The sequence below is a fragment of the Antechinus flavipes genome, chromosome 3 (genome assembly GCF_016432865.1).
Source record: "Antechinus flavipes isolate AdamAnt ecotype Samford, QLD, Australia chromosome 3, AdamAnt_v2, whole genome shotgun sequence".
NCBI lineage: Eukaryota > Metazoa > Chordata > Mammalia > Dasyuromorphia > Dasyuridae > Antechinus > Antechinus flavipes.
This window is the reverse complement of record NC_067400.1, coordinates 322,802,090-322,874,178: the sequence shown is the minus strand read 5'-3', so window position 1 is coordinate 322,874,178 and position 72,089 is coordinate 322,802,090. Positions and strand designations below refer to the sequence as shown.

At 37.1% G+C, this 72,089-nt stretch overlaps 1 protein-coding gene across 1 annotated transcript; it reads left to right on the top strand.

Annotated features, from left to right (window-relative positions):
• Positions 1-32,486: 32,486 nt before the first annotated feature.
• Positions 32,487-59,289, top strand: TFRC (transferrin receptor). Its single transcript, XM_051985521.1, has 19 exons — positions 32,487-33,029; positions 40,603-40,669; positions 41,467-41,677; positions 42,202-42,418; positions 44,166-44,312; positions 44,546-44,648; positions 45,432-45,551; positions 46,682-46,780; positions 47,133-47,272; positions 48,045-48,199; positions 49,466-49,585; positions 51,349-51,434; positions 51,598-51,661; positions 52,130-52,197; positions 52,405-52,463; positions 52,685-52,766; positions 54,595-54,816; positions 55,333-55,473; positions 56,237-59,289. Exons 2-19 carry the CDS (start codon positions 40,634-40,636, stop codon positions 56,477-56,479), a joined length of 2,313 nt encoding a protein of 770 aa, XP_051841481.1. The 5' UTR covers positions 32,487-33,029; positions 40,603-40,633; the 3' UTR covers positions 56,480-59,289.
• Positions 59,290-72,089: the final 12,800 nt, after the last annotated feature.

Sequence of the window (72,089 nt, the reverse complement as noted above, 5' to 3'; positions counted from 1 at the left end):
GAGTGCCAGACCTCTAGTCAAATTTGGCTTCAGACATTTACTAACTGGATAAATCTAGGGCAACCTAGTTAACTGTCTATTTCATTTCCCTCCTCTGTAAAAAGAACTGGAGAAAAAAATGGCAACCACTCCAGTATCTCTGCCAAGAAAACCCTAAATGGAGTCACAAAGAGTCATCTTGACCAGAACAAAACAACAGATATCACAGGGTTCCTGAATCAAATGAGATAACATATTTATATAAGCAAAGTGCTTTATAAAGCACAAAATATGTATAAATGGCAATTATTCTTATTTTTATTATTTCTTTTATTAAACACTGGCCAAAGCATTGGTACTCTGAATCTAGTAAGAATATGGTATGAGACCCTCCTGATTCATTGTGAACCAGTCCATTTACCCCTTGGCAAAGAAAGAGATCCAGAAAAGATTCAAGGGAAGGGAAATGACAATGCCAAGAACAATGTTTTAACTAATTTTCTTGATATAGCAAATTCTGCCAGTGAAATAGAAGTTGACTGACATATGGTTTGAATAAAAATTGGTAAAAATGGCAGAATTTAAACAGGAAGGAAGGTTTTCCCATCTGATCCTCCTGTGGTACAACTTAGAAAATGCTGATCTGGCCAGCCCCACATGGGTTTAGGGAAAATGCTTTCCATGATTCAGATTAGAAACCAAGTTAGGGTTTGGGTTCAGATATGAAAGAGAAGCCATCTCCATACTGGGAAAATGTAGCACAGTGGAAAGAATGTTAGTTTTGAAGTCAGAGCACTTAAATTTAAATTTGTGCAACTCACTAAAGCTCAGAGGATCCCAATTTTCTCATCTGTAAAACATGATACTTGCATTACACGATCTCTAAATCCTTCTTAGCTTCAAATCTATCATCCTAATGTGATGTATGATGTAGGATGTGACACCAAATAATAGCAAGCACCAAAAGTTGGGATTCAGTTATGTGGAGAATTCACACTGGCCATTCTCTTTGACAAAAGAGATTTATTTAAAGAAAGAGATTACAAACAAAATGAAGGGATACACTAGACACCAGGAAGGGTAAATATGAAACAGAGTTGGGAGAGCACATGAAATACCAGTTCCTCAGTGGAACTCAGTATTACCCAGTAGAAAGCACCCCATGAAATTAGGACATGTCTTTATCTGGGATCAGAAGGGTTTCCATGTGTATACAAATCAGACAGCCTTGAAAAGCCTTTGGCTTTATTTTTGATTTGGACCTCTGTGTACCTGAGTTAGGAGGTGACAATGTCCCCCTTCTTTAGGTCTTAAAGAGTTGTACAGCCCATTTGTGAATTGAGGCTGAGAATGATTCTATTGTCTGATTGATTAATTTCCTTTATTTGCTTTGGTAATCATGGGATATAGGTCTTGTTTCTGTTGATCTTCAGTGACCAATGCTTGTAGGTAACCCTACCTGTCCCACAGTCTGTCAGCTACTCCATTGTGAATGCAGTCATTGAGCATCTCTGTTTCCAGCTAAAGCTGGGGTTATCAACTGAAGTGTAACTAACTTCTTCCTCATGAGAGAAAGAGTAGGTTTTGCCATCTTTCTTAACTTAAAATACAAAGGTCTTTTTACTACAACCTATTTTCGTTTGGAAAGAATTCACATACCAAATCACTAGACTCAGATTTTTAAAATCGTGAGACTTTTCTTCCTATAAAATGAGTCTTTATGTCTTTGAGCCTTGTCTAGAATGACTATTTCTTCTTTAGAGTGAATGAAGTGAGGTGTGAAAGCTGTCTCACAAGATTTATTTGAGCCAGTGGTCTTGTCTCACTCAGTTTATGGGGGCTTGTCTGGGATCATGTGGCCTAGTGAGTGGGTGAGGTCTTCAGATCTAGCAGCCTGTGAACTTCTGGGACCTTTCCCTGCTTCCAAGATCAAATAGCCCGATGAGAAAAGACTCAAGGCAAAATCAAAGTCAGTAAATTAGGAAATTCTGTGGCAAATACCAAGTGTCAGGAATTGGGCATGGCATCAGTCAGGTAACTTTCATGCACGAAACGCCAAAAAGGTAAGTACCTACCTGTGAGACCCTTGAGTCAACCTTTGAGTTGACAGACTCTGGAGGAGTGCTCTGGACAAAATAGGCCTTTTAGGTGACTGGGGATTTTGAAGCGAGAGACTGACCTGTGAGACCCTTCGGTCTACCCTCAGGTCAAGAGACTCTAGAGGGGTGATAGGGCTTTTAGGAGATTCTTGAGTCAAGAGACTCTGGAGGAGTACTTTGAAAAATCTCATCAAATCTTCAAAACAGGATGGGAGCATTCAGCCAAAAGCTTCCCACTGCTGAAAATGATTACTCCGTAATCCTCCATGTGGGAGGATGCTCCCAGGACTAATTGAGTATGTCCAAATCTGTATGTAAAATATATTTTTGTGTGTCTGTATGATTTCTCTGTGTATGTCTGCTTTATATTCTGTGTTCTGTGTTAAATGCTGAGTGAGAGTTAAGGAGTCAGCTTCTGTTGATGGTTTGGAAGAGATCAAGCTGAGTTGGAAAGATCTTTAACTATATATAGAAGGATTAGTGAGAAAGTTTAAGTTTGTATGAATGAGAAGAGCATAGACTGAAAGGGATTAGAGAATTTGAGAATTTTTGGAAAAATGAAAAAGCAATGTGCTGCCACTTAAAAAAAATTATTAGTGAAATTAAAAATTACATTTCTGTGGACCCAGAATTGGCCAATTTGAGTCTGCAGAAATAATTGTTATAAAATTGTAAAAACAACAACAACAACAACAATAAATAAACCAACCAAAAAACAACAAAAAAAAATGTTAGCAAATTCTGGGATTTTTGAGAATAAATTTTAAGTTGCTTGGCTCTATCAGCTAAATTGAGTTGGTCTAATTGTGTTTTTAAGTAGACCTAATTTACATGATTAAAAGCCTTCTGAGGGAAACTGCCCAAGAGAAAACAAAAAACAAATCCTCCCCCTATGGGTTTTTCAAGCCTTTCAGGTTGTAGAATCTATCTTGACTAGGCAGGTGTCCCTGGCTGACCTGAATTCCTCTAAGGTTTGTAACCCCCAGCATCTTTGACATGAGCTCCCTCCCCAGCATTTCTGGCATAGAGAGTGAGACAGCATGGGCCATAGACCTGTAAACGGACACCGAAGTCCAAATTTTTCTGATCCTCTTCCCCTGGGGTCTTAGAGTCTGCCAGTTTCTTAAAGTACTGTGGTCAGATTTGAAAGGAGAGTTTTCTGCTACCTTAAGTATTGGGATTGTGTGTTTACATTGGAATTCTGATTCTGAAATTGTAGGGGATAATTACTATTAACTCTAAAAGTACAAACTTGTTTATTCTGGTATAAGAATTTAGAAATGTGTGCATTGATATTGAAGTATTGTTACTAGAAATTTATATCTGTATTTGATTTGATTTTAAATTAAATATTTTGGTTCTCTAGGAACTTACCTAAAGAAATCACATGTTTGTATTTCCTAATCAGATGAAATATATTTAAGCTACTGTGGTAATCTGTAAAACTTGTATGAGCTGTGCTTTAACATTTTGTTGGCCTAGCTAGATATGTGGCATGAATTTTGCAAAATTTGATCCAAGGCTTTTTAGAATGTTAATCTTAAAGTTTGTAAAAGCAAGAAAATTTCGCATAGGGATGTGTGTAATTGCAGAATAAATTGTATCTGAAAGGTATATAACATATCTAAAAATAAATAAGAAGTATTGAGGAGGTATCCTCGGGAGAGAGAGGGAGCCTGGCTCCAGAATATTTAGGTTAGGCTTTAATGAAATGACATCAGTGGGAAATAAATATATAGAGGGATGGGTGGAAGCTTTCCCCTGAGCAAATTGGGGTTAGTAGAATAACATTGGAACAATTTGTACCTAAAAATGGATTGGTAAAAATTATTGATTCTGATAAAAGAACATATTTTACTTTAAGGTTTTATAAGAAAGAATGGGGAAGGATTGCAAATTGAGTGGCAATTCTATACACTTGGGCTTCAGCCCTCATCTGGGAAAGTGGAAAGAATGAATCAGATCCTTAAGAAGCTGATTTCTAAATTAACATTAGAGAATAGATCGCCTTGGACCAAATGTTTACTTATTGATTTGTTAAAGAATTAGAACTGTCCCCAGAAGTGACCTGGGACTCCCCTCATATGAGATTGGTTTATTCTATTGGGGAGAAGAAAGAGAAAAACTCTCTTTTGAAACAAAGGATAACTTTTTGAGGAATTATATACTGGCAGTGTTCTTATCCCTTTTTAGCTTTTAGAAAATAAGAAGTACTGACCCAGGAAACACTTTTGGAGTTTGTAGTTTGCAGGAGAGTGAGCCTTTACTAAGTCCTGGAAGAAGAAGAATGGGAAGGATCTTACTAGACTTGACAGATGACTGAGACTGCAGTCTGAAAGCTGAAGAACACTAGGCTTACAGGACCCATAGAGGAACTTCAAAAATGTCTATTAAGGACAATTTGTAATCTCTAAAATGGATTTTGCAATTAGAAATATTTTGGTGGGAGATGGGTTTGTGCCTAGAGGAATTTTAACAATATTTGTGTTGTACCTGTTACTTATTTTTATTTATTTTTTGGGGGGGAAATATAAGTTTAGAGGGATTCCTCAGTTGGAGGAAGTTGAATTAACATTTTTTTTTGAATGAAGAAATCATTAATGTTAACTCTAATGTTTTATGTGAAATCAAGATATTCTATATTCTGTATGAGTTTTAATTGGTTGTATTGAATCATCTTAAATTTGTACTCACTATTTAAAGGGACTCTGAGAATAATAGTTTTTGCCTTTGTTCCTCTGAACATGTTTCTGTTATGGACAATATGTAATTTAGAATTTTTCTATGTATTGGGCATTTTAAACGCAAAATGATTTGTGTAATGTTGAACTTAAAATCATCTACTTAGATATGAAAGATAAGCTGCAAACCTTCTAGGATGAATTTCTTATTGTTATCAATGTAAGGTCATAGTCAATACTTTTTTTAGGATATATGATCCTTGAGAGCTAGATTCATCTGAAGCCTTGATTAATGAGAATTCCTTGGGACAGTAGCTGATATTATTTGTGTAATACTGGAGAAACTGAGGCAAGATAGAAATTAGAGGCTTTTAATATTTTATTAATGGAGAGCTTGGACTAGTTGACTGGATTGGATTCTTTTCTCAAAGTATCCAGCAAGGAAAGAGGGATTCCAGGGATTCTTATAGGGCTCCAGTGATCAGGGAAACAAAGGCAGAGGGGGAATAGAGCACTGGTGAGCAAGAACTTCCAGGAATGGACCATAAATCCGGCTCTGGCAGGTTGGGGATAAGGAAGGAAGGATCATAAATTCTGATAAGTTGGGAAGACTAGGAACCAGAATGTCTGAGGTAGGAGATGTGCCCACATATCTGAATTAAACCATCTGCACTTTATGAATTTTTGGAATGATAGTGGTCAGGGATCCCAGCCCTAATTATCTCAGTCCTAATGGCCAGGAAGGGGGGTTGCCACCAGGGAGACTGAGGCAGAACAATCCAGGGAAACTAATGCAGGAAACCGAGGTATAAAATTTGGAGTTTTAAATTCAGGTAGGACTGTTTGATAAATGATCCACCATCTGAAAAAAATATGTCACAAGCTACTCAGGAGAATGTGAGTGTGGAATTTTTACTGGTGGAAGTTAGTATCTGAGAAAAAAATTTTGGAAGTCGACTTTCCTCTGTTGAATTGGGATTCTTCTGACTCAGTTTCCCAGTTGTATTCTTTTGAATAAAAACCCACCTGATTACTCCTAAGCTGGATTAAGGTGGATTGTTACTATATGATTAATTAAAAACTGGAACAATTACCTGAAAGTAAAACTGAGTTAAAGATGCTTTATCCTGTATCCTGTTTGTGCTCTCAGGTGAAGGCCCAAAGGACTTGTTTTAATGCTATAATGTCCCTCATTTTTTTTCTCTAATGGCAAGTTTTTATAATCAGGACACATGGTCAGTAGAAGCCATGAGCATCATTCAAAAAAAAAAAATGTGGTCATTATATATTAAAGTAAGTAAATGAGTATTGACCTAATCATCCATTTTTTGCTAGGTACATATGTTTGTGTATTTATTTTAACATCTCTGTTGTTGCTGACTTTTGTGGTAGGCATCTTTATTTGTGAAAGATTACCTACTCCAATTATGGGGGACATAACTGCTTGGGATGATAGGTGGCTACCTGAGCCCAATAAGATAACTACCATCAGGAAGGAGATGTCTGTGGAAGGCCATCCTCATAGCACGTGGGGGGGGGCTCCTATTTCCAATTTGTATTATCAAAGATGCTTAGAATGAAGGGCAAGGAAGGGAGGAAATTATCTGGGTGATTTCATAGTTAATATTCCCATGAGAAAAGACTATGTTTCCAGGAGAAAATACTGACTATTACCTTGGTAAAAGGTATAACCATCTTATTATGGTTATATAAAATCAGATATATGGTCTTGGTTTGGAGGAGCCTGTTGGAGCCAGCTCTATGGTTTCTCCTGATAGCCCTCTAGAGTTATGTTCCTCCTGTATCATGTAACTTATTACCAATGTGGTTCAGAAAACTCTGTGCAAAATCATTAAGAGACAAAGTACAGTCTTGGGATTAGTGTGATTGATGGTGCTCAAGAGACAAGGGTGGGAACCGGAGCCTGAGAGGACAGGTCAGACTCCGAAGATGAAGTCCATTAGGGAGTTGAAGAAATATATAAACTTTGGTGAGAGAAGCTTTCAACTGATGAAAGAAAGGGGGGATTGAATGAAATGAGCTATGAAAGCTGTCTCACAAGATGGATACAGAGTTTTAAAGAGTGAGTGAGGGTCGGCTGCGCCCCAGAGCCAGGTTTCTTTCCCAGAAATCATGTGGTTTACAAGGAGGGGGACCTTTTCTTTGTGAGACTAAGTTAGGGCCACTTTGGCATTGAAACTATATAGTTTCAATATAAGGTAATTTAATAATTCTAAAGATGAGGTTGGGTTGAAAGTTTTCCTCATTTATGACTGAGAATGTGAGGTCATTTGTCCTGGCTAATCAGGGCAAAAGTCCAGCCTATAGGGAGCCTAAATATTAGCCCAGACCCCTATATAATTCTTGTCTGTTAACTGGACCTTGCTTCTCCTTGCCTAACTGCTTGTGGGGAGAGAGATGCCCTTTCTCACCAGATCGTAACAAAATTCCTTTCTGCTTTTGCCTTGAGAAATCTCTTTAATTTGATTTTTTGAGCCGGTGGTCTTGTTGCACACAAGGGTATATTTGGTTGTGGGCACTGAGAAGTATTGAGCTGCCCCAATGCACTCAAGCTAAGGGCTTTGACTTAGGGTTAGAAATTCCTTGTGGCTCCCTGCTTATCAATAATCTTTAAGTACTAGTTTAGGGAAATTCTTCTAGCAAGTTGCCAAAGGCTCCCTAGATTTTGGTTCTCTACAGTTTCTGAAAACCAAGAGTCTTTTGGTGTCTCATAAATGAACTCAATGTGGGAAAAGCACAGGAACAAAAAACTAGGTTCAGAAAGCAAGGTCTTTGTCTAAAATAATTCCTGACTAACAATTGTGACTGGCAGCAAACTTAGATCATAAAGACCATTCTACTAAGATAGGCAATCTGCTTATTATAGTTAGGATCTTCACCAGGGGCCTGAAGGCCAATCCTGATTAAGTCATGAATTCTTGGAGCCTGAGTTATATGTATTGACAAGCTGGAACATATTTAAAAGAGAAATTCCAGGTTGTTGAAGGGAGAGGAAACCAATTCATAGGTGGAATAAGATGAAAGGAATTTGGGCACGCTTAGCTTGGAGAGAAGACTTGGGAAACACATAATTACTATGTTCAAGTATTTGAAGGGCATCCTGTGGAAAAAGGATAAAATTTACTATGTGTGACTCTGGAGGACAGAATTAGAATTAATGGGTTCAGGAAGTCAGATTATAGCTCAAGATATGAACTATGTAAATTGAAGTACTACCAAAACGGAATGTGCTATTTTATAAGGTAGTTTCTATCCCTAGAAGTGTTCAAGCAAGGGCATGTCTAAGAGGTTGTAGGAGAGATTCAGTTAAATTCACACATTTAGAAATATTAGCCACTGTGCTAGTTATCAGAGAGATAAAGGCAAAAATGTCTCTTATTTCAAGAAGCTTATATTTTGTTGTGGACAGTTGAGGGCCGGAGGGGGTGGGGTGGAAGGAAGAGAGGAAAGGAAACACATACATGGATTAGTCAATACAAAAAATATACAAAGCAATTGTGGGTGAGCTACTAACAACTGTAGAGATCAGGAAAGGCCTTAGGACAATGGTTCTTAAACTTTTGTTTTCAGTATCTTTATCCTATTAAAAATTATTGAGGATCTCTCCAAAGAGTTTTTGTTTATCTGGATTATATTTATAGACATTTACTATATTGGAAATAAAAACTACTTTTGAATTTGTAGACCCTCTAAAAGAGTTTCAGAGATCCTCAGGATTCTCTAGACCATACTTTGAGAACCACTTCCTTAGGAGGTAGTATTTAAGCTGAATCATAAAGTTGTACCCAGAAGTATCCATTACTAGAACAGTATCTTAAAGATATATATTTTTTAAATTTAGTATGATAAAATCTTTTAAATTTGTTTTTAATAGTATTTTATTTTTCCAAATACATGCAAAGATAGTTTTCAGCATTTACCTCTGCAAAACACTTGTTATCAAGTTTTTCTCCCTCTTCCCGCCACCTCCTTTCCCAAGACAGCAGGCAATCCAATATAGATTAAACATGTACAATTCTTCTAAACATATTTCATATTCATCATGCTGCATAAGAAAAATCAGATCAAAAGGGGAAAACACGAGAAAGGAAAAAAAAAACCTAGTCAACAATAACAACAACAAAAAAGAAAGTGAAAATATTATACTTTGAAACACATTCAGTCTTCATAGTTCTGTCTCTGGATGCAGATGGTACTTTATTGGAATTGCCTTGAATGATCTTATTATTGAAAAGAGCCAAGTTCATCACACTTGATCAAAAGATATTAATTTTTAAAAAAGAATAATATCTATTTATTTGAAATCATGAAAAACTGGAAACAAGTCTATAGATGGAAAGTGGCATTAAATTATGGTGTGTTGAAACAATGGAGTAATATAATACCATTAAAATATATATATGACTGAATGTAAATGTGGTAAGAACTAAAGCAGAGCAAAAAGAAAACAGTAACAAACATTCATTATGACGAAATAAAAAGAATCAGGATTGGACCTGAGATTTCATTGTTATAGATAACTTCTAGTGAAATAACTCGCTCTACTGATGTTGATTAGCACTTTATCTGTGATTTAAAGTCTTTTTTGAAAGGGTTGCTTGAAGCAGTCAAGAGACTTTTGCAGGGTAAAACAAGAAGTCTAAGACAGCTGGATGGCTCAGTGGATAGAATGCAAGGTGTGGAGTCAAAAGTCTCATCTTCCTGAGTTCAAATTTGTCCTCAGGCACTTCCTAACTAAGTCTTGGATAAGACACTTAACTTTGCCTCAATTTCTCAGCTGTAAAATGAGCTGGAGCAGGAAACAGCAAACCACTCCAGTATCTTTTTCAAGAAAACTCCAAATGGGATCATGAAGAATCAGACAACAACTGAAAAATGTCTGAACAACAAATGAGGATGTGTCAGAGCAAATGGTACCTAGGTCTTCCTGGCTTGGTAGGTGAAGCTCCATCCACTATGTCAAACTTCCTCTAAAAAAAAAAAATCAGATAAAAAGGCAAAATATTTTTTAAAAGAAAAGCAATTACAAGATTGCACAGCAAATAAAAATATCTTTCCCCAAAGTTTATATATAATTTTTCTTTTATCAAAATAAAAGTCATGTATAACACTTTTCATTGAGAATATTAGTTTAGTGTTTTTAAAAAGAATTAGGACAAGATGATGGGAAGAAGCAGATTCCCAAATCCCTATAGATGGGATGCCATACTTTTAGGAACTGAGAAGAAAATTTTAGTTCTCTGACATGTAGTCTTTATAGCAAAATGGTCCAGAGGTTAGTTAGAATTAATTTTAGGCCAGATTTGATATAATAGTCCAAATGAATGGGTCAGTGTAAATCTAGTTCCATTAGAAGAAAATAAAAATCACTCAAAACTTCTCCTGGGGATTACAAGTTATCAACACTATATTGTCTATGAAGGACATGGTTAAGGAATTTAATTCTCCTCCAGCACTTTCTAAAATGGTAAAGAACAGTTCTCCTTAGAAAACAGTATGACAAATGAGATAGCATCTGCAAGGCCCTTTTAACTCCAGGAGTACAGGATTATAAAACATCTAAAACTACTCTGTTCTTAGAGAATAATTGCAATGAGTCATTGTTTTAGCTTGTGGGCCTCTGGGGCTCTTAATGTGATCTGTATCATATGAACTTGTCTTTTGCTTCTGCCTTCTGTTTTGTGAACTGCCTTTGCTTCAGACCATTGCCCCTCACTTTGATGTTTGTTTTTATTACCAAAATAGATTATTATTGGTTGTTTTTTGTCATACAAAATAGTCTTGCCCATGTTACTAATTAAAAAATATTATTAAGAACTTTGATAGGGACAGAGACTGGATCCATGATTTCATTAATAATAATAATAGCTAGCATTTTTATAATACTTTATAGTTTGCAAAGTGCTTGACATGTATTATTTTACAACAGCCCTGAAAGGTTGTTACTATTATTATTCCCATTTTGTAGATGAGGAAACTAAGGAAAGCAAAGATTTGTTTTTTTAAGTGACTTTTCCAGGGCCACATAACAAGTATTAAATGTCTGAGGCTGGATTCAAATTCCAGTCTTTATATGTTGATCAATTCTGATGGACATGACTCTTTTCAACAATGAGATGATTCTGGCCAATTCTAATAGACCTGTGATGGAGAGAGCCATCTGCATTCAGAGAGGGGACTATGGAGACTTAATGTTGATCACAATATAGTATTTCTGCCTTTGTTGTTTTTGTTTCCTTGGTTTTTCTTTCTCTCTTTTTTCTTTTTTGATCTGATTTTCCTTGTGCAGCATGATAAATGTGGAAATATTTTTAGGAAAATTGTATATGTTTACTCTATATTGGATTGCTTGCTGTCTTAGAGAGGAGGATGGGGGAAAGGGAGGGAAAAATTTTGGAATACAGGGTGAATGTTGAAAACTATCTTTGCATGTATTTAAAAATTTTTTTTTTCTATTATAGCTTTTTATTTACAAGATATATGCATGGATAATTTTTCAGCATTGACAATTGCAAATCCTTTTGTTCCAACTTTTCCCCTCTTTCCCCCCACTCATTCTCCCAGATGGCAGGTTGACCAATACATGTTAAATATGTTAAAGTATAAGTTAAATACAATATATGTATACATGTCCAAACAGTTATTTTGCTGTACAAAAAGAGTCAGACTTTGAAGTAGTGTACAGTTAGCCTGTGAAGGAAATCAAAAATGCAGGCAGACAAAGATAGAGGGATTGGGAATTCTATGTAGTGTTCATAGTCATCTCCAGAGTTCTTTCCTTTGCATGTATTATGAAAATAAAAAGCTATTATCAAATCTTACTAATTCCAAGTTTACTGCACCAAGTGCAAACATAAGTGAACTCTGTCTACCAATGCATCTTTACTGCAACTTATAAGTCTTATTCAGGGGTCCTCAAATTTTTTAAATAGGGGGCCAGTTCACTGCCCCTCAGACTGTTGGAGGGTCGGACTATAGTAAAAACAAAAACTTTGTTTTGTGGGCCTTTAAATAAAGAATCTTCATATCCCTGGGTGAGGGGGATAATCGTTCTCAGCTGCTGCATCTGGCCCGCAGGCTGTAGTTTGAGGACCCTAGACACACTGAGGGGTTATTTACTCAGGGTCACACAGTCTTGCAGTTGAGATGGGTCTTAAATCTAGACTTTCTTGGCTTCCAGGCCAGCTCGCAAGCTAACTCTGCGCCTGTCACTGGCACCTAATATGTAGATACTATACTAATGAAGACTTAAGTATATAAGTGAGTTACACAGTGCATTATGATAACACATCTGAGATAAACAATTAGTTCAGATCAAGAAAATGGAGCTCTAGTCTTGTTTCTGGTACAAACACATCTTGGGGTGATCTTGGAATAGTCATTTGACTCTCTAAGAATCATTTCAACATCTGTAAGACGAGGAAATTGGATATCAGAAAGACCTGAAACTGGAAGTCAGAAGATCTGAGTTTAACTTCTTTAGGGCTCAATTTCTCCTTGTGTAGAATGGATGGGTGGGAATATATGAATGAGTGGGAGGGAGGGAGAGAAACAAAGAGGAAAAGAGAGAACTAAGAAAGAAACACAGAGACAGAGAGCTCTATATATTAGGAGAAAGAGAGAGAGGTAGAGACAGACAGACAGACAGAAAGAGACAGAAGAGATAATTTAGCTTTGGTAAAGAAATAAATGTAAAAATTGAGGAACATCCAAGTAATCAGCCATGTTATAAGGAATAGTACAATCTAGCCCATGGTGATGTCAGTCCAGGAATGGATATTTTTACTATATGGATAGGGACAATAATTAGGAGCAGGAAGCTAGATGACTCAGTGGGTAGAGCACTGGGCCTGGAGTCAAAAAGACTGGAATTCATACCAACCTCAGACACCAGCTGTGTGACCCTGGGCAAATCATTTCACCCTGCATGCCTCAGTTTCCTCATCTGTAAAATGAGCTATAGCAGGAAATGGCAAACAGTCCAGTATGTCTGCCAAGAAAACCCTCAAAGGGGTTTTTGAAGAATCAGCCCAACTGAAAACAGCCAAGCAAGAAGAAAGAGAGGGGCTGGATGTGAGAGTTCATTGATATACAAACTCCCAGAGGAGGGCAGTCCCTCTACCAGATCAGTTCAGGATTTTCTCTTCACTTCTCATCTTAGAGAGTCGACTAGTACTGAGAGGATACAAGTCAGCATCTTCACTGCAACTTATAGAATTACTATTTAGAGCGCTGAGAGGTTAAGTCATTTGCTCAGGGTCACACAGCTACTATGTGTTAGGGGTGAGACTTGAACTCGTATCTTTCTGGCTGAGAGGCTAGCTCTTTATTGACTCCTTCTAGACATCTGCCATATTACCAGGAAATTTCTATCCCAAGATTGTGTGATGCTTGACTGAAGAAAAAGATTTTGAGTGATTTTTTGAGGGAAGGGGGCATTGATTTTACAAAGATTATCTATTTAGGCATGGAGAAACTTGTGATCTGCGTCAGCAAAAGCATGCCCATGCCAATGAAATGTGGATCCTCTTAAGCACTGGATTAGAGATTTAAGCCCAGGGGGTTTTGAGCTATAAAAATAGACTAAAACAAATATATAAAGCTAGGGGGTCATTCCAGGCAACTAGGTAGCCCAGGAGATAGAGCTCTAGATGCATCCTATGAGTTCAAACCCAGCCTCGGATACTTCGTAGCTCTGTGATCCTAGGCAAGTCACCTCATCCTGTTTGCCTCAGTTTTCTCATCTATAAAATGAGCTGGAGAAGGAAATGGTAAAGAGAGACAAGCAGAGACACACAGACAGAGAGACATACAGAGAGAGATATCTAAGGGGAAGGGGAAGAGAGGAGAGAAGGAAGGAGAAAAAGAGAGAGATAGACAGGAAGGGAAGGAGACAGAGAGAAAGAATGATAGAGACAGAGAGAGAGACAGAGAAGGAGGGAAAACTAAGAGAGGAGGGAGACCAGTTCAGTACAGGATCTTCTTTTCACTTTTTATCTTAAAGAGCTGACTAGTACTGAGAGGATAAGTTACTTAGCCAAAGTCACACAGCTACCATGTGTTAGGGGTGGGATTTGAACTCATGTCTTTCTGACTGAGAGGCTAGTTCTTTATTGACTCCACCTTCTAGACATTTGCCATATTGCCAGGAAATTTCTATCCCAAAAGTAAACGATTGTGTGATGCTTAATTGATGGAAAAGATTTTAGAATGATTTTTTTTTGAGGGGGACCCATTATTTCATAAAGATTATCTATTTAGGCATGGAGAAACTTGTGATCTGCATCAGCAAAGGCATGCTCATGCCAATGAAATTGTGGATCCTCTTAAGCACTGGATTAAAAATTTAAGCCCAGGGGGTTTTGAGCTATAAAAATAGACTAAAACAAATATATAAAGCTAGGGGGTCATTCTGGGCAGCTAGGTAGCCCAGGAGATAGTGCTCTGGGCTTGGAATCGGGAAGATGCATCCTATGAGTTCAAACCCAGCCTCAGATAATTCCTAGCTATGTGACCCTGGGCAAGTCACAATCTCTCTGTCTCTCTCTGTCTCTCTCTGTCTCTGTCTCTGTCTCTCTCTGTCTCTTTATCTCTCTATCTCTGTCTCTCTTGCTCTCTCTGTCTCTCTTGCTCTCTGTCTTTCTGTCTCTGTCTCTCCTCTCTCTCTCTCTCTCTCTCTCTCTCTCTCTCTCTCTCTCTCTCTCTCTCTTTCTCTCTCTCTCTTTACTCTTTCTGTCTCTCTCGCTCTCTCTGTCTTTCTGTCTCTGTCTCTCCTCTCTCTCTCTCTCTCTCTCTCTCTCTCTCTCCTCTCTCTCTGTCTCTCTCGCGCTCTCTGTCTTTCTGTCTCTGTCTCTCCTCTCTCTCTCTCTCTCTCTCTCTCTCTCTCTGTCTCTCTCTCTGTGTCTGTCTCTGTCTCTCTCTCTGTCTTTCTGTCTCTGTCTCTCCTCTCTCTCTCACTTTCTGTTTTTCTGTCTTTGTCTCTCTCTCTCTCTCTCTCTCTCTCTGTATGTAATATACATATATATACATACATACATACAGAGAGAGAAACACAGAGAGAGAGAGAGAGAGGGAGGGAGGAAAGGGGGAGCAAGGGAGGGAGAGAGAGAAAGAGAGAGAGAGAGAGAGAGAGATAAAGAGAGAAAAATTGTCTTTCCAATATCTCTTACAAGAAAACCCCAAATGGGGTTATGAAGAAACAACAATAAAGGCATCATTGTTCAGTGAATAAGTGGTTAAAGGATAAGTACAAACAAGTAAACAATTCTAACAACAATCATGTGAAAAAAAGTCCCAAATGACTAGTAATAATAAAATTACCAGCGTGTAGCAGGTGCTTAGTAAATGTTTATTGAGTTGCTAATAAAAGGAGTACAAATTAAAATAATTCTAATCCTTTACTTTATATTCATCAAATCAAGGATAATAAGCGATGGAAATAATGTTGAAGGAGTATGGGAAAAACACATTAATATACTGTTATTCAGTTGTGAGTATAGAAAAAAGTAACATTCATAGGGGTTAGAAGGATGTGATGGAAAAAGGAAGCCCCTTTTTCCATCTGGAGCTGAATGAATAAGGGACATGGTTAGCTCTATACTTAAGGAAAATTACTTTGGCAACAGGGTGTAGGATGGTCTGGCATTATTTGCCCTTCATTCTCAAAGAGAGCCATGATTTTAAAAAGATGATACCATGTCATGCAAGTAAATTGGATTTAAGTGAGGTAGAATTGTGCAAAGTCACCTGTCTCACTCTTTCCTTCACAGCTATTTGGGTCCAGTGGCAAGATACAGAGAGACCAGACTGACAGGAGATGGTCCCAAGGATGGTTTAGAATTGGGAGAGACTTGAGGTAGAGAGACCAATTAGGAGGCTGTGCTGTAACCTAGATGAGAGGTGGTAAGAGCTGGACTAGGTGATGGCTGTATGCCTGGAGAGAAGACATATAACATATATATTTTTAAACTGATGATTAAAAAAAGGGCTTTCCTCACAAAAACGCTGTTGGTTAGGCTGTGCGAGTTCTATTTCTCCCATTTTATGGAAATGAAAAGTGAAGCTCAGAATGGTAAAGTGATTAACATATGGTAATAGAGATGTTTATGAAGAGCCGGGACCCTTGAACTCAGGTCTTTGATTCCAAGTTCATATGTTCTTTTCACTAAACTCCCTGTTTTGATCTAGATAAAGTAGACATGTATTCTTGTCTGCACCTGCAGCGGGATCAATGGCCTGAAAGTTAGGTGAGAGAATAATGGAATATGGTCTTTTACTGATCCATCTATGGCTTAATAGTTGAAAGATGGAATTTGCCGCCTAAGTGTGTGTTCTCTCTCTGCCTAAATCCTTATGGGTAAGAGTCTCAATAGGGAGCTATGATTCATTTGGGAAAAAAATCCTAACTATCCCTGTAAGACTTTTGTAATTTTTATCTGGTGTATAATATTATAACAAGAAAGGATTTAACCTAATACTTGAGAAAAATAGACACCCAAGTTGCATTGAAGTCATGTTATCAAGCAAAAGAAAGCCTGATACAAACACTTCTGAGATACATAATTAGTTTTATTCTTCTTTTGATGAAGTTTCTCATTCTCTCTAAAAATAAAATTATTAAAAAAAATAAATCTAAACTCAATAACTCAAGGGCTTACCCAGCACAATTTCTGAAGGAAATAAATCAAATATTTTATTTCACTCACCAATCTAGGAATTGGTACATCTAATAAGCTCTGGCATCTTTCCGTACCCTTAGGTATCTTATTTGGCCTTGTAAAACTAGAAGAGAGTTAAACTTATTAACTCTAATTAAATTAAATTAGCTGAGCTGATTAAGATTAATAGTAAATTGCAAGAGGCAAATGAATTCTATTCAACAATGAAAAATTAGATATTAGCTAAAGGAGAATGCTTTGTTTCTTTGGCTATCTCTTCTTGAGACAAAAATTAAATTAATCATCATTCTCCTTTTTCTTATCCTTCCCCCCCCAACTCTGGTCACAGGAACCAAAGGGTCAGCTAGGAGTCACTGGTATGTCCCTTAGCAAGGATTCAGATCACATATGATTCAAAGTGCCAGAAGTTCTTAGGGAATGTGTTCCTATATGCCTTGGAAGGTGGAGATCCTGGAGGGAACAACCCCTCATCTCTGGGAAGGGAGAATGGATCTAAGAGTCTTTGGAGAGTTTTGGGGTCTGAAAGGGGGAGATGGAGACATTGGCAAGAAGGTTAAACATAGGTTATGGGGGCTTCCCTTGCTGCTCGCTCCAGCAGGGGTGTCCCCAGAGAAAGGATTCCCTATTGCTGCCAGCTCTCCATCCTTCTACCTAAACTCTAAAAATCCACCTTCACACCAGGCCAGACACATACTCTTTTCAGCTTAGAGATCAGGAAAATGAAGGCCAGAGGGAAGTGATTGGCTTGAGGCCATATAGCAGGGAAAAAAATGCTAGAACCTAGGTGTTCTCCTCTAGCCCACAAGCCCACTCACCTGAGGGGCACTGGGATGGAGGGGGAGCCAGAGGCTTCTGAGTCTGTGGGCTAGGTGCGTCGGGGACAGGGCTTACTAATTATCATCAGAGTAGGGTGGCCATCTCTGTTCTGGAGATTTGCTGAGACCTGGAAGTGTCCCTCAGACAGGATGCAGGAACTTAGTGGGTGGCCCCAAAGGCTAAACCCCTTGAAGTTTTAAGGAATTGCTTTAGGAAAATTAAAAGGAAGCACCAATTTATACAACTTAAGGAATTTGTTTTCCCAAGAGATTGTATGGACTCAAGATAAAAATAAGTTGAAGAGTAAGGTTTAGATCAGCATATTATTGATTTCTCTAACAGGAAAGGAGTTGATGTTTAGGGTACATTCCTGTCTAATATTTAGAGAATATCATCTTGGAAGACAACCATGCTGTCTCACACAAAGGCCTTGAAAAGGGGGGTAAAGGAGGAGATTGTGGGGGGAGAAAGAGACACCAAAGAGTAGGCTGGATAGACCCTCCGCTGAGCCAGAGAGAAATTTGTGCCCTTCCATAAATGAAGATTTAATTTTGACTTTATCCTTAATTATCTAGAAACAAAAGGCACCTGGGCTGGATAATATTTATTTTGTGACCATACAGGGTCTCTGATTTTAATTTACTTTGCACTGCCCTTTAGCCACTGACCCAGACCGAGGCCAAAGTACGTGCTGACAGCCTCGTCCTTGCACAATAGCAGTCTCCTCAGAACACTTAGATTTGCGGGCCTGGACACAGAAATTATAACTGTGATTGCTTCTGAAAGATGGTGGCAGGGGTTTGATTTCCAAAAGGGCATTAAATATTTTAGATAGACTTCAACCTCCCTTAAGACCTGATTTTTTTTTAATGGTCAAATCATCTTGCACAGAAGACCATCTCCAGCCTGTCTCTCTGTCTCTTTCTCTTGTCTGTCTGTTTCTCTCTCGTTCCTTCCCTCCCTCCTTTCCTGCCTCTCTCCCTTCTCTCCCTCTCTGTCTCTCTCTGTTTTTGTCTCTGTCTCTCTGTCTTTGTCTCTGTCTCTCTGTCTCTGTCTCTCTCTTTCTGTCTCTCTTTCCTTCCTTCCCTCCCTCTTTTCCTCCCTCTCTCCTTTTCTCTCTCCCTTTCTTTCTCTCCCTCCCTCCTTCTCTCTGTCTCTGTCTCTATCTGCCTCTCTATCTGTCACTCTTTCTTTCCCTCCTCCCTCCCTCTTTTCCTCCCTCTCTCCCTTCTCTCCCTCTCTGTCTCTCTCTATCTTTGTCTCTGTCTCTGTCTCTCTGTCTCTCTTTCCTTCCTTCCATCCCTCTTTTCCTCCCTCTCTCCTTCTCTCCCTCTCTCCTTCTCTCCCTCTGTCTCTCTCTTTCTGTCTCTCTGTCTCTGTCTCTCTGTCTCTGTCTCTCTCTTTCTGTCTCTCTTTCCTTCCTTCCCTCCCTCTTTTCCTCCCTCTCTCCTTTTCTCTCTCCCTTTCTTTCTCTCCCTCCCTCCTTCTCTCTGTCTCTGTCTCTGTCTCTATCTGCCTCTCTATCTGTCACTCTTTCTTTCCTTCCTTCCATCCCTCTTTTCCTCCCTCTCTCCCTTCTCTCCTCTCTGTCTCTCTCTATCTTTGTCTCTGTCTCTCTTTCTGTCTCTCTTTCTCTCTCTTTCCCTCCCTCTTTTCCTCCCTCTCTCTTTCTCTCTCCCTCTCTTTCTCTCCCTCTCTCCTTTTCTCTCTCCCTTTCTTTCTCTCCCTCCCTCCTTCTCTCTCTCTGTCTCTGTCTCTGTCTCTATCTGCCTCTCTATCTGTCACTCTTTCTTTCCCTCCCTCCCTCCCTCTTTTCCTCCCTTTCTCCCTTCTCTCCCTCTCTGTCTCTCTCTATCTTTGTCTCTGTCTCTGTCTCTCTGTCTCTCTTTCCTTCCTTCCATCCCTCTTTTCCTCCCTCTCTCCCTTCTCTCCCTCTCTGTCTCTCTCTATCTTTGTCTCTGTCTCTCTCTTTCTGTCTCTCTTTCCTTCCTTCCATCCCTCTTTTCCTCCCTCTCTCCTTTTCTCTCTCCCTCTCTTTCTCTCCCTCCCTCCTTCTCTCTCTCTGTCTCTATCTGCCTCTCTATCTGTTTCTCTCTCTTTCCCTCCCTCTCTCCTTCCTTTCCTCCCTCTCTCCCTTCTCTCCCTCTCTGTCTCTCTCTACCTTTATCTCTGTCTCTCTATCTCTCTGTCTCTCTTTCTCTCTCTTTTTCAGAGTAAAATGCTCATCAGGCAACAAGACAATAGGAAACAAGACTGACTAAAAAGGCAGTCTGGATATAAGAGGAAAGAACTTGCTTAGAGAAAGAGAAAGAAATGAAGCCCTGCTGGTCATGTTATGGATTTCAAGAAGCACAGACCAAACCTCACATCAAGCTGATCTAATTACAGGGCTTACTGAATAATAAGTCACATGGTCGTATTCATTCACACAAAGAAGAAATCTGCCCATCTGTTTCAGTGCCACCTGCTGGGTCTCCCTTCTTTTGTCTGCAACTATCATGGCCCCTAGAAGTTCAGTTCTATCCAGAGCGATATCTGACGCTAGAAGGGGCCCAGATTCTAGGGCTGTGTAGTTTTATATTGAGATTAGACAAAAGGAGTTAGAGCCACCTATAATTTGGAGGCCAACTTCTTTAAAAAAATTTTTTATTTTAATGGTATATTATTTTTCCAATTATGAGTAAAGATGGTTTTCAACATGCATTTTTATAAGATTTTGAGTTCCAAGTTTTTCTTCTTCCTTCTCTTCCCTTTTCCCTCCCCAAGACAGCAACCACACTGATATAGGTTACACATGTACAATCAAGTTTTAAAACATATTTTCATATGATTCATGTTGGGAAAGAAAAATCAGAGCAAGACAGAAAAACCTCCAACAACAATAACAACAAAAACAACAGCAACAAAAAAGGTGAAAACAGTATGCTTTAATCCACTCAGTCCCCATAATCCTCTCTCTGGATGCAGATGGCTCTTTCCATCCCAAGTCTATTAGAATTGCCTTGAATCACCTCATTGCTGAGAAGAACTAAATCATCACATAAAGTTATAGTTACTGTGTACAGTGATCTCCTGGTTCTGCTCACTTCATTCAGCATCATTTCATGTAAGTCTTTCAGGGCTTTTCTGAAATCTGCCTGCTCATCGTTTCTTCTAGCATAACAATATTCTATTACATTCATATACCATAACTTATTCAGCAATTTCCCAACTGATGGGCATCTATCCTCTCAGTTTCTAGTCCCTTGCCACTACAAAAAGGGCTGCCACAAACATTTTTGCACATGTGGTCCTTTTTCCTCTTTTAGATCTTATTGGGATACAGACCCAGTAATGCACTGCTAGATCAAAAGGTATACAGTTTTATAGCCCTTTGGGCATAGTTCCAAATTATAGAGCCCTGCTTCTTAAACTGTGGGTTGAAACCACATATGGGGTCTCATAACTGAATACAAGAGTCATGAAATTAGATTTATTATCAGTAAATATTTGATTTGTATACCTGGGTCATATAAAAATTTCTTAGGTGAAAAGGAATTGTGAATAGAAAAAGTTTAAGGAAATATGGTTTACATCATAAATATCATTAAAACTAAATATTATGGGCTTGATTACTGGAATATGGTTATAGAAATGTATACATTAGAAAGAATAGAATATTTTAAGGGGATAATAGAAATATTTGTGTATTAAGAAGGTATACTCATATGTAGAAAATGAGGAATCTAAGAGTAGAAAAATGAAGGCAGACATTTGGGTGAAGGTCAACCTGGGCGCAAAAAATATATATAAAATCATGGAAATAAACTACAAATTACCTGAACAAGTGGAAAAATCAGCTGAAGGGTTTCAGGAGCAGACAAAACATTAACATGAAAATATTCTATTGTAATTATGGAAGACAAACTATGCAGACAGAAGTTCCCAGATGGAGAATTGTAAGGTATTTTAGAGGTTATTTCTTTCAATCCTTTCATTTTATAGCTTGGAAGCTGAGGCCCAAATTGCTAAGGCAGTTTGCACAAAGTTCCCGTGGCAGTAAAAGCAATAAATTTAAAACCAGACCTCAAAATTTCAAACTATTTCCATGGTGCCATAGTGCCCCCAAGCAAGTTCTGCATTTGTCAAAAGCAGAACAGGGAGAAACTTTTGACTTGCTTTCATGTTAGTTTTATTCTTCAAAATGAGATAAAATGACTAGCAAAAATCTATTCTAGACTGATTCTTATCAACAAGGAGGGGCACGATAGGTGGTTGCTGAATTGGAAATGATGGAAACCTCAGTAAGAAATGGTCTTAGAGTTCATGAAATAAAGAGGGGAAATCTGGGCATCATCTCATGCCTTAGACTTTGGGAAAATGGTATTCAATTCCAGGAAAAGAACAAGTGGGATCCTGTGGCTTAAAATTTTAAGAAGAAAGTTGGACAAAGAGAAAGAGAATGGTCTCAAGAATGAAGTTCTGAAAGAGACAAATTACTGCAGTGATAGGGAAAAATAAAAGATCTGTTTAAAGAGACTGGTATGCACACACAGTAAACTCACCAACCAATTTAGATTTGAAATTCAGGTATTCCGAAACAAAGTAAGTGCTTATCAGTTGGGGAATGGTTAAACAAATCACGGCACATGAATGTAATGGAATATTACTGTGCTATAAGAAAAAAAAATGAATGTGAAGAAAACAGATAAACACCAGAAGACTTATATGAAGATATATGCAAAATGAAGAAAGCAGAACCAAGAAAATAATATGACTATAACGATGACTATATGACGATAACAATGTAAATGAAAAAATCATAGTAAAGATAAAAACTCAAGGCTGTGAAATTTTAAAGACCAAACTTGGAAACTTGGACCCACAGAAGATATAGGAGACTATAACTTTTTTTTTTTTTTTTTTTTTTTTTTTGCAGAGGTTGGGGAATTTGTTGTGTAACATTGTAAATAATGGTAGACTTAGTTGATGTATTGGTTAGTTTTCCTAAATTATTTTCCCCTCATTTTTTATTCTTTTTTATATATAATGAATGACTCTCTTTGGGGATATATTCAGAAATGAAAATGATGTAAAAACAAAAGATACAAATAAAAGTTTAAATTTAAAAATCACGTATAGAAATAGAAGAAAGAGCAAGTTATCCATGAAAGAATAATAGAGTAGCAAAGTTTTTAACTAGAATAAAGTCAAAAGTGCTAATCCTCAATGCAAGCGATAGCTGGCAATGAATACAAAGGACAACAAAAAAGGGCTTTTTAGAGAGATAAGAGAAGGAATAGGGCTCCTGCTGCGATAGTAGCTGGGACAATAGCATCTGATGACAAGAGGAGAAGGAGCTGCTCAATTCTTATTTTCTTCCATTTCTTTTTACCAAGGAAGATGATCTTTAAGTGATGTTGCAAAGGATGAGATTCAAAGTGACTAATAAGGAATTGAAACCCATGTGTAGTGTGGAGATGGTAATAGAACTTCCCACCTACACAATCTACATTTCAGGATATTGAGATTCTTGGTAGATTGACTGCTGAGTCACTGTTAATAATCTGGGAAATAAATCATCAGAATGTGAGCCAACCCACTGGACTATATATAGTTGGGCAAATGTCCTAATATTAAAAAAAACAAAAAGGGGGAAGGAGTCTGCATAGTATTGGCCAATGTTGTTGACCCAAAATTCTGGCAAAAAAAGAAATATTCAAATGCATTATTAAAGAGATGGTTTATTAGTATTTTAAAAAGAAAATGCTGAAGACTAGCTCAGCTTCAACAAGAAATTCCAGACTAATCTAATTTATGGGCTAAATTAGGAGAATTCTCTCATATCTGAATTTCAACATTTAGTAGTCTTTCATGTAGTCTTTATGGACCAGTTAAAGTTTAGGTTAGTTTGATAGATTCAGAACTGACTGAATGATTGTACTCTAAAAGTAATCATAAAATGGAGTGATGTCAACTTGATCTCTAATGGAACCTGCCAGGGACCTGACCTTGGCCTGAAGTTTAACATTTTTTATCATTGACTTGGATGGAGTAGATAGTATGCTTATCAAATCTGGAAATGACACAAACACAGCAGGGTTGGCTAATATGTTATATAACAGAATCTAAAATCTCCCAATAGAACAGAACAGGCCAAATCTATTAAGATGGAATTTAATTGAGCTAAATGTAAAATTCTATGCTTAGGGTCAAAAACCAGCTGCATAGATGTAATTTGTATAAAAAAGATCTGGGAATTTCAGTGGACTGCAAGCTCAAGGAGTCAATAATGTGATCCAGTCCCAAAAGTTAATGCCATTTTTTTTTGGGGGGGGTGGGTTGGAGACTGGGATTCCTTATCCAAGGTGAAAGTACAGTGGACATGCAAGGGCCCAATCTCAGTACCAATTTGCATGGAAGCTTTAATCTGGCTCATTTTTCCAACCTGGGCTGATTTACCCATCATTAGATAGCTGGCCAGTCTCCCACTCCCAGGGACTCACCATATTGGTGCCAGACTTAGTGTGTTCACCCAATTGACTTTAATTTTATTGCAGCTCAGAACTTCCAAATTCAAAGGATCCACCAGCTTCTGCCTCCCCACCAGCAGGAACAGGTCTGTACTACTATATCTGATGAATAAAATCTCAAATTACCTTGTGTCCGGAACAGGATATATAGCTAAATCTGGTAAGAAATATCTGGAGCATCTTAGAATTAGGGTTAGAGACATGGGTTCTGGTACCAAATTCAGGAGGAATGATGACAAAGTAGAATGCATCTAGAGAAGGACAATTGGGATAGTGTGGAAACTAAAGATCATATCACATGGAGATCTAGCTACTGAAAGAACTTTAGACGGTAGTGAAAGATCTGTAGTCAGGAAGACCCAAGTTCAAACCAAGCTTCAGATACTTCTAGGTGTGTGATTCTAAGAATGTCTCTTATCCACTCCCTGCCTTTGTTTCCTCATCTGTAAAATGGGGATAACAATAGCACCTACCTCCCAGCAGCAGGCTCAGTGGATAAAGCGCTGGACCTGGAGGCAGGAAGACTGTAACTCAAATTAAGCTTCAGATACTCACTAGCTACATTATTCTACATAAGTAATTTAACTTCTGTTTGCCACTGGAGAAGGAAATGGAAAACCATTCCAGTATCTCTGCCAAGAAAGCCCCATATAGGGTTACAAATACCCAGCCAATAATAGAATGAATTTCTCAGGGCTGTTACAGTGATAAAAATGAGATTTTTGTAAAGCTTACTTTATAAATCTTCAAGTGTTATGTAACCTCTCATTATTATTTTTATTATTAAAAGATAAGACTTGGAGAGATGAGAACTGGTTTCAAGCAAAATTAAAAGGTGTAATTTGATCCAAAAGGTGGGTCTCAAGTTAATAAATCCTTCCAGAACTTCTGTTCCGGCTTCTTTAATTCTGCTACAAATAGTCTGAGTGATTGGTCGACAAGGAAGGATAGCTGAATAATTGAATAGTCCTTATGCTAATATTCACTGTTGGAAATGTTATTGATTTATAGCAAGTGACCCAGATGTACATAGTTTGGTTTTTTGTTTTTTTTTTCCCTGGAAGGTCTGACTGAAGACACAGAGAACATGGTCTGGGCTGGACATCAGAATCTCCTGTGATATGGCTATTCTTTTTTGCAGGTAGTGTGTCCCTTGTTCCCAGAGATCCTTAAGACCTAGCTGCTCACTTGTTTGGGGACACTGGAGACAGGATTCATGATTTGGATGGATGGTGGCTGGATTATGTGATCTCTGAAGTTCCTTCCAAATCTCCAATTCTGCTGCCAGCAAGGCTAAGATTCAGTCAGTCTATGATCAAGCCCAGTTTTGAATAATCTTAAAGTTAGAAAGGTTTCAGACCATCTAATCCCAAGTCATTTCTACAGGATGTGCTAAAGACCATCTAACACTTTTCCAATGCCAATTGGCTGCTAATGACAGATTCCTCTCATCTCCTCCTTTACCTTTTATCTTCCCTCTAGTGATCTCACCAGGAAAATCCTGAATCCTTAGATGCAGCAACTCTGGAAATATTTTTTTTTTTTGTTGGAATTCACTATATCTAATGTGTGGATCCTGTCCAATGCTAAACACAGGATCATCAATCTAGAAGGGATATCAAAGTCTATTGAGTCTACCTCCTTCATTTTATGTATGGGGAGGCTCAGAGAGGCTGAGGGATTTGGCTAAGATTTCACAGACATCAATATACAAAATCAAGATTTGGAACCAGGTCCCCTCCTTCTAGAGCCATTTTTCCCCCTGTACTATCCTTACAACTCAAACTTTTAATAATTTATAACTACGTTTGTCTTCTTGATGATATTTATATCCATGGAAAATATTTTTGGCAGGGCCATTTACCAAACCCCAGGAAAATGCATATGTCTACTGTACTCTTCATAGAAGATTAAGGAAGCCAATGATTTTTTGCTGATGTGATGTTTTTCTTGAACAGTGACTTTGCTGTCTTAGGACTAGATTTAATGATCTTCTGAAAGTGTTTTCCTTGATTCATTCTTTCCAATTTACTTCAGCAGCCATCCTGTGGTACACATTGCTCTTTTGGAAGTACATTTCTATTCTTTTTGGCCCACATTTTGAGACGTTAGACATAATGTTTAACAATATGGTATCTGTGCCTTCTGTTTTTCAAAAAAGCCACTTAAAAAAAATTCCCTGAATTAACCGTACAGAGGAAAGGAAGATCACATGAAAAAAGAATGTTCCAAATAGGATGTATAAAAAAGGAGGGAAAGAGCCAAGGTGATTCAAATCGGGGGGACTATGACCTTTAAAATTATTCTCTTCCACCACAACTTCTTAAAAAGAAAAAGTATATTCTTTTTTTTTCTTTATTAAACCTTTTTATTTTTCAAAATATATGCATGGTTAATTCTTCAACATTAACCCTTGCAGAACTTGTATTCCAATTTTTCCCTCCTTTTCCCCACTCATTCCCCCAGATGGCAAGTAGACCAATTCATGTTAAACATGGTAGAAATATATGTTAAATCCAATATATGTGTACATATTTATATAATTTTCTAGCAGCACAAGAAAAATCAAATCAAACCAGAAAAAATGAGAAAGAAAATAAAATGCAAGCAAACAACAACAAAAAGAGTGAAAATGATATGCAGTGGTCCACACTCAATTCCCACAGTCTTCTCTCTGGATGCAAATAGCTCTCTTCATCACAAGACCATTGGAATTGGTCTGAATCATCTCATTGCTGAAGAGAGCCACATCCATCAGAATTGATCATCATCATAATCTTCTTGTTGCCATGTACAATAATCTCCTGGTTCTGCTCATTTTACTTAGAATCAGTTCACGTAAATGAAAGAGTATATTCTTGAGAAATTATTTAAACTAGAAGGACACAGAGGCAGTCTATCGAATGGCTTGAATGTATCCTTGTCCAGAGATAGTGGGGTATACTTGTGACTTTTCTAGATCATTTTTAGCTCTAGAATTTAGGAAAGAATGTTAACTTTTTAAAAAGAAATAGATTTTTTTCCCTTCATGTTCACACCTATACCCTCTGTCTACATATACTCCTAAATGCTGTAATAATGAGAACGTTCTAATGAGTTACAAATATCCTGCCATGTAGGAATAAAAAAAGATAAATCTTATTAAGTAAAGAAACAGATTCTAATATAGTATAATTTAAAGGCAAGCTTGATGCAATCGACATTTGTATTTTCCATAATTATAGACTCCCAATTTAGTTTGGTCTATATGTATTACATGTATATATACATACACACAGTTTGAAGTAATGGAGAGAAAACTGGCCTGAAAGGAAAATCTATATTCAAGATCCAGCTCTTACAAATACTAATTGTGTGGTCCTGGGCAAGTGGCCAATACTCTGGGCAACTGTCTAAGACTAGAAGTTGCAGAATAGTTTCAGATTTGCACTGTTGGAGAAAGTTTCCTCATAGAAAATACCCTACATTGACAAAATTGTAGGTTCACAAATGGACAAGAAATAAATACATTGCGTATATATGTACATTACATATGTATGTGCATACATGTATTTTTGTATATAGAGGGATCGAAGAGTTCAGCAGAGCATTTAGAGTTATAAATATAGATTTGGGAGAAAAGCACACCTATATAAATGATTCATTTAACAAATGTATTATGTTGATCATCAACATTAATTGTCATGATTATTATAAAGAGATATATGGCATACATATAGCCTTATTGTACATTAGTCTACTTCACATATTCTTTTGCCCAGACAATTTTCTTGCTTGTTATTCCTTCCACATGACATTCTATTTTTGTGTTCCCATACCTCTATACAGGTTGTCCCACCTACCTGAAAGATGCTCTCTCCTTACCTTTATCTCTTAATAATCACTGATTTTTTTTTTTTAGTTTTAGATGCTTCCTTCTACGTGAAACCTTTGCATCTTTAGGCAAAATTACCTTGTCTTGCTTGCTTATACTTTTGAATTAGCAGACTGAAAAAAAGGGGGAGTTTTGCAGAAATATTTCTTTTTGCCTTAGAGGTCTCACTCTCATTCCTTCAAACAATCAATATTTATGATCAATGTGATAATATATTTATTGAATAAATGGATTGTTTCTATGTGGATAACTCTCAGGTTGATAGTACCAGCTCTGAGAATTCTCCTGAGCATGAAATGAAAAATAGAATTGACCATTTGTTTAGCACACAAGTTTAGGGCTCACCTCTTCTATGAAATCTTTGAATACTCCAATATCAGTAATTGTTTCTTCTTCTGAACTCTTTTCTTCTTTAATTCATTGGACACTTGGCATATGCTACTTTGTATGTATGATATATATACGTATAAGTATTTATCTATATAGGTGTGTACATATGTATGTATATACATACAAATGTGGATTTATTCATATATGACTTAAATTTTTATAAATTTCCAGCCTTTTCTTTGCCAACTGTGAAAATAGCTAAACAACTCCCCTGCTTGTTGAACACTTATAATTCTGTTTATTCGGAATTTTTGTTCACTTCTTCAGTTAAACATTCAGATAAAGGCAAACAAACAAACAAGTAATCTGAGGCAAACTCTAAACTTTCGAAGCACAAGCTCAGTTACTATGTTGTGCTCCCTCAAATCTTTTGTAATATTAAACGAAGAAACACTTAGCTAATTAAAAAAATTATATTGACAATTAACATTGCTTTTTCTTTTATTATAGTATATATATATATTATATATGTAATATCTATATCTATATCTATATAATATATATCAGGAAGAACTGGGAACTTGGAGTGGGAAATAAGGGACCTAGTTTCAACCCAGCTTGCCTGTGTAACTTTGGAGAAGCCATGTAAATTCTCTGAGGCTCAGTTTCTATATTTCTAAAATTAGAAGATCAGGAAATGGTAGCTACCCGGTTTCCCTCCTTGGAGGTCTTCAAACAAAGCCTGGAAGACCACTTGAGTACTCTGGTATACTGAAGATTTCTTTTTGGGCATAGATTGGACCAGAGGACTGAATCTCAGTTTTGAAATTCTGTGATTTCCCTTTTCCCTCCCCCATGCGAGGCACTAGAACTGGATGTGGAACTAGAACTGGAAGTGATCTCTTCTTTTAGAATTGTTTCACATGTTAAAGCTCATGTCTTGCTGTGAAATTTCCATTCAAGTATGTAGTCCTAGATTGGAGGAATGCTACAAATATAGCTTTCTCACTTTTAGCAAAGCACATAGAAAAATCTCATGTAGTTTTAATAGTCAGGATGGAGAGAGATGGGCTAGACAAGACTACATTTAGGCAGAATTATGATAAAATGGGTAGACCCAAGTATAGTACAATCAATAATGGTTTGAAGTCAATATTTGGCATTTATATCATCAGCAGGTAGAATAGTGCCTGGCACATAGTGCTTAATAAATTTTTATTCATTCAATTATTCAACTTAGAAGAAAGTCTCTGCAGCAAATCCCAGAGATCTGTGCCTGGTGCTATGCTTTTTAATGTTTATCAATGATGTCATTAAAGACCCAAATGGAATATTTATTAATCTTGCAGTTTGAGGACAGGAAGAGTCAAAAAAGATCTGGGGGAAGCTGACAGAATCTAATGAGATGAAATTTAATGGGAAATTAAGTCACTAAGAAAGCAAAACACTGTCCTGAAAGTTCATTTCTAATAAAGAATCCCCTATGCTTATATCAGATTTATGCAAAATTCCTTGAAAATAGAACAGAGAGTACTCAATCAATTAGCAAGCATTTCTTGAACACCTCCTTATCTGTCAGATATTGTGGTCTTTGCAAATGCAAAAATGAGATTTCTTTCTCTTACATTATCTGAAAGGATACAATGGTCAAAGATAAAGTAATTACATATACATATATACATATGTAAACTATGAGTTTATGAGGATACACACAGTGCTTGGAGGGAATACTAACAAGTAAGGGAAATCTGAAAAGGCCTCTCACAGGACGTGGGACTTACCCTGAGCAGTGGAAGAAGCTAGGGGGACTAAAAAAAGTGAAGAATTCCAGACTTGGGGAAATATACTCTAGAAAGGCATGTTATTGAGAGATGCAATATTTGGAGAATAGCAGACAATTGAGGGAGAAGTGATGAAAAAAATGGCTAGAATTAGATTGTACAGGACTTTATCTGCTAAATGCAAGAGTTTGCATTTTATTCTCTAGATAATTGGGAGCCATTGAAATTTCTTGTACAGGTGAATGAGATAATCAGAGCAGCATTTTAAAAATATCAATTTGGCAATTTAGTGGAAAATGGATTATTAAGGGAGAGATGGAATTCAGGGTCTTAGTAGAAAGAAGGGATTTAAGAGTTATCCAGGAGATGGAATCAACAAGACGGGATAACTGATTTGAAAGAAGAGGAGATGAGGATGACTGCATTGCAGTTATTGCAAACCTGAGCTACGAGCACAATGGTATCCTCCTGTTGAGATTATGAGGAAGAATCATATGTTCCCCAAACCAGGCCACCAAAGTGTTGAGGTTACCCACCAAAATGATGGGGTATAGAGTGACACCCCCAAAATATATTGGGGTTATAAGCTGGTGTCATGAATCATCTCAAAAGAATTTGTGGGTTTAGACATCCTCCAAATCAAAGGGCAAAGATTTTATTATGCTTCCAAGAGTGGGTTAAATTCTGAGAGGATTTGCCAGGAAAGGGGTTTTAGCAGTTAAGAAAGAGAAAGACAAGTTCCCAAGTGGAACTCACAATTAACCAGGAGGAAGATGCTATTAAGAGTGGTAAGTGGGGGGATTATGGGGCTAACACAAATAGGAATTTAGGTGTCAGCTATTGTGATGCTTACCAAGAGGACTAACCCCAAAAAGGAATTAGCTATAACAAGGAGACAGATGCAATTATGTGGGCTAACCCTAAAAGGAGTCCGCAAATTAGTGAGGTACCATTAAGTCCTTCTATTGGAGAATTTCTCAGGAATTTGGCATCATAACTTGGCTTTATGACTGAGTAAAGGTCAAGTTTCCAGAAACCTCTACCTGAACTGAGACTGTAAGCAAAAGTCCCCTTGAACAAAAGACCGTAAGGATTATGGATAAAAACTCCATTTATAGCTGAGAGGATCCTATCAGTGCTCCTTCTTTGCTTCAGGATATAGTTAGACTTCCAGATTGTATATAGTGATTTGTGCTCTCTGTCAAGGCCCATCTAGCTGCCCAGGACCTCATCACTCCATAGAAACACAACAATAATGAGGAGAGTTGGCTTTCAGGAGAAGGCAACAAGTTCCATTGCCATGTGTGTAGGATATCCAGCTGGCGGGTGGAGATGAGAGTTTGGAATTTGGGAAAGAAGTGAGTTCTACCATTACATAGAATTCCCAATTCCTATATTTTTGTCCGCCTGCATTTTTGATTTCCTTCACAGGCTAATAGTATGTTATTTCAAACTCTGATTCTTTTTGTACAGCAAAATAACTGTTAGGACATGTATGCTTATATTGTATTTAATTTATACTTTAACATATTTAACATGTATTGTTCAACCTGCCATGGGGGGGGGAGGGGAAGGGATGGGGGGAAGGAAAGGAAAAATTGGAACAAAAGTTTGGGCAATTGTTAATGCTGTAAAATTACCCATGCATATAACTTGTAAATAAAAAGCTATTTAAAAAAAAAAAGTGAGTTCTAGAGTTGGGAGTCATGCACATAGAAATGATGGTTTAATCAATAAGAAATGATGAAATCATCTAGAGAGACACAGAGAGAAGACAGGTGGCCCAAGATAGATTTCTGGGTAGAGATGACTTTGTTGAAGGACCTTTTGATCAGGGATATCATTGTTCAGTTGTGTCAGACTCTTCGTGATCCTGTAGACCATTGAGCATCCGGACTGCCCACTGAGTATTCCTGGCAAAGATACTGCTGTAATTGTCTATTTTTTTTCTAGTGAATTAAGGCAAACATTGTGACTTTTTTAGGTTATACAGTGAGTGAGGGCCCAACAATCTATCCATTGAGCCACTTAGCTGAAAAGGTTCAAATTGTGGGAAAATATGCTTGCTAGAGGTGTTCATTATTGTCATGGAAAAGATTCAACTCAGAACCCAACTCAGAAGAAATTTCTTACAGATTGTGAGGTGAAGTATTCCTGTTTGTGTAGGATATCAAGCTGTTTACATTAAATCTCAGAACACTGTAGCTTAGGTGAAATTTGCAATCACTCAAAAGAGTTGGGCTTAATTAACTATCTTCAAAGGAAAAACCAGATGGAAGAACTATGACGAGTAATTAGATGCATCTCAGTCTAGGTAATATATGCATATATAATACAAGATCCAGTAGCCTTGGAGATTCTGAAAGTGTGGATGGAAGGAAGAAAATCAAGTCAAGAAGCATTAATAAATGTTTCACATAATATATACTTGGCATCATATTGTTTGCCTTCTCAAGAGAGCAGGCAGGGGGAGAATTTGAAACTCAAATTCTTTTAAAAAAAATGATTGTAAACTTTTGCAAGATGCAATTGGGAAATATTGATTGAAATAAAAAAATACATTAAATATGTAGTAATTAGTAAAAAGAAAAGATTTATTAAGATATTATTAAGCACATCCAAGTTTTGGAAAATCTTGGAACGCAAGTTCTCAAAATTTCAATCATGGAAACGTTTGCTTTTGCACAGCAGCCTCAAGATCCCTTAATTTTAAGGGAACAAGTAGTTTAAGAGCTAAGTTTACTACACGTGGTAGCTTGTGCAGCGCCGAATCACATCTCCCGCTCCACTTGACGCTGCACACGGACACGTGGAGGCCAGCCGAAGCAGGGTGTGACGTTAAAGGTAGGGGGGCGACGGGAGAGGAAGGAAGACCGGCGCCGGGACTCAATCTACCAGGCTCTACCCACCCCCAACCTTTTGGCGCCTTCTCGCCTCCTTTCCCCAGGCGCCTCTTAACGCAGCGGGAGGGAGGGCTTTTGTCGCTGGCGCGCGCCCGCGAGCGCTCTGCAACTCCCAGATCCTCGGCGTTTGCCTCCCACTGGGGTAGAGGGGGCGTTGGGAGGAGTGGAGGTGCGTACGTGAGAGAGGAAGTGACGTCGGGCCGGGCTGCCTTATAAGGACGGGGGAGCCCGCGTCTCCCAGCTTCAGTGCGCTCTGGCGGATTGGTGGGAACCGCTTGTCATCAGCTCGGGTGGCGACGGTGACACCGGCGTAGGCTTCGCCATCAGCTGCGGTATTGCTGGAGGACTATTTCAAGTAAGTGGCCTGAAAGAAAGGGCTAATTTGGCCTCCTCCGCGTTTCAGGGCTTTCTTTCCTGCTCACCGTTGTGTGGTGATGAATGAAGCCGCTTTCCCGTTCTTCTCTCTCCCTGCATTTTCCCCAGACCTTGTCCGGCCACCGCGAAGGCTCCGGGGATACAGTGAGGGGCTTTCCCATAGGGGCCGATCCCTCCCCCTCCACTAAGTCCCCGGGTCCTCCCGCCTTGGGAGGGGCTGGAGGAGCGCGCGCGTCTCTCGGAGCGCACTGCAGGTGCCTGGGGGCGCCCCCAAAGCGCCCGAACGAGCTTCGCTGGGCACGCGTGGGCTCGGGTCCGTTGTGCGTGGTAGTTGGAAAATCACTCCCTCCCCCGCTTGTGTTCTGAGGTGCCGCCTCACCCCACCCTCACTGCTCCCCAGCTTTCCCCCATCACCCTCTGCCTAACCCCCGGGGCGCGTGTATTTCTTGACTCTTTCCCCCACTCCGCTATCCTTTTTAAAGCCTCTGAGTCCAAAGCCGTTTAATAGAACTCGCCGTAGGCTCTGTGGTCTTTGAAGGAGAGCGGGAGTGAGGCCCCCTGTGGTCTCTTCTCTGGCTGGTTATGCAGCAACTCGTTTTGCCTGCTTGTTGCGGAGCACGTGGCTGCAGCTTCAGGAAGTAGCCTGGGGGAAACTAGTGTCAGGTTTTGCGAGTGACCTTGAGCCCAGAACCTTGCACTTCTCGGGGGTTGGGTGGCCTGCAGATTCATCCTTGGAAGGAGCGAGGCTGCCGCTTCGCCCGGGCTGAGGCTTAGAGCTTGGCAACCTTGCGTTGACATAGGACCATGATACGTTTTTCCATGCTCCCCCCCCCCCCCTTTTATTAAACTTGACTTCTTGATCTAATAGCTCAGGCTGACTTACAATTTAGGACTCTTTAGCATCAGACTGAAAATATTAAGTCTCTATTAAAAAGAAAAAACAACTTTAAAAAATAATTTTGGGGGAGGGGCAGATGCCAGATTGTGAAGGAAATTGGGAGATGGTGAGGGGCCAGATTATGAGATGAAGCTACAGAAGGATCATGAGCATGATCTGTGCAGTCCATCCATGACTGTTTGGATTAGAATTCATCTTTCATATTTGGTTGAAAAAAACAACTTGTTAATCTAGTTCAGGATCATCATATGGGGAATAATAGGGATAGAGGTACTTGGGGTTTGAATTTTTGTAAGTGGGAGATCCCAGCACCCCAGAATATGGAGAGGGGTACTTTTTTCACTATTTTGCTCTTACTCAGGACTTTGCCGGTGAGTTTGAGCAGGTTCGCCTAAATTTGCTATTACATACCGCGTGTAAAATGGCAACCCTTTATTTACCATTGAAATTTTTTTTTGAATATTTTGAGTTTTATGAACTAAAGGACATCTCAAGTATAAATTTTTTTTCTCCCTGATGTTATATCAGACCTAAGATCTTGCTATTGCAATTTCAATCAGCTTGCAGGATAAACATACGTTTTTTAAAAATAAAAGTAGAGTAAAAAGCCTTGCTTTGACTGAGGACAGTTGCTATCTACCCAGTGCCTTAGGGGAAGTTGGAAGAGGAAGCAATTCTGCCCCAGGAGTCCTTTGACACCTGATATCTCATTCCGGCTTGAGAGATAGGTTTGGAATACAAGATGCTGATTCAGTGATCTCTTCTAAGCTCAGAAATTTGACCCAGTTGACCATGAAATTTAAAAGCTGAAATCCATCCTTTTGCCCCATACTGCTTGCTTCTATATTGGGAATTATTCTTTCTGTAGTACATACCACAGAACAATCTCTCTCCTCCCCCCTACCTGTATAATAGAAACAAATGGTGATGGGGGGAGGGGAGGATGTGTTAGCCTGTCTGGAGAATGGAGCCATGACTATAAGATATATTCCCACAGCAAAACTATTCTGATAGTTCTTGTCTAGAGTAGAATTGCTTCTATAGGAGCAAAGCTAGAGTCAATTGGCTTTGGCAAAGTTCATTTTTACATATAAATTGTTGCATCCCAAGAAGGAAGAGTTATTTGCTAACATCTCTAGCAAAAAGCATCTCATTTTTGTTTGAATATGCCCAGCATCTATCACAGTGCTTGACATAGTATAGGGACTTTTATATTGGTTGTTGATTGGTAGTCCAAATGGAATGTTGTTACATAATGTTTTTTTTTCTCATTTTTAAAATAATATTCAAACTCTAATAAAAATTAGTTATATCACCTACTTTATAATTCATTGATGGAACAGAACATTAGTGAAATCCTATTTTTAAAAAGAATACATCAACTTGACCTGTCTTAGTTAATTACTTGCTATTCCAGAAAGCTTTTTTTTTTTTTTTTTTTTTTTTTTTTTTTTAATGAACTTGTAGATTCTGCTGACATAGTTAACCACTCCTGGGTTTTTTTCTGGAGTCATTGATTTCTTTTCTGTTTTGATTTTGCAATATTGGGGCTTACTTTTGGACGGATTTTAGGCATAGGGACCTCCACTAACATTTCCAGCATGTTTCGAGCTAATTTCTCAGTCTGGTTTGCTAGGTTTTGACCTTCCAGTGGTAATACAAGTAGTAGACTTGGCTAACCTTGCTTTTTCAAAGCATTTGACAGAGTCAAATTTCCCTTGTGGACAAGATGAAAGCTAGACAGTAAGTAGTACAGTGGAATGAATTTGGGTCAGTTGAATGACTGAACTCAAAAGGTTTGGTAGTTGATCTAACTTGGAAGAAGGCTCTGCCAAATGCTCCTAAATGTTCTAGACTCGAAGTTGTTAGTTCTAGTAATGACTTGACTAAAGTTAATAGCCTTAAGATGTGCTTTTCAGAATTTTCAAACAGCCTAATATGTTGGATGGAAAGATCTGCAGGCTAGAGTGGATTGAGAAACAGTAATATATTGTGGCTGGCCAAAAAAAAATTTTTTTTAATATTTTATCTGCAGTAAGAAATCTAGATTGTCCAGTATTTTACCCTATCCGACCAAATGTATAATATTGTGTTTATGTTTATGTTATATATGTGTGTTATTATGTTATGTATTGAGTGTGCTTCATTTTAGGAAGACTAGAGTAGTTTTAAAAGAGGGTAATATCAAGATGGTAAGGAGAATATTCTATGAGCACCTTTAGGTAAAAGAGCTCTTGATGCCTGTGTGTGTGTGTACATGTATGTATATGCACATACCTATGTATATATATTCTGGAGAAGTAAAAGGAATTGGGGGGGGGGCAGGAAAAAGGACATGTGAGATGGTAATTATCTCTAAAGGATTATTGTGCTATAGAAAAAGGATCAGATTTAAGAATTGTTTGAATGTGAGTTTGTAATTCTGACAAAATACTTTTCTTTCTGTCTCTAGAGAACCAAAGTGTAAGGAATATTGTGATGATTGCAGTTAGGTTTAGGCAAGTTGTAAAAGGTTGTTGCTCACAGAACTATCAAAAATGACTGTTTTGGGAAATTTCTCTCATTAAAGAGCTGAATAACCACTGATTTGGATTTCTGTAGTAAATTAGGTGGTTTCTGAGGTATCTTTCTATTTTTGAGTTTCTGTGATGGTGGCAGACACTATATAATTCTTTCCAGAGTCCTTTTTGCCATAACATTTGGCCAATTTTATCAGCTGAAAATGTTAACTTCTATGCTCTAGAGCCTTCTTTGAAGAAAATGGCTGCGTAATTAAAGGTGTGGTGATTCTTGAAGTTCTGGCACTGGAGATTGTTCTAGTGTAGTGGATGTGATAAAGTCATTTCTCAGAATAGTAAGAGAATATGCTTCTAGGAATTATATTTCTTACTTGAACTCTAAATTTTTCCATTTCCCTCTTATGTTCTTTGGAAAATGACCTTGATGTCCCTTTTAACTTACAGGCTCTTGGGAATTGCAGATAATGTATAATTCACTTTATAGTCAACTGAAATATTTCATAGGAAATGCTGTGTTTTTGCTTGTATTTTAAGAGCCACGTGAAATAGCTATGTTATTGAACCACTATACTTCAGAAGTTGTAGAATTGTTTTCTGATAATTTAAAAATAGTTTTTTTAAAGAAGATAACTATTATATCAATCATGACCTAACCCAAAATTAACTAGAACCCTATATATAATAGTCATAGAGATATAATTTTTAAAATATATGAGATGTACAGTTCTTGCTTTCAGGGTGCTAGTGTCCTTGTGGGGAAGTAAATGTATTGAAGGTCTTCAGTGCTGTTGAGTCTTGCCTAACTTTTGACTATTTGGAGTGGGTTTTTGTTGTTGTTGTTGTTGTTTGTGTTTGTTTTTGTTTTTGCAGAGATACTGGAGTGATTTGCCATTTCCTTTAATTCATTTTATAGATGAGGAAACTTGTTCACTCATACAGCTGAGCCCCAATTTTGAACTCAGGAAGATGAATTGCTATCCGCTATGCCATCTAGCTTCTATGAAAGCTCTTCTCCAGTTGTTTGTTGAAATGTTAGGACACCTATCTTATTTTAAATATCCATCAAAGTTTAGATGACTTTGCTGTCATGAGGATACTAGGAAGAAATTTATTGGTCATTTTAGACATAAAAACGGGAACAAAGGTACCAGAAAGTAGCTTGATCCTAGTCCTCTCTGATTACAGCAGGTCTCATGCATTCATCTGTCATCTCTGCAGATAATTCCAAAATCTACAAATTTAACCCTTATGATTCCTGAGTTTCAGTCCTATATACTACCTGCTTGTTCCTGGGTCGAAAACAGATCTCTGTTTTTGAATCCTTCTAATTTCTATTTATGTAGAGTGTACAAGTGTACCAGTAAGCATTCAGGTTTATTAACTAGGAGGCAACTCCTTTCATTCTCACATGCAAATCCCTTGGTTTTGTTTGTGCAAAAAACTTTTTAATGTAATCAAAGTTGTCAATTTTGCATTTCATAATGTTCTCTAGTTCTTTGGTTATAAATTCCTTCCCTCTCCAAAGGTCTGGTAGGTAAATTATCCCTTGCTCTAATTATTACATCCCTTGCTTCAATTATTTAATTAATAATTAAAATTATTGACTTGCTTATGGTATCACCCTTTATGCCCAAATAATGTACCCATTTTGACTTTATTTTGGTATAGGGTGTAGATTTATGCCAAGTTTCTGATATTATATTCCAGTTTTCCAACAATTTTTGTGAGTTCTTACCTCAGAAGCTGGAGTTAAGAGATTTTTTAAATATTAGATTACTATATTAGTTGATTATTGTCATATGTAGCTAACCTGTTCCACTGACCCACTATTTCTTAGCCAGTACCAAGTAGTTCTGATGACTGCTGCTTTATAATGGTTTTAGGTCTGGTACTGTCAAGCCACCATCCTTTATATTTTTTTTTCATTCCCTTAATATTCTTGACCTTTTGTTCTAAAAGATGAATTTGATATTCTTGCTCTATAAAATAATTTTTTGGCAGTTTGGTATGATATCAGACAAATAGACCAATTGAATTTAGGTAGAATTGTCATTTTTGTTACATTAGCTCAGCAATTAATTTAGATCTGAATTTGTGTGAGACATGTTGTAATTGTGTTCATACAATTCCTGGGTTTGTTTTGGCAGGTAAACACCCCAATTTTTTTATTTTATCTTTAGTCATTTTAAATGGATTTTCTTTTTCTGTTGGGCTTTGTTAGTATATAGGAATGCTGATTTGTTTGGGTTTATTTTATATCCTGCAACTTTGCTAAAGTTGTGAATCGTTTCCAGTAGATTTTTGGATAATTTTTTAGGATTCTCTTAAGAACATTATATCATCTGTAAGAAGTGATAGTTTTATTTCCTCGTTGCCTAGTCTAAATCCTTTAATTTCTTTTTCTTATTGTTAAAGCCAGCTTTTCTAGTACAATATTGAGTAATAAGTGGTGATAATGGGCATCCTTGTTTCACCTCTTATCTTATTAGGAATGTGACCAGCTTCTCTCCATTACAAATAATGCTTGCTGTAGGTTTTAGATCTTCCCTTTACTCCTGTGTTCCCCTTGGTTACTAAGTTTTGATTTTCCCTCCTTTTTGGCCTAATAACTTTAATTCAGACCCTGGTCACCTTGTCTGCAGTATCACTGTAACTTAAGTAATCTGGTCTCCCTGCACCTGCTCTCTCCTTTCACACAGCCACCCAAGTGATAAGCCTGAGTGTGGCCAGGCAGTGTGACCTCCCCTACACGTAATTGGTGTCCTTAGAATAAAATCTGAACTCCTCTCTGTGGCATTTGAAACGCTCCACAATTTGCCTTTTCAGGGTGACACATTTTTCCCTCTCGTTTGCTCTAGGTACCCCAGCCAGATTGGCCTATTGGATGTTCCCAAATGGAATATTCTGTCTTTCCTTTCTATGCCTTGAAATTCCTACTTTCCTCTAAGGCACTATTGAAATGTGATTTTTATAGAGGTCTTTGCTGATTCTTCCGGTGGCCAGTATGTTCTGAGTGATTCTTCCATCTGCATTTACTTTTTACTTAGTTTTTATATTTGCTTACCTGTCAACATGTATTTTCCAGTGAACTCACTGAAAACAGACTTGTCTCACTTTTGTTCTTGTATCCTCCAGCACATAGTAGATTAATTGGTTTGATGGCACAAAGTATCTTTTTAGTAAGATGTTATCTTTTTATCATCTCAGTGTTCCCCATCAAGGTTTCAATATATCTCAAGTCGTGAAAAATTAAATGAGAATTTTTTGAGTTTTGAAGAAACTGGAGGTAAAGGCCAGCAGATGGCACAGAAATTTAGAAACTTAGAGATAGTGTGGTATTATTATATTATATATTCTAATTCCTTTAATTTCTTATTGCTAAAGCCAAATTTTCTAGTACAATATTGAGTAATAGTGGTGATAATGGGCATCCTTGTTTATTATACAATAATATAGTCTATGACCAACTATTTAACACAAATTATACAATTACACACCCCATAAAAGTTAAAAAAAAATCAAATTTCTCTAGTAAAAAAAAAGTTGCCATATTTCTAATCCCTACAATATAGAAAGGACAAACTACGTAAGAGATTATAAAAGGGAAGGTTGCAGTTAGAATTGTGCCAGGCTACTAGGCATGAAAAGCTCTTAAGTTTGAACTTAAGTAGAGGAAGCCTTGAAAGATTTTTTGAGAAAAGTGAAGTGAGCAAAGGTGGATTTCACTCTTGTTATTTTCAAACATCCTTATTGAATCCTTGAGACACTCACAGGCCTTGTGGGGAAGAGCTCATAGAACAAGTAGGATAGGGTCCATTCACGATTAAGTTTTCCCCTAAACAATGATTGCTGACTGTCCTTATTTGGTGACTGATCTTGCTTTGCTTGTTTAAAAAAATCTTTAAAGTAGCACATTGTCCTCAGTATTCCTGAATGGGTACAGTGGTGTCTGCTTGGATGACATAGGCATCAAAGTGAAAAACAAAGGAAGTGAATGCATAAAATAATCTTTTTCATATTTATGGCTTTATTTAAACAGCTTTTAAGATATGGAACAGAAACTAAGATATTGAGCCAAAGGCTGTTAGTGGTCATCTGCTTTTAACCTACTAACTCCCCTTATTTTACCTTATTAGGTGAGTAGAGCGGTTGGTACAGGAATTCAGTATGATGGACCACGCCAGGTCAGCAATCTCCAACCTGGTAAGATTTATGTTACATGTGTTCTTGGTGAGTCTTTTAAGCCCTTTTAAGCTTGGTCCCACTCTTGTGGCTTCATTTCATTACACATTTTCCATTATGGTAGTCCAGCGCAGCCCTCACTGCAGTATTCAGCTCTTGTTTTGGTGCCTCAATTACTGTCTTTACTTCCACCTAATAGACTCAGTCACTTCCTTCTATTGGAAGTCCTGATCTCCTTTTTTTCCCAGCTGCTCTTTATTCTTTATATTTAGTATTTATATCATATCTCCCTTGATAGAATGTTTGCTTCTTGAGTAGAAACTGGTTTTTGTCTTGATATTCCCAGTGTCAATAGAGCACAGTGCCTGCCCCATTAGTAAGTGCTTTCTGATAAGCATGGCCATGACTATAGTGATAAAACTAGGAAGAATATCAAATGCTACCAGAACTGCTTGGGTGGGGAAGAGTGTTGTGGTTGTTGGGTTTTTTTTTTTTTTTTAAGGGTTTTTGAGGCCCATCTCCTCCTTCAAGAAGCAATTATTACAGAATATGCTTAATCAGAGCACTTCCCATAGAAGCTTTGAATGCAAAACACAAAGCATCTTTAGTTCAAGTTTGAGGAAAGTAGCTCCCAACAAGAGCTAGGAGTTCATCAGTGATAAGACTTGTAAGAGAGGGTTTTTTTAGTTACCTATAAGGGCACATATATGGAGAGAAATCAAGACCAAAAATAAGTTCTTGAATTCATGTGCTTCCCTCTTTCTAACATGACTCCTAATTCCTTTTCATTCTTTTATCTGTTTCTCTTTAAACCTCAGTTTAGTGGAGAACCACTCTCATACACACGTTTTAGTTTGGCCCGGCAAATGGATGGTGACACTAGTCATGTAGAGATGAAACTGGCTGCAGATGAAGAAGACAGTGGTGAAAGCAGCATAGAGAATAATCATCCCCACGTCACCAAAAGAAAAACCATTGGTGGAAACATCTGCTTTGGGATTATTGCTATTACGATCTTTTTCTTGATTGGTAAGGAGGAGGAATGCACTCATACCTTTTTGTGCTCTTCTGCTTTGTTAGGCTAATCTTGTCACTGAAACAGTAGAGTTATAGAAAATACTAGCCCAGGAATTTTGGCTATATGTATACCAATTCCTTTATTTGTATAAAATGTCAACCTAGATATCTGTGATCTGCTGTAGTACTAAAATTGAATCAAAGACCAATCCTTGGAATTTACATATTCATATGCAATAGTAAGCTACTTGTATTAACACTAGTTAGACCTTTTTGGCATTTTTTTTTGGGAGGGGGGTGTATTTGGTTTTGTTTGCTTGGCTTTGGGCTTATCACAGTTTTAAGTAAAGTTTAAAAGCAAAAATTTAGGTGGTTTTTAAAAATATATATCAGAGATACATGTGCCCATTAACTCATTTATAAACTGAGAGGAGACGACTCACAAAACTTTAACTTTAGAATTTTGTTAATAGGATAAAGTTTTAAAAATTACTTGTAGAACTATACCTTAGCTATTAACTCTTGTTCATCCTTAGGATTTATGGTTGGCTACTTGGGTTATTGTAAACAGCTAGAAACCAACGTTAACTGTTCAGAGAATTCCAATGGAGAAATAGCATCAACTAAGGAAGTTGAAACGGGTTCACCAGAAGAACTTCCATTCTTGGAACCTCAATCTGAATTATCTTGGAATGATCTGAAAAAAATGTTGTCAAGGAGATTGGATGCTAAAAATCTTACTGACACAGTCAGGTAAGAACTTGGTGGCTAAAAAAAAAAAAAAGAGTTCTGGTTTAACATCAAAAACTGGGTCTTTTTCTTGTTATGCAATTAAGAGACTCCTTAAGATAAATGTATGGAATCATTTCCAGGTATGAAGTAACTTTTGTATATGCAACACTTTATAAGTGTTTGGTGTATCTCTTGCATCTAACATATTTCTTTCTACATTGTAGATTCTAAGTTTAATTAACAAAATGATGAATGCTTAGATTTTGCTATGTTGTAAAGTATGAAAAAAATACTTTAGGAATTAAAAAAAATTTTTATTTGAGAGACCTTTGTGGAGGCAGAATTTGATCTTGAGTGATTAGAGATTTCCTCAGGTATAAATGGAAAGTTGAATAACACATGGAGATAGGAAAATAGAAGACATGTTTGAGGAATGCTGATTAATCCACCTTTCTGGGATATAATGGGAGGCTTAAAAATAGCCTTGAATACCTGGCTTTATTGGTAAAGAAAGCCTAAAAGACCTGTGAAGGAGTGACATAATTAGAGCTGAACTGTTTATTTTTTTTAAAAGAAAATATAATTATTGATAATATACAGCAATAGTATAGTGAGAAAGCTTAGAAGGAAGGGGTATAGAGGGGGAGAATTATTGGGCTATTACTATTACCATCAGGTAATAACTACCTGAAACTGAGTTTTGAAACAGAGAATGGATGAGAGAAGATGTGACTAGAGTGAGGATGGTAGTTAGTCTTCAAAAATGAAAATGCAAATTATGATTTGGGTATTGAAATACTAAGAAAATATCTCCATATAGGCCATTTATCCATAGTTGGAAATGTATGACTAGGGTGGAAGATAATTAAGAGAAATACAATGGATCCATATAGAAGGGATGTAGAGAGGAAAGCCAAAGAGTATGTTCTCAGGAGCTGGAGAGATCACAGATTGAAAGACTTCTAGAAACAATGCCATGTTATAGAAACCAAGGACAGACTTCAAGGAGGCAGTATTTTAGAATATAGAGGCATTAGATTTAATAATTAGAATGGTAGGGAAGAAAATTAGGTTGCAAAGTTTAATAGCTATAAGAGCTAGCCTGTATGGAACACACCTGAAGATCTGCAATGTATTTTGCCAGTATTATCACTTGATCTTCACAACAAGTGAAGTGTCTGAGACTGAATTTGAATTTTAGATTTTGCTGACTTCAGGACTAGTATTCATTAAACAGAAGGCAAGTTGGGCTATACCAGAGAACATAAAGAAGAGTAAAGTTCAAGGTGCTGTTTTAAATTTTAACATCTCAAAACTGCAGTAAGACTTATAGGATAGCCAATGTAATGAAACTGGAAAGATAGGTGATGGATCGCAACAAAATTGGGATGTTTGGGCTCTTTGCAAAGAAAGACTGAAAATTCTTCTTAGAATATTATTCAATTCCGTATTTGAATTTTCAAGACTATGGGTAATCAAATTTTTATTGTCAGTTTCTTTACTGTATACCGATACCTATCCCTCATTTATCTATTTGCTTATCCAATGGGGTGAAGCAGAATCAAGAGGGGCCTGCATTTTGCTTTTTTGAAATATTCCATTAGTAAGAGAAACCTCATAGAACTGTGGACTAAGTATTGTGAATTCATTTTCAAGAATTTGAATAGATTTGTAGTCTGAAACCCAAGTTAGTCTCACATGATTTAAATTTGCTCCATTTTTCTTCTAAAACTTAAACAGTCAAATTTTGAATGTTCTTTCTTTCTAGCATCTTAAGCAAGAACTATGCTTCTCATGAGGCGGGCTCAAAAGAAGATGAGATGTTTGGATATTTTATTTATCAGCAGTGGAGGGGATTAAAAATGGACAAAGTCTGGAAAGATAAACACTTTGTTAAATTACAAGTTAAAGGCAGGTATGTTGATAATAGGCAGCTGTTTTAAAATGTGAACTCTTTTTTAAGTAAATGTTAACTCCTATTAATAAGCCAAAATGCAATTATAGATAATGTTAGCCAGCTATTGTTACATAATCTCAAAACATTAACCAATTTAAACCAACTTCATTCTTTTGAAAATGTTTTACTATATATAGATGTATGTGTATGTGTTTAATTTTGTTTTATTAAAAAAAAAAAATTTTTTTTAGTGGTCCTCAGAACTCGGTGACCATATTGGATGAGAGTGGAAATAGTAGTGAAGTTATGCCTATTGATGGTTATGTAGCATACAGTGACAATTCAACAGCAACTGTAAGTAAATCGTAAGGTAGAAAATTAGATTTAAAAGTATTAAGCCTCTATTTTGTCTTAGCTTTGGTTTTAGCTTGTAAGAAGAGTTTTGACTCTTTATATCTGTTAAACCTGGCCATTTTGCCTGGATTCATACCTTCTAGCTAAACCAGATTAGCTTCTTTGTATTCTAGATACTTAAATGCAAAAAACCCAAAATATGAATTCTGTTCGGTGACTACAAATAAACTTAATTTTGACATAAGACAACTTGTAGATTTAGAGCTAGCTTTTTGAAACGTATAAAAGAATGCCAGAAAGTTCTAGAATAAACTCTTTTGTGGACATGAATTATTGACTTTTTGGTGGCTGATTTCTTTGTCCTTACTAGAGAAAGGATTTTTCACAGCTCTGTTCCTGATTCTGCAGTAGCAAGTAATCACTTGCTTCAAGTGATCCCCTAGCACATTTAGTGTAAAGATGGGTTATCAGTGACTTTAAAAGTATCTAATTACTACTCAAGCCAAACTAATATCTTTCAGAAAATCTAAAATTTAACCAGAAAAACTATTACTATGCAATGCCTAGGTGCTTTTTTTTTTTTTTTTTAAGCATAGGGTTTCAGTTGTACAATTAACATTGCATTTTTAAGGTTTTTAAGTAGATGCCATGTTTAGAGTATTACTGTTACTCTACTTTATTGGTACTATCACAATAGCTTTGACTGTCATACAAGTAAGGGTTAATTAACTTGTAGAGTCAACCTCCTGGAATGGTGACTTAAAACAATTATTTTTCTTTTAGGGTACACTAGTTTATGCTAATTATGGCACCAAAGAGGACTTTGAACAACTAAAGTCAAAAACTGCTGTAATTGGATCTGTGGTTTTACTTAGAGCTGGAAAACTGTCTTTTGCGGAGAAGGTGAGTAGGTTTTTAGCTAGGATGATACTAAGGAGAGAGTAACTATTAGCATGATTCTGAAGAAGGTTAACTCTGCAGGCTTTTCTGTGCTTTTTTGGGATGGAGTGGTGTTCCTAGTTAGTCTTGCCCTGGATCCTCCCTGGCTTCATATGTTGCCCTTTTTACTTGGAACAAGTCCCTAGATCTTTGAGATTCCGAATTTTGAATGTTCAGAGCCCTCACTCAATTCGGGACAGATTTTAAGAGATCTCAGGGACCCTAACTCATACTAGCCTGATTACTGACCTGCTGCAGCTTGCTCCCTGTCTCTGCTAGGGAACCTTCAGCTCCAGTTTCTTCTGTACACAGATCATTTCAGACTACTTATGTAGGTTGTCTCTGGTTGCCCTGGGAGGCTGCCTTACACTCACTGTCTTTGCTTTGAAGAGCATCTTTTTCCCATTCTTCCACTTTTGATTGATTTCTTTAGCAATTCTGGATGTCACTGTAGTTTCTTATTTTTAAAATTTATTTTCAAAATTGTACAATAAAGTTCCACATTTCTTTCTCTCCTGCCTTTCCCACCCATTGAGAAGGCAAGCAACATGATAATCAGTTATAAAGTATCAACCTGTGGCCAGGTGTTGTAGAGGGCAACATTATGCTCCCAATTCCTCAGGTTCAAAATGCCACACCAGTAATTTTCACCTCTGCTACATCTTTCCAGTATGCCCCTTTCTCTCCTGATATTGCCACCACTATTGCAAGCTTTCATCATCTTATGTTTGGAGTGTTTCAATACTTGTTGGTGAACCCATCCCTGTTTGTTTTGTTATATAATTAGTTTGCTTTGTCTCCTCTGTTAGGGTATTCCTTGAGGGAGGAACTGTCTTTTGTGAAGGGACATCTAGGGACAGTTCTCACCACTTTTTAATGTAAATTTAGTTGTGTATATAGAGCTGAACTTCTGCCTTCTTCTTTTTTTGGTTCCGATCCTGTCCATTTGTCTAATTAAGTCAATCATAATCATCTTGCTTGGAAGCCCTATATATTGTAGAAATGTAAAACCAAACATCATAATCCTGGAAAATTCAGTTTTATATTAGACTAAAATGTCAAACCTTAAATATTATCGATTTTCCCTCCCCCAGGTTGCAAATGCTGAAGCCTATAATGCTGTTGGTGTCTTGATTTACCTTGATCGTTCTGATTTTGATATTGTTGATGCAGAGGTTGTACCTTTTGGACATGTAAGTTTGTTTTTTTTCCTCTCTCCAATGGGCTGGATGTTCTCTAGAATAATTGGATTTGATCCCCATCAAAGGAAAGTAGAGCAATGTATATGGTTTATCTTGCTGAAATAATTGATCCTTATAGATCAGAGGATGAATTTTGAGAGTCCTGACTTTGATTTTTGTGAATTAGTTGGAAATGTACCATCCTAGAAGGCTTATATGTGATCCTTCCAGAGTTGTCCTTAGACCTCTGAAAAATCCAGAAGTACAGGTCATATGTACAAATGAAATCAAGTATCATTGATGGAAACTGGTATTTTTAGTCCATACATTCATGAAATAATAGATTTTTTTTTTCTTTTAACAGGCTCATCTAGGAACAGGTGACCCCTTTACACCTGGATTCCCTTCCTTTAATCACACTCAGTTCCCACCATCACAGTCATCAGGATTACCTAATATTCCTGTTCAAACAATCTCCAGATCACAGGCATCGAAACTCTTTAAGTAAGAAGTTATTTTTGTATAAGATACATTTTGGAGTGAGTGTAAAAGTTGGCAGATTTGGGGAGAAGAATAGGAAAAGCCTTAAATAAAAGATAAGATTTGGTCTACCTGGAAACATAAATAAGTCATTATTCAGTCTTGTAGTAAATGGAAAGAGTGCTGGGTTTCAAACCTCTGTGAAATGAGAGTTGCACTCTGTGACCCTTCCTTCTTGTCTCGTTCCTTCCTCCCTTCCTGTCTGCCCATCTGCCTTTCCTAAGTCACTTAAGCTCAAGTGACTTGCCCTGGGTCACACAGCTAGTAAGTGCCCTGAGGCTGGAGTTGAACTCAGCTCCCCCTGACTCCAGGGCTGGTGCTGTATGTACTGCTCCACTTAGCTGCCCCAAATCCGGACTTTTTACGGTCCTTTTGGCTTTAAAGCCATGATGGATTTTGGAGTGAAGCTTATTCTCTATGGGATTTTTAGACAACTAAATGTAGAATTTTATTTATCCCAGTTAAATTCCATCTTATCTACTTAATTGGTTCTCTTTCCATGCTATATACTATGTATAAGAATCTCTTTGTTGGGCACAAAGACAATAATGAAATAGCCCCTGCCCTGGAAGACCCCATCTTCTATTGGGGGAATATGTCGATAGGTGATAAGTTTCAAGAGGGAAGAGTGATGTTTCTCAAAAGACCCGGTATTATTGTCTTTGAACACTACACGACTGATGGTTATTTGGCAAAAAATAGGGGCTGGCGGTTCATCTTTCTCCTTTCATTTCAGTGCAATGGATGGAGAGATCTGTCCCACTTCCTGGATGGGAGATGACAAATGTAAGATGAACTCAAAAACGAATGTTAGACTTACTGTCAACAATGTGCTAGAGGAAAAAAAGCTTCTCAACATCTTTGGAGTTGTCAAGGGCATTGATGAACCAGGTAAGGCCTTCTTTGATGTTCCTATTTGTGTGTGTGTGTGTGTGTGACACACATATATTTTAATAGACTATATATTAATATGTAATATATTAAAAAGGGGCACTCAGATACTTACGCATTAGTGTTACTGGCTGCTTACATGTTGTAGTCTCAGAGTTTATTATTTTTAGCTGGGGAGATTTTAGTAGCATTCTAGGAAGCTGAGATACTTGAAAAAACATTTCCTTCTATCCATATTTTAAGTTAATTCAAATACATTATTTGACACCATAGTTTTTAGTTTGTAGGAGCTAGAGAAATAACTGCTTCTGAATTAATTCTTTATTAATTATTAAATAATTAGAATTTAATTAATTCTAAATTAACAAGTGAAAAATACTTGAAAAACAGCATTTTGAGCTTCTGAGGTACCTGTTGAACCCCTCATACTGTGCAGATAGCACACATTAATACTTAGCCTTTGAGTCCTTGCTAAGCTTCCTGAATTCTTAGTCTTGTTGAATAGAGCAATAATAACTGCTTATGGATCATCCTATTTCTTTTTTTTTTTTAATTATAGCTTTTTATTTACAAGATATATGCATGAGTAATTTTTCAGCATTGATTGACAATTGCAAAAAAAATTGTTCCAATTTTTCCCTTCCTTCCCCCCATTCCCTCCCCCAGATGGCAGGTAGACCAATATGTGTTAAATATGTTAAAGTATAATCATCCTATTTCTTCTATTCTAATGACTTTGTTTCAAGAGAAGAAGACTTAAATCATTTTTACAAGACGTTTATATCATTACCATAGACAACAGATTTATTTCATTTGTTTTACAAAAAAGAAGCATGTTTTTAGATTTTTTTGAGGCTAATTTCTTAAATGTAAGAGCTAATCTGACCTGGAAAAGCTAAATGGAGAAATGGCAAGGTAGAGTGAAAGGCTTTGGAATACAGTGTTGTATACATGAGATTGTGTTAGGGAGGAATCTGCTTTTTACCTGAGTTATAGGATCGATCATAAGTCTAGTACTTCAAGGCCAGTGCATCAATTTGCCATCTTTTCTCCCACAGTACAAATAAGTCCCAGTTAGTAATGAAGAACAGTGATATTCTTTATTAATACTTAACTGATTTCTCCTATAAAGCTTGTTTTGTTTTGAGGGTTTTTCACTTCACTCATTTTATTAAAATTTTATTTAAACTCTGTCCAACCCATACAAACTATAAGAATGGAGGGATAAATTAAAGCATAAAATCAGTATGATCTTTCTATTTGCAGACCGCTATGTGGTGGTAGGAGCCCAGAGGGATGCCTGGGGCCCTGGAGCTGCCAAATCTCTTGTGGGGACATCTCTTCTATTGGGGATTGCTAATGCATATTCTGATTTGGTGTCTAAAGGTAAAGTTATTTCAGGACAAACATAATTTATAAAGTGACCTTGAATTTAGTTGTATATTTTACTTACAACATGAACTCAATATTACGAAAACTATGGAATGTTTGGTAGAATCTTGGCTGGTGTCGCATTTTCCTTTCTGAAATTGGAAACTCTTAGGAAATGTTACTGTAGGTGTGAAGATGTCTGCTGAATTTTCCTTTTTCATGGTTTTCATTTTAATCCTAGCTATGGAGGAAGCTGTATTTAACATTACATTAGCAAGCATTTTTAAGTATTTACTAGTGTTGTCTACATTACTGGTCCCTGTTCTGAAGGAGCTCACACTATGTTTATAGTGCAACTATAAACATAAGAGGAATGGCCTCTTAGGGAACTTAGCTCAAATTCTTGGGAGTCTTAAACTGGGGAACTCAAGAGGTGGAGGTGAAGAGGCATTGAGGATATGAGGAATAACTAGTGAAAAGACAAGATGGAGTGTGACACGTTCAGGAGATGGGGAAAAGATCTCTTCAGATCGTTAGTACAGGCCCTCATTGCTTTACCCCTAAACTACTGCCTGGTCTTGTGGTGGAGTTAGTGATCTCATAGAAGCACCAATCTGACCATTTGTGCACGTGTACACCCCTGGCCTCCACACCAGCAGTGCTCTCATCTCTGGGATGAAATAGGATGTGCAGTCCTTGGCTGAACTGGAAGAACTTGTAAACTGGTTTATAGAAACAAGTTACACTTTAGTTGCCTTTTTATAGGGTGAAGAAAGTGGTAAAAAAAATTTTCATTGAGTCTTTTGGTTATAAAAAGGAATTGGGAGTAAAAGATAGGTCATAACAAAATGAGGGTGTAATTCTTATTCAATATAGGATATTTAGCACATTAGTAAAAGTTGTCTTTACCCCTTACAATTCCTTTTAAATAAAGGGGGATCACTCCAGAGACCTAAGGGACCTTTTCCTCCCCTTCTCGGTAGAGAGCCTAATCACTAAGACTACCTGGATGGTCAGAAACTGATCCTATCCACCATTTATTGTCTCACATTCTCAGATGTTTAACCACTTCTTCCCTTGCTCTCATCATTAGCACAGCCGCAGGATCTCAGGGCTCCCGTTTTAATTTGGTATTTGGATAAGGGCTCTCTGACCCACCATTGTTTGCCAAGATCCTGGGGGCTTTTTAAATGATAGAACCAGTAGCTTTTACTACTTCCACAAATACCTGAATTGAATCTTCTGAGTCATGAGCTTCTTAAGGGCAGTCTCATTTTTCATTCAATTGTTCATGTATATAACTACTTCCAAACATTAAAAATTAATGTCAGCTGTTATGTACTTTTCTTCTCTTGATATTTAACTTAATGGTTTAAGGAAAGACAATGTTTACCATGAGTAAGGAACCACCTGCATTGAGACCTTCTAGAAGCATGTCTGTCCATTATCTAACTTTATTTGCCTGATTTACAGGTTCTGAGGGAGGACACCCTCACCCTAAAGTTTTTTTTTTTTTTTTTAAACTTTAGGATATTACTTTTTAGGACTAAGTGAAACTTAGAAATGTCCTTTTTCTTAAAATGACTAATCTTGGTTCCTGGAGAAGATAAAACTTCTTGGTAGAGGATTTTGAGTTTGTGCATATTTGAAACTTTGTTTTGTCAATTTTGCTTTATGATGTAGAGATCAGGAGAAGGGGAGGCAGTATGTTGAGGAACAATTAAGATCAGATACAAAAAGAATCAATAAAACTTAAACTTTTCTTTTTGTCTTTTAAGATGGATATAAACCCAGAAGAAGCGTTGTCTTTGCCAGCTGGAGTGGTGGAGAATTTGGAGCTGTTGGTGCCACTGAATGGCTAGAGGTATACTGTCATTAATAATTTACTTGAAGAAACTCAACTTAAAGGGCACTAGTTAAAATGGGAATGTTATTGATTTAATAGAAATACTACTTTTTCATTTCAAACTGAATTTTCTTAATACTTTGTAGTCACAATTTTTTGCTTGAATTTCCTACTTGTTTAGGGTTACCTTTCCACATTGCATCTAAAGGCTGTTACATACATCAATCTGGACACTGCTGTTGTTGGTAAGCTTATTTTCTACAGATTTGTAGTATAAAGTACAAGTAAGGTAGCCTTAAGAAAGCTTTATGTATATAGAAATTATACCAGCAATTCCACTAGTTTCACATTTTATAGAATATAACGTTGAATGTTACTAAGTTTATATCTAAGGATTTGCTGAGCAACAGAATTTAGCTAAATTTGATTTCTCCAAATTGCTCTTTCATATAAAACCATGGTATTCTTGGGTTTCTGGCTTGTATTCTGTTAGGCTCTGTAAGGTAAGGATGTTGGTTTGACTTCTGAAAGCATTCAATCTGAGTTTTCCTAGGTCAAAAGATCATTTAGCATAGTTTAATAAAACCCACCAATATTTAAAATTGGACAGAGACCACCATCAAAAATAGTTTATATTAAATCAAACCAAACCTTTAAATTAAATCAAACACTGATTTACTATGAAAAGTAAGTATTGTTGATTCTTGCCACAGGTTCAAATAACTTCAAAGTCTCTGCCAGTCCATTATTGTATACACTCATCGAGAGAATCATGAAAGAGGTGAGTCCTTCAAATTGATGATTTGAATAGTTTGTTTACTGAGATAGTTAAGGTATGATTTTTTTTTTTTTTATCAACATAGGGAAGTACTACAAGGTCCTTAGACTATTTATTTTTACTTTGTTGAGTGTATTTTTATATTCTTCCTTTTCATTCTTAGTTTAAAGTAATCAAATTGATGCCAATTTAATTTTTCTTGCATGCCAGGTGAATCATCCAGTTAAAGGAGGGACTCTCTACAGAGACACTAACTGGATCAGTGAGGTGTAAGTTTGGATACTACTTGAATAAAGAAACAAAATATTGTAAATAAAAAGCTATAATTTTTTTTTAAAATGGCCCACAAGTTTAATCACATGAGCTAAAGATTATATTTGGCTCTATTTAAAATAGTTAATGTTTTATTTCATTAAAGCCATTTAGAGGGAAATGTTTGGTATAGAAATATTCTTAGTATTAGTATTTTTAATACTTCATTTCCTTGTAGGGAGCCACTTTCACTGGATAATGCTGCTTACCCTTTCCTTACCTATTCTGGAATCCCATCAGTTTCATTCCGTTTTTGTGAGGTAGGTTTCATTTAAAAAGAAACCAAAACCATAAAGGGTCATTTTGTTGTGTACTTTAAAATGAGTTCTTTCATACATTCTTTCCACAGTACCTAGTAACATAGTGTTATACAAATGGTGGCTATTTCTGTTCCTTTTCTTGGTTAATGATTTAATATATTGGTATATGCCCAGTTATTGCCAGACTGCCTTTTTTTTTTTTTAATCAAATAATGAATTCTTATCCCAAAAATTTAATCTTAACAGTTGAAGCATCAAGTTATTAAGATCCTTTACAATGCTGATTTCTTGCACAAGACTCCCTTAGCTTGGCTTTCAGAAGAGAAAGTACTTATGGCAAAAAAGTTTAAGATGCTATAAAAGAACATAGCACAAAGTATGAGTTCATATTTGTCTTCAGTCAAAAAGAATAGGAACAACTTCTGAAATTAATGGGGGGGAATTAGGAAAGTTGATATACTTGTAGAGGAGAAATAAGTAGATTCATGACCTGTAATTATAGTGACCAAGGTTGCCTCTAGAGAAGAGATTCTTTCAAAAGTACCTACTTTTTTTTGCAGTGTTGGGCATGGGTGAGACATGCCTAATGCATTGACTGGTTTTTCTTTTTTTCTTTTAAAAATTTTCTCTTTGATTCCCTGCAAGAAATGAATGGGATAGATTCAGAAATGAAAGGGAAAATTCAAGAGTTGTGACTAGAAAGACTTGACTTTAAATATTATAGAACAAACTCAACCAGTCATTGTAAAAGTTCCTTGAATAATAAACAAAAAATAAAAGAAATATAATGGGGTTCACATGCCGTGTCCTTGGAAGGGGATTCTTGGGCCACAATAGGAATGGGGAATGTTGTTGGAGGTGAAAAGCTTACAGGCCAGAAAAATCTGGTGACTAAAGTCAGCGGAGTATTAAATTTAAGCTATAAGGGAGTCCTTTAGTCAGGGCCTAAGGAAAGCAGGGGGACCTGGAGAGGAGTTCTTCACTAAAGATTATCTGCCAGCTCCATTCCAAAGTAACCCATTGCATTGCCAAGACTACCTTGCTTTTGATTGTTATACCTGTGGACTTGATACGGGATAAAATGTTCTTCTGGTTCTGCTCACTTCACTCTCCATCAATTCCTCCATGTCTTCCCAGGTTATTTTGAAGCCATCTTTTTCATTAATCACATCCCTACACAATTTGTTCAGCCATTCCCCAGTTGGTGGGCATTCTCTCAGTTACCAATTCTTCCCTGCCAAAAAAAAAGAGTTTCTATAACTTTTGTATAAATGGGTCCTTTTCCTCTTTGATCTATGGTGTGTAGATCTAATAGAAAGATAGCTGTTACATCAAAGGTTATTTAGTATATAATACTCTCTCTAGGACAAATTACTTCACATTTCATCAGATTTGCCTTCCTGTTTCTTGGACACAGTCCAAGATAGGCCTTTATCACCTGTCTCATTTCCTTCAGAGCACACCTTAAGCATCATTTGTCCATTAGGCCTATCCTGGTTCCTTTGGTTCTGGAACCCTCCCCATCATTTACTTTCTGTGCATCTTGTATTTAAGCTGTATTGGTCTTGTTCCCCTTTCTAGTAGAATATAATTGCCTTGAGATCCTGCATTTTTCCCCCTTTCTTCACCACCTGGTCCATAATTGGCAATAGTGTCTTGATGCCTTCACATAATTCATTGTGGTTAGGAGCCTTCATTTTTTGGCACATGGTAAACATGTCCAGCACCCTCCCCTTTATATTTTCTTAATTTCCCTTAGAAATAAAGCCTGACCGCTAGTCTTTTGAAATTACTTTCTAATACTAATCAGATTTTGTTTGTTTTCTAGACTAAACCTTACCGATATTTGGGCACCAAACTGGATACTTACGACCACCTGTCAAAAGATATTCCTTCTTTGGGAGAGCTGATGTACGCAGCTGCAGAAGTGACTGTACAAATGGTGATAAGGCTTACCCGTGATCATGAGTTGTACCTAGACTATGAAAGGTACAATGAAGAATTGTTTAATTTTGTCAGGAAACTTTTGCCATTCAAGTCAGAGTTAAAGGTTTGTACTATTTAAAGCTTGGTAGTTTTCAGTATTGTTTTGAGATCTTCTTGAAATTTGAGTGTGCCAAAATGAAATGTGTTCTACTGTGCTTTGCTTTGTATTCCTTGACTCTAGGTCAAAGGTAGTATTTAATTCTATAAAGGTTGGCTGAGTCAGCTATAGAATTCTGAAAGGGGAAAAAATTGTCAGGAGCAGCTAGATGGCGCAGTGGATAGAGTACCAGCCCTGAAGTGAGGAGGATCTGAGTTCAAATGTGGTCTCAAGACACTTAACACTTCCTAGCTGTGTGACCCTGGGCAAGTCACTTTAACCCCAGTTGCCTCAGCAAAAAGCAAAAAAACAAAAACAAAGTTAATGAAGTCTTCACTGTCATGTGCTTTAAAATTTGTGGGGAAATGCTTTAACCCTGTCTAGAAGGATGGGAAAATAATAATTCATTAGTAAGTCCTTGGTAATAACTTTGAACAAAGTGCATTCCCATTTAGGCTGTAAACTTTCTGTTGTCTATTCCAGAGCCTGAATCTGAATTTTCAGTGGCTGTTCTCTGCTCGTGGTGACTTTAGCAGGGCTACTCATGACCTCACAAATGATCTCTATCGTACAGACACTACCAATAGGCTCGTTAATAGAGAAATCAATGATCGTATCATGAAAGTAAGTAATTCTTAGTTTAAAAAAAAAATTCATCTACAGAATTGAGAGATTCCAACAACTATAATTATTTGAAGAGAAGCAGGAAGCTAGGCATTGAACTTAAAAGCAGGTGGAAAGCGTTCCATATTGAAGAATTGTAGGTAAAGAAGAATTCATACACAGAAAGTTGTAAGTCTAGACAAGGGTGACAAGTGAGTTTGTTATTTGCTTTAGAAATTGTTAAATTTCAAAAAAAATTTGGACCTTTTATATAAAGCTTCAAAAGATTATAAGTTTTTGTAAATGGAAATTTTGTATTGTACTGTACTGTACAGAATATTGAATGCCTAATATATAATTACTGCCTTAGGGCTAAGGACCTCATCCTGTAGATATCCACACCTGCTTCTATTTCAGCTAATTTTTTTTGACCCATTGTGCTTTGTATTCAGCATCTTTATAAGAATTTTGTTCTACTTCCTTACTTTTGGAAAAGGCAGGAAAGGAGTTCTTTATAACAGGAATAGTAAAGCAAAATAGATTTTCATCTAGGCCATATAAAAAAGTCCTTTCTCCACCCCCACCCCCAATCTGGAGTTTTATTTTTTTTCTTGTTAGGAGATTTAAGTAGCAACAATTCTCTAAAGTTTGGTTGGTAGATAACATAGAATCTTGAGGTTCTTAAATCTAGGAAAAAGATGTGTTATTAGCATATTTTCCAGATCTGTGTTAGAGAACTAGCATACTCTAATATGTAAATTTTGTTTTTTATTTTATCTTTTAGGTAGAATACAGTCTCCTATCTCCCTATGTGTCTCCAAAGGAAACTCCTTTCCGGCACATCTTTTGGGGATCTGGCTCTCATACTCTTTCAGCTTTGTTAAGCCATTTACAACTTTTGAAGAAAAAAGACATCAATTTCAATGAAACAGTGTTCAGAAACCAGTTGGCCCTTGCTACCTGGACAATTCAAGGAGCTGCAAATGCACTAGCTGGCAATATTTGGGACATAGACAATGAATTTTAGATGAAATTCCCACACACAACTCATCTGAGAACAATAAGGCAATGTAGTCCTCAAAAAAAAATCATCACTGGTCTTATTCAATATTTTTAGGACCATAAAAAGTTAAAAGCTTTGTTAAGATTTAAGCATTAAATCCTGCCTAGCAGTTAGTACAGAGTAGGTACTTGTACTTAATGCCAGGTGAATATTTTACACCCCTGCCAAACTGAACTCAGTCTCTTGAAAAAATTGTTAAAGATTCTTCTCTTTAATCTCTAGGCTCCATTTAAGGTTATTTGCAGTGTTAACTGCTTCTCAACTAATCCCCTTTATACAGAGCCAAAAGCAGCTGGGGGAACCAGAGATCCAATAATGATTCTAAAGGCCTAATCCAACAACTGTTACCCTGAACATGGGAAAGAAGATGACTACTGAGGACTTTAAGTGTCCACTTGTAATAGTTTATCTCTTGCTGTTGACCAAGAGATGAGGTTATGAGATGTGATAGTTCTCTTCCCTCTGTGAGAGAGAGCCAGACAGGGAGAAGACTAGGATTTCCTTGCCAGGAGTATTTAGAAGTGATTCACCTGAATAAGTTATATTTGGTGATTATCACAGGAGCATGATCCTGGTATATATCCTAGAATTCTTCATGAGTAGAGGAGACTAGAAGCCAAAGAATTTTTTTGATAACTTTTTCCTGCTGTCTCCCCACCTCTTTATCCCTCCCCTAAGAAAATTGGCTTAGTGACTTTTCCATGAAGTCCTCTGAACTATGTCAGATTGATATGGACTATTGAAAAGATATCACTCTTGCTCAGTTTGTCAAATCTAAACTTAAATATTTGCCAAATTTTGGCCAAGAAGTTAACCTCATGGGAAAGCTTTCTATTATTTGGCACTGAGATATATTTATTTGTCTTTATTTATCAGTGACAGAGTTCACTATAAATGGTGTTTCATTTTTTTATAGAAGATAATTATCGGAAGCAGTGCCTTCCATAATTATGACAGTTATACTGTCGTTTTTTTGAATTAAAAGCAGCATCTGCTATTAAAACTGAACAGATACTAGAAGTTTTGCATTTGACTTGTGCTGCCAATAGACAAGTCTTGACTCTAAAATTTAAACTGACCACACAGCTTTTGAATAAACGATAAAGTCAAATCCTTGAGGAAATAACCTATTGTTGAACAGAACATATGAAGATTAGAAAGAAAATATTTTAACATTTTAGGTAAAATTGGCTCATTCCCAAATGTATTTTGCACAAAGATAATGAAGTGGATGAAATAAACCTAATTGCTATTCTTTTTTAAAAAAAGATATTAATGGTGGTCATCTTTGTAAAATGCCCACATCTTAAAATTGACATGGCTGCATTGTATCAGAATTTCAGTGCAAAACTTCGAGTACCTCTTACAAATCTAGCTTACATTATCGGAAGCAGTGTCTTCCATAATGAGTAAAGAACAAGGTAGTTTTTGCCTACCACGGTGTTTATATCGGAGACAGTGATCTCCATATGTTACACTAAGGGTGTACGTAATTATCGGGGACAGTGTTTCCCATAATTTTCTTCATGCAATGACATCTTCAAAGCCTGAAGATCGTTAGTATCTAACATGTATTTTCAGCATCTTTGTATTTTTTTTTAGTTGCAGAAGCATACCTTGTAGTCAACATTGTCTAGTAAATATTCAAAACTTTTTTTCAGGTTTCTGTGGGTCTTCCCTTCCCCCCCAATTTAATATGGGTATTTTCTTTGTACTTGTGGTTTCTCAATTTTCTGTTAAGACTACTTTAATAATGAATGAATGTGCTTATGTTCCACTTGGTTGCTTTTCTTGTTGAACTGATCCTAATGAAAGTTGGGATTCAAAGCAGACTTGGGATTTGGTGGTTTTGTTTTTTTGTTTTTTTAAGGGATTTTTTGGCTGGAAAGGGGGTAAAGTGGGAGGTTTACAGAGGCTCTGAACATGTTTATTTGCTTAATAGAATGGTGGTCATTGTAAATGCAAACAAACCTGGAGGCCCATGTGAATAAAAGGGTTTCCCTCTTTTTTGTTTTTTTGTTTTTTGTTTTTTTAAATAGAGCAAATGCCTACTCTTAGTTGTTGGCTCTTCAGAGGTCATCTAAAATCACCACACACCTGACAATGGCAGGTCCATTAAGGTGTCTTCAAATGAAATTGTAGATTCAGGAACTTGATATGCCTGTCTCTGACTTGTTGTGCAATCTGATCTTAACCTCACCAATGATTTAAGGATGGCAATTCAGTATGTTTTGATTGCCACTTAAGTAAAGAAGGCAACATGGTTGGGCCCGTTGCTTCTGAAGAGCCATAGCTAAACTTTGAATACAGCCTGCTCTTTAGAACTAAGAGCATATGTGCACAGGTTTTGGAAGGGTTAATTCTTTTCCTTTTGTACAAGTTGTTCCTGATTAAGTAGCACAAGACATGTATTCCTAGGCATTTCCCTAATGTTCAGAATAGTGCTTTGATTGCTGAAGGTTTTTCTCTGCTAAAAAACATGGCCCATTAATTGAGGCTTAAGATCAAAAAAGGGACATCTAATGTTCATGATTCCTTGTTTTTGGTGTTGGGTGGCATTTCCCCTAGTACTTGCATGCATTTCACTGTGTGCTTATTTCACCAATGTTTATCAGCTAAGACTTTTAGCGGGTTAAAAATAATTATCTTAAGTTGTGATTGTATTACTTGGCTATGTTTCTAGTGCATAGAGTATTGCTGTTACTAGTCACTAGCTGGTATGTGAAATATTGTAGAGGTTTCTTGTTACTAAATAAAATGCCCAAAGACATTAATTTTTGTGACTCTATATTCTTTGAAGTTTGTACTTTTTAGCATTGGGCATAAATGTATGCATATTCTAGAATTGGGCATAAATGTATGCATATTCTAGAATTGAATCCATTTTTTTAATCTAGATTTTAAAAAGTTCTTTTCCATCTGCTTAGATCTTAAGTAAATTTATTTTAATTCAATACATAAAAAGTCATATAGCGTAACAGCAGTTTTTTTTTTATTATTGTTCTAGCTTTTTATTTACAAGATAAACACATGGGTAATTTTTCAACATTGACAAGTGCTTTTATTCCAGTTTTTCCCCTCTTTCCCCCCACTCCCTCCCCGAGATGGCAGGTTGACCAATACATGTTAAATATGTTAAAGTATAAGTTAAATACTATATATATATACACACACACGTCCAAACAGTTATTTTGCTCTACAAAAAGACTTGGACTTGAAATAGTGTACTATTAGTATGTGAAGGAAATCAAAAATGCAGGCGGACAAAAATAAATAGATTGGGAATTCTATGTAGTGGTTTATAGTCATCTCCCAGAGTTCGTTCCCTGGGTATAGCTGGTTCATTTCATTATTGCTCTATTGGAACTAATTTGGTTCATCTCATTGCTGAAGATGGCCATGTCCATCAGAATTGATCCTCATACAGTATTGTTGAAGTATATAATGATCTCCTGGCCCTGCTCATTTCACTCAGCATCAGTTCTTGTAAATCTCTCCAGGTCTTAATGAAATCCTACTGCTGGTCATTTCTTACAGAACAATAATCCATAACACTACTCATATACCACAATTCAGCCATTCTCCAATTGATGGGCATCCACTCAGTTTCCAGTTTCTGCCCACTACAGAGAGGGTGGCAGTATTGTTTTAAGAATAATTTTGCATGATCAAGACAAAATACAAATAGCCAAATCAATTTGCAAAGATCCTATGAAGAAAATGTTTCCATCTAGGGAAAAAACATACAACCTATACATATTGTATACACCTATTGTTGCCACTGGGTGAGGGGAAGGGAAAAGAAAAAGTTGTAACTTTGCATATTTGAAAGAAATAAGGTGTACATAACGTGCAGTTTCAGGTGCAATGCTTTTTAGAATTTTAGAAATATTAAAACTTTAAAAATTCAATATAAAGTATTAATTTACAGATTTTTGGATTAACTATAGTTTTAAGTCCTAAATTACTCTTACTATCCACTTACCATTATTGTATAATTTAATAACATTTGATAATTCAATATTTAAACACAAATAGTGTTAGTTGAATTGTTTTCCAGTAATCGTGAGATCTAACAGTGGAGGACAAGAGGTGCATGGAGCAACACCTTTCGAGGCACTTTAGCTCACTGTTTTAAGTAATCTTAAAGACAAAAGAGAAGGTGCTGACAAGCTTTGGTAAAGGAAACTGGGGGAGATGCATGTTGGTTGAGAAGGAGAGCACCAGCAGTTTGGAAAGACTGAAAAAATTTTTTTAGCCTCAATTCAAGCTTTACCTTATCCATATGAAACCCTCCCTGAATCTTCCCAGTTCCTCATACCCGACTTTGAACATTACCTTGAATGAACCAAATCTACTTCAAGCGAACTTGACTTTCATGGGAAAAGGAACTTCGATTTTTGTCGCTGATAATTTCTTAAATGCCAGTTTTATGACGATCTGATCTCTGCAGCTTTTGGCCTAGTGGATCTCACTTCACTGCTCTCTAACACTGTCTCTCCCTCTGCCCCTCCTTCGCTGCATCTTCCTCCTGCTCATCCCCGCCAATGGTAGCGATCCCCCAAACATCTGTCCGAGGTCTTCAGGTAAGTTTTTTGGCTTGATTTCATTGGCTCTCATTGTCCCATTCCCTACGCAAGGAATTCTGAGATGTGGCCTAGCTCCCGATGGCTAGTCTCGCATCTCCTACCGACTAACGGACGGCGGCCCTGAGCTCGGCCAAGTGCTTCGCTTCGCGTTTGGCCTTCCGGGCCGGATGGGGAGGGAGAGAGCGGAGGCAGAGGCCGAGTGAGGACTCGAACTCGGACCTTTTCTGCCTCCGCTCCCGGCACCTGTCACATCTAGCTTCCCCTTGAATTGGATGCCCACTAGACAAGCTCAATGTGGCCCAAACGGAATCCATTCCCCTTCCCGCCTCATTCTCTCGGACTCCCCCGTCACTGAGGGACCCGGCTTTTTATCCTCGCCTTTTCATCCTCGGCTCTTGCTCTTCCTGGCCATCGCTGTGGCTTACCTTTTCTCCTGACATACAATCGCCCTGCTCTAAGCCCTCACCCCTGCAATAGCCTCCTGATTGATTCCCTGCGCAAATCTTCCCCCCTCCAGCCAGGGCTTCGCCCACCTGCCCAGGTGACTGGAGAGCACCTTGTACTCAGCAAGCCCCACCCCTCCCTACCATCTCTGGGACCCAGGAGAAAGGGTTGCAGTAAGTCAGGTAAGCCCTTCATAACCTCGCCCCGCCCGCCTTTCCAGTCTTCACCTTGCTCTCCCCCGTGGACTCCAGAATCCAGACCCCCTGACTTCTTCCCGGCACCATCCATGACCGCAACTCGACCTCCTGGCTTCCGTCCGGGCCCGGCTGAAGTCCAGCCTTCTGCAAAAGCCATCCCAGAGGCAGCGAGCTGGGACAGAGCACCAGGCTGGCGTTCGGATTCCGCCCTAGACGCTTACCTCGCCCTGCGACCTTTCCCTGCCCCCCACCCCCAAACAATCCCCAGCCCCACTTGTAGCCAATGCTGTCCGTCTGGGAGTGCCTCCGGTGGATCCTGTTAGTCTTGTTCCTACAGGATCGTTTGCATGTTTCCCCATTGAGCTCAAGAACCGGGCCGCCTTTGGCCTTCGGGCCCCCAGAACTTAACACCGCATCTGGCATGGAGCAGGGGTGTAACGTTTTGTCCACTAGAGGGCATCACAGTACCAAGACTTGCTCCCATTTACGAAGCGCTTGTGCGAAGTCTTCTGTCTGCTTATACCGACCCACCTAGAAGGCTCCCCTCCCCGCTTACTAACCACGCATGTGTACTGCAGGGGCTGGGCAGCGATCTCTCCCCGGCTTGAAAAGCTCTCGCCGAGATCGCGCCTTTGACGCGGACGACAAACCACTCCGCACTGTTTTATAGTATAAACTTCCTGAGGACGGGAGCTAGAGTTTTAAAACTCTCATAGTCAAGTAAACGATTGAATGTAGGAGGAGCTCAGATAGTTGTGGGTTGACAAGGAGCAGTGAAGAAGGGATGTGGGAGAAGGCAAGGTTGAGGCTGAGGGGAGAAATCTTTTTACTTAAGAGTCTCTCAGTTCAGTTCTGTTTGTTGGTTTATTAATTCAGTCAATTTAGTTGTATTCATTTGTTGGTTTATTAAATGCCTACCATGTTTAAAGTACTGTCCTTGGTGCTGGACCTGTCCATAAACCTGTAGGACTTGCCTTTCCCCTGGAGAAAAATGTGGGTCAGAATGTGCGCAGTGCTTTGTTTATCAGTAGGTAGAAGTCTTCATTTCAGATGAGTGAGATAATACCTAACCAGTGACTTAAGCCTTTTGCCCCCTTTCTAGTTCCATTACACCCAGAAGACCTCCGCTTTTCCACCTTTGAAGAGTCAACTTAGTTCCCCAATAGCCATTCAATGTAATTTTAGAATTTTAAGTGGTTTTATGCATTCAGGCCAAGGAGGACTTGAATGAAAGAGAAGTTGACTGAGAGTCTAGAGCACTATAATTTTGTTCCAGGACCCCTGGGGTGTATGTGTGTGTGTCCATGTATGTATATGGCAAACATGGCATCAAAGTCAGCTTCCACAGAGATGGCAAATACTTCAGCTTGAAGAGGCTACAAGCCAAAACCAAAGTGGAGAGAGCGCAGGTGTTATGCAGACAATTGTGCCTCCATGCAGCCTCTGAAGCTGAAAAATATATACAGACCGATTCTCTGCTGCCCGGGCTAATTTTGGTCTAACATGAATAGCAAGAAAACGTAGGTACTTCATTAGCCAGGACCACCTCATCCATATATGGAACCCTCAGTTACAGCACGTAGTGACGCTTTGAACGCTGTGGCTAAGCTCACTTACCTTGGCAGTATTCTTTCCAGGGACGAACACATTGATAATAAGATTGACACATATGTTACCAGAACTAGCTCAGGAAGGAAAATATGGGAGAGGAGAAGTAGTAAACCACTGCCAGAGGGAAGGTCTGCAGGGCCCTGTGCGTACAACCTCCTGGTTGTACGTCTGTGAAACCTGGACAGCATACCAGCGCCATGCCAGGAAACTGAATCACTTCCTTCTGAATTGTCTTAGGAAGATTCTGGAGATCATCTAGGTAAGATCCCAAACACTGAGGTCCTTTCTTAGACTAAACTAACTGCCAAGCGTTCCAACTCTACTGCCGTTGGGCTGGCCACAATGCCAAAAAGACTATTTCATGGAGAACTCGCATAGGGCAAGCACTTACGAAGTAGTCAAAAAAAGTAATCCCTCTTAAGAACGTTAGAACTGATTGTGTGACGTGGGAGACAACATGGCATACTCTCATCAAGAAGATGCTGTGCTCTGTGAATAAGGCAGAATTGAGTTACCCAGAAGAAACAGGAGATGTGCAAAATCAGAGAAGCTACCCCAAATGTTCATAGGAACCATTTGTGTCTGACTTGTGGCAGAGACTTCTCAGCTTACATTGGTCTGATCAGCTGCAGTCCAACATACTAACTTGACTCTAACAGTAATGTCATTTTAGTTCTCTTTGAGAATGGAGGAAAACCACCAACAAACATATACATACATATACATATACATATGTCTATATATGTATATTCACAGATATACTATTTTCAAGTGACTTTATAGAAAGCTGGCACACCTTGGGGTTCATCCAAATTGACCTTTTTTGTGTATGTTTTTTCCATTCTAATACATCTTTCATTTTGCCCAGAAATAGCCCTGATTTACTTCTATTAAAAATCTTAATTTGCTTCTACTCCCTTTCACCCATTCCTCAAATCTTTTTTTTTTCTTTTGGAATCTTGTCCACCCCCATTCCTGATTTATTTTCTTCCCCTCCCTCCTCAACCTTAGAGCCTATTGTCAGCCCCTTGGTTTGTACCTTGGGACAATAGAGGACAATCATTGGATTGGAATTCAGGATGTCTGGGTCTCAGTCCCACATCCTCTAATTGCTTATGTTGGCTGGGACCCAGAGTGAGTCTGTTACCAATAATCAGAATTACAGAGTTGAAAGAGACCTCAAAAGTTTTCCAGTCCAACCACTCCTACTTCCCTTACCCCTCCCATCATGAATTCCATGCACAGCATCCCTGACATTAATAACTAGAACTAGAGAACTATTTTCACTAAAGGTAGCTCATTTTATTTGTTTATTCATTTTATTTTTGGATAGTGTAAATATTAGGAATTATCTCCTTGATGTTGAGCCAAAATCTGATTCCCTCTAACTTCCACCTATTAATTTTAGTTTTCCCCCTTAGAGCCAAGAAGAATAAGTCTTTAAACATTTGTTCAGCCCTATGGCTTTTCCAGGCTAACCACCCCCAGTTCCTTCAGCTGATCTTTCTATAGTATTGTTTCTAGGCTCTTATTAGATATGTCTCAATGTGTTAATCATTCTAAAATGACATTTAGAACTGAATCTCACCTATGGTATTGTGGTTTGCTAAAACAGGATTATCAATCAGTAAGTGCTTACTGAGAGTTTATGAGGGCTTATGAGTTAAACTTTAAGAATACAAAAAAGATAACAAACCCTCCCAGAGCTTTCATACTAGGAAGATAGTATATCAAATAACTAGATCTGTACAAGATACATACAGAAGGGGTCTATAGAGGAAAGGAAAGGAAAAGGAGCAAAGGAAGAAGAGCTTTGGCTTACCAAATTTAGATAAATAGTACTGAGCACATCTCTCTCACCAGCCTCTTCATAAAGAGGAAGGCAAGGGATAAAGAAAGGAAAAGTATGAGTCAGTCAATTAATATTTTAAAGCACCTATTAGGTGCCAGACTCTGTGCTCAGTGCTGGGGATACAAAGAAAAGCAAAACAACAACAACAAAAATCCCCTGCTTTCAAAGAACTAATTGTCTAATAGAGGCAGGCAACAACATCCAAACTATGTACAAACTAAAGACATAAACAAGATATATCTCAGGGGAAAGGCACTAAGATTAAGGACTGGGAAAAGTTTCTCATAGAAGATGGGATTTAAATGAGCTTTTAGGAAAGCCAGAGAAGCTAGAAGGTAGAGATAAAAATTATGTGTTCCAAGCATCAGGAATATAGTAAAAAGGAATCATTCAGGAGATGGAATGTCATGTGTGAGAGACAGCAAAGAGATCATCAGTTCCCCTTGAATCAAAGCATATTTAGAAAGGTAGGGTGAGACCAGTAACAGGATATCACTGAGGGAAATTTTCAATTAGTCCTAACTCTGAATGTGAATGAGATGAACTTACCATAAAATAGAAGAGGGTAATAGAAAAATAGAATCCAATAATATTTTCAAACAACCCACTTGAAACAAAGACTCATAAATGAAATACAGGAATAGAGCAAAAGGTATTACTCTTCAGGTAAACTTGTACCTCAGGATAGGAAATAAAATGCTGCCTTTGGAGTCCCAAAGGTGTGTGTATGTTTAATTTCAATTGCTTTGTAGTTATTTTTTCAATTAATTGTAGATATTATTATGTTGTATATAACACAATATAATACACAACATAAACAAAATAATATTTCACAACACAATAATAAACATTACTTTCATATAACACCATTTATTTAAGCCTAAATCAATGGGCATCAATTTTATTTCCAATTATTTGCTAGCACAAGAAATACTTTTATAAATATTCTGAAGTATATGTAGGCTTTCTTTTTTAATCAATTATTTCCCTGGGGTATATGCCTAGCAATGGGCGCTTTATTTGTATATTATAAATTGTTTTTCAGAATGGTTTTGACAATTCACAATCCTACCAACAATGCATTGGTGTGCTTATCTTTCCACAGTCTCTCCAACATTGACTATTCCTCCTTTTTTCCCCATATCATTGCCAATTTGCTGGGTATAAGGTTAAACTTTGGGATTATTTTATTTGTTTTTCATATTTTTGTATTCTTTTACATGGTCCTTCATAATTTGCAAATTATTTTTGTTACATCAAGTGAGGGTGTTTTGTTTTTTAAAGAATAGGAGAGATGTGGCCATATTTATAGACAGTAGGGATGGGATGGGCACTTAGATTGAGGTAGATTGGTTTCTTTGTATTCTCAGTATGTATAAAAGTATATTTAATAAATGCTTATTTACTTATTTCTTTAAAAAATCTAAATTTCTAAATTTTATCAACAAAAGAGAGAATTAAAATAGATAAATTAATCAGGTATAAGACTAAAAAAAATCTAGAAAAGCAACAAATAAAACCTCTACCTAAGCACCAAAATAGTAATTCTGAAAATTAAAAAAGAAATTAACCAAAAAAGAGAACAAAAAAAAAAAAAACCACAACGAATTTATAAGTAAAGCTATGAACTTTTTTTTCTTTCTTTCTTTCTTTCTTTCTTTTTTTTTTTTTTTTTGAGAGGCAATTGGGTTAAATGACTTGCCCAGGATCAAATGGTTCAAGATTTGAACCCAAGTCCTCCTGATTCCAGGACAGGACAGAGCACCATCTAGCTCTGTCCATTGCACCATCTAGCTGCTCCTGTTGGCTAATATAGTTTTAAAAAGAAAGGAAAATGAAATTACTAATATCAAAAATGAAAAAAGGAGAAGCAAAAATAAATTAAGAAGAAATAAAAAATTAATACCTATTTTGCCCAATTATATACTAACAAAGCTAACTATTTAAAAGGAATGGATGAATATTTACAAAAACAATGTGAGAAATGGATGGGTATCTGTTTTCCAGTTATGAAAATTAAATTGGAAAAATGAAACAAATCAAAAAATTGAAACCCACAAGGACATCAAGGAATAATTAAGGGGGAGTTTATCTTCCCCCAAAAGAATGTAAGCTTCTTGGGAACAGGGATTGAGTTTTGTAATCAAGGGTGGTGGTTTGAGATTTGAAAAGAATCTTGTTCTTTGCTCTTAGTCCTCTTCAGTTACCCTTCCCTTTTCTAAAATGTAAGCTCCTTTGGAGGCAGGAACTGGCTATGTAATGAGGGATGGAGATTCATGACGTATAACCTCTATAACATCCAATTATTGAGGAATCAGGAGAGGGACTTGTATTTCAAGATAGGAAATACAATGCTGCCTTTGGAGTCCCAAAGGTGTGTTTATTCATCTAGGCACCCATTCTTGCAAGGATATAAAATAAATCTTTGCTGCATTCATTAGTGAGTGAGTAGAGTTCTTGACAAGATATTTTGTTTTTTACAAACACAAAATGCTTAGATTAAAAGAACAAAAAATAGAGAATTTAAATAACCAAAACTCAAAGAGTTAAATAAACAATAAATGAACATTCAAGGGAAAAAACCCAGAACCAAGTGAGTTTATAAACATTCAAAGAATAACTAATTCCAATATTACAAAGACTATGTGCAAAAATAAGAAAAGAAGGAACATTATTATAGTAATTTAAACACAAGCTGTCAGGGTGACCTGGGATATATTTAAATAAATAGCATTTGAAATTATCTTTGGGGATTATGTTCATCTCTGGACAAAGCAAGATGAAGGCTATAGCTAGGTGCTCATTTCTTCATTCTCCTATCTCTAAAATGGGTATTGGGCTAGACATATCTATATATTACTAATATTCCCAACCTGGGAATATGATGCTCATTTCAGGATTCTGGATAAAATTCAACTACCTGTTTTTGTGCAGTTTCCAACTAAGGATGATTTTCACATTTTAAAATAAAGTTTTACTATATTTAAAAATGTAAAACAAGAACAAAATAACCTTGGCAGGCTCTAATTGGATTTGGTCTTCAGGTAGTAATTTGCTGACCTGGATAATAGAATACATGAGTAAATGGTCTCTTTGACTTAAGCAGTGAGTTCACTCTGAGTTTAACCAAGGAAAGAACAATCTCACTCTAAAAGTCTGTTCTTTTTTTTTTTTTTTAAGCTTTTTATTTAAAAAGCATATGCATGGGTAAGTTTTCAACATTGACCCTTGCCAAAGCCTTCTGTTCCAAATTATCCCCTCCTTCCCCTCACCCCCTCCTCCAGATGGCAGGTAGTCCAATACATGTTAAATATGTTAAAATATACGTTAAATCCAACATATGTATACTTATTTATATAATTCTCTTACTACACAAGAAAAATCGGCTCAAAAAGGAAAAAAAAAACTGGGAAAGAAAACAAAATGCAATCAAACAACAGAAAGAGTGAGAATGCTATGTTGTGGTCTACACTTAGCTTCCACAGTCCTCTCTCTGGGGATAGATGGCTTCATCACTGCACAATTGGAACTGATCTGAATCATTTCACTGTTGAAGAGAACCATGTCCGTCAGAATTGATCGTTGTGTAGTCTTGTTGTTTCCGCGTATAATGATCTCCTGGTTCCACTCACATCATTTAACATCAGTTCATGTAAGTCTCTCCAGCCTCTCTGAAATCATCCTGTTGGTTGTTTCTTGCAGAACAATAATATCCCATTACATTCCTACACCATAACTTATTCAGCCATTCTCCAATTGATGGGCATCCACTCAGTTTCCAGTTTCTGGCCACTATGAAAAGGGCTGCCACAAACATTTCAAAAGTCTGTTCTTAACAATCTCTAGAGTTTAGGTACTAGAAATCAAGTGATTTGTTGGGATGCTAGCTTTTCCCACATGCCTATAGTCCAGGGAATTCTCCTATTTACTATTCAAAGTTGATATTTTGGTAAAACAAAACAAACTTCCCTCTTTTCTGCTTTTCTATCTAACATCTCTCCACCAAATAGGAGTCACAACTCCCTATAACTATGCACGTTATTGTTCTTCAGGGAACTAGTTACCAAGCCTATCTAGAATCAGGCATGTTTTTTTTTTTCTACAATATATATGTGTTCTTTGTATCTAAACTAGGGTGAGACCAAATAATACTAATGAATATAAAAATAAAAATTATAAGTGAAATATTAGCCAAATAGCTATTGCAATATATCAAAAAGATTATATTTTATGAAGTTGGATTTTTATTTACTGTTCAATATTAATAAAATCATTAGCATATTAATAACATTAACAGACTTAATTACAAAACAATAAAATTGTATATTATATGAATACAAAAAGCTTTTGACAAAATTCAACATCCACTTAAGTTAAAAACACTAAAAAGCAAAGAAATAGGTCTTTTCTTGATGTGGTAAATGTTATCTCTTTAAAATCAAGAGTCTACATTATATGTGATGGAGATAAGCTAGAGTCCTTTCCACTAATATCAGAGGTAAAATAAGGATGTCCACTAGGAGGAGTATTATTTGATTTAGTGCTAAAATGACTAAGCCCTTAAAAAGAATAAATTGAAGTAATAAGCATAAGTAAAGAAGGAATGACATTTTTACTTTTTGCAGATGAAATTAAGGAACCATAGATAGCCAACTAAAAACTAATGAAAGCAATTAATGACTTCATTAAAATTTCAGGTTCTATACAATAAACACATAAAACATAAAGCATTTCTATAGATAAGCAATTAAATTAAGCAAGGAAAGATGCAATGGAGATTTGAATGAAGAAATCCCATTCAAAATAAGACATGGAAAATACATAAAATATTCGGGAATCTATCTGCCAAATCATATACAAAACCCCCAAAATTCTACAAAATCCTCATTACAGTAATAAATTTTCTTGTCAGAAAATGCTAGAGGTGAGATTTCCCAGATTATCTTGTTAGTATTTATTGATGTGAAACCAGAATTCTAAAAACTTAAAGAGTTCCAAGGTTAGTGACTCTAATCCATCCATCCTGTCTCCATCTTCAGAGACTTTTGATTAGCATATCTTTAAAGTGTGAGGTCGGGTCAGTCCTGTAGACTCCTTGGCTCCTCCTTGATTCTTCCGTAGTTCCTCCCAGACTCCTCCTACACTGTTCTCCTTACTCCCTAGATCCTATTCCCCTTGCTTCTAACTCCTGAAATTTTATAAATTCCCCAAAGTGGAAGAATGTTGTTTAATTACCTATAATTCTGTCTTGCCTAGTTATATTTGGATAAGTTTGTAAACTATTTCACATAATAAATGGCAAATCTTTATTCTATGATAAATGTCTATGTCATTATTGTTTCTTGTCACAAATTGAACCATTATGCTCTCTCAAATCTACTTCATATAATCATATCAATGCTACTGAAATTCATTTATTTATTTAGTGCCATGCCAATCAAACTGCCAAAGGAATACATTATATTATTAGAAAAATATAATAATAAAATCGATCTGGAGGAATGGAATGCCAAGAATCTCAAAAGAAATAATGAATATATGAAACGTAAGGGCGGGGGAGGGGAGGGGTCTAGCAGTAGTAGCTCAAATACAATAGCACAGACTCCTAATAAGCAAAACTCTTTGGTATTAGTTAAAGAGTAGAGAAGTCAATCAGGTTAGACACTCTTATGTATGGAAGCAACTGAGCATAGTATTTCATGAACAGAAGCTGCTGGGAAAGATGGAAAGTTCTCTGGCAGAAATTAAGAGTTAGATCAACAACTAACACCATATTGCAAGATAAATTCTAAATGGATATAAAACTTAGCTAGAAAAGGTCAAATCATAAGCAACTATGAACAGGGCAAGAGTTTATGATCAAACAAAGGATAAAGATGATCACAGAAGGTAAAATGCACATAAAATTGAAAAAAAGTTTATACTTAATGAAATTAAAATGATAATTGAAATAATTGGGAAATAATCTTTTAGGAAGTTTTCTCTGATAAATGTCTTATGTACAAAATGTATAAGAAACTAATTCAAATATAAGAAAATGTCAATCCCCAATAAATAGGCAGTTTTCAAAAGAAGAAATCCAAACAATTCACAGGTATAGAAAATAATATTCCAAATCTCTAATAGCTAGAAAAATTAAAATTTAAAACAACTCTCTAAGATGGTTTTCTGAATGAAAGTAGGTAACCAAATTCCCACCTACTCATTCCAGGAAGAATCCCAAAATAGCAGTTATAATTGCTAAGAAATATGTTTTGCATGATTGCACATGAAAGATCTATATCAAATTGTTCCCCTTCTCAAAAAGCAAATAGGGGAGGAAGGGAAAGAGAGAATTCAAAACTCAAAATGTTGAAAAAAATGTTAAAAATTGTTTTTACATTTAATTGGAAAGTATTTATGTGTGTGTGTGTGTGTGTGTGTGTATATATATATATATAATATATATATATATATATATATATATATATATATATGTAAGTAAGTATGTAAAAAAAAATCCCAAAAGAAACCATCATAAATGACTTTATTTAGTCCAGAAGTACACAAAAAGTCAGCCAAAAGCCTTAGGCATTAGGAAAAGGGTGCCAGAAAGTCAGCACCAATATAGTCAAAAAGATGTAAGCCTTCCAGCATAAATACGGATGGACTGGAGACAACCTGTAACCTATAAAATTCAGTATTGAGGGGAAATGAGAATGGAAAGTTCTCATGGAAATGTCCTTCATAGTCAGAAACCCACAGCATTAACCTTTGAGGTCACCAGGAGTAGTAATGACCACTGTAGTCAAGGTAGCATTCAGACTGGGACATTCCAGGCCTGAGCCTCAGAGATTCCTAACATTCTAGCCTGCTATATAGGGCCCTGAAGATCCAGTGCT

Bases quoted from the DNA above. Each gene is read 5' to 3' on its own strand.
- TFRC (XM_051985521.1), top strand. From the start codon at position 40,634: ATGATGGACCACGCCAGGTCAGCAATCTCCAACCTG. The intron at 42,419-44,165 runs GTAAGAACTTGG...CTTTCTTTCTAG, and splicing joins AATCTTACTGACACAGTCAG to CATCTTAAGCAAGAACTATG. The intron at 48,200-49,465 runs GTAAGGCCTTCT...TTCTATTTGCAG, and splicing joins CAAGGGCATTGATGAACCAG to ACCGCTATGTGGTGGTAGGA.